Genomic DNA, 72,089 nt, shown 5'->3' on the forward strand with positions numbered 1-72,089 from the left:
ACATTTTGTAGGATACGTACATATATATATATATATACACGTAAATAGTGCGTTCTTACAGACCACTATGTTTGTTTTTAAATGAACAAAAACAGTTTTCTGTTAGCCACTACAAGAAAGGTTCAGCAACAGAAAGAAATGTTTGCATTTCTTCCCCTAGAGTAGGGACCATGACTCAGAATGATAGTCAGGGGTTGCAGGATCGGTCCATCTTTTCTGATGAACCTCAAACTCTGTGTTGAAAGCTATAAAGCAGACACGTATATCTTCTTCCTAGCTTTCTTATCGTGCTTGTAGGAGATAAGCTTATTGACCTCTTTTATAAATAATATAATGTCTGATACAGATTTTAAATTTTCAACTTTAAACTGACAAAGAAGTCAGTCAGTTAGATCTCAAACAAAGGAGATTTCCTATCAGGAAATGAAAATGCAACTGCACGTGTTCTGGTCTCTACAAACACGGAGGAATTTATTGGCAAAAAGAAGTTATAAGTTATTATTTATAGCCAGATTCTTTCCACCAGCAAGGAGTGTAAATCCATTTCTGCTCCAGTGTTAGAGAAGTGTTTAAGTGCATGTTTATTATTGTTTGTATAACGTCTACTTTAATCTAACGCAAATATCATAATCACTTCAATACTCTTTGCCAATGAACACGACCATATTGTTTTAAATGACAAAGCTTTTCTTTAGAGCACTAATTCTGAGAAACATTGCACCAGACAAAAAGAATGGTCATACATATAAGTCGATTTATTATAAAAATGTTTTATATTTTTCTTAAACACTTGTAGGTTACTAAAAGCTCAGGATAACATTTTTGTTTCTGTACTTTTTGATATTCGTATATATAAATATTGATTATTCAGTATATTCTATAAAATTTAGATATAAATTACTCAGCTATACAGTAAAACCTAATATTTATTATGCAATGTTCAAAGTGAATTTCTTTTGACATCCACATTCATCAGATGCTTGAGAACCAGTTAACAACTGTATTATTTCGTTTCTGGGATTTATTGATAACTTCAAAACATGTTAATCATTTATTATCTGGACCATTATATTAGAACTATTAAAATTTTATTTTATAGAAAGTTTTGTGTATTGTGTTCACATGTTGAATACCTTTCAATAGATTGGGTTAGAGACAACGTTTCGGGATCTATATATAATTACACTTCAAAATGTCGTCTCCAAACCAGGTAAAAGGTCTATTAAAATTGCTCAACCAACAACATTTCGATATATTTGAATAACTTTATTTTTTCATACACACAAATATGCATTTATAGAAACTTACATAAATACATATACGTCCATGCCATTTTACAAATACAAATCTCTGTATGTATATATAAACATTATAAGTAAGCGAACAAACACGAACGATTAAATTTTTTTCCTGTAATATTAAAGCGTGAAATAATGAACATTTGTATGAACTCTTTCTAGACATAGGTCACCTGCACTTGTACAACCAGCTATATAAAATGAACATGTCCATTGTTTGGGCTTATATTACTTATTTTTAATGTGATGTTGCAAACAACATATAACTGTCAGCTGCATTCAGTTGGCTCCTACGTTGCTTGTGATGCGTCTCTAAGGGGTCGTTAATAACAACTACGAAACTTTGTAATCTAAGTAGAAGCACGAACGTACATTTTCTATATAAATGACATAACTAGAATTGTTTAAAATATAAATTAATAGTTCTATAACGATACATTGTTGTCTAATAGTATAAACTCTAATCTTGGTTGTCTGTACACAATACTGAAAGTTAAAAAAACAACATTTAAAGAAAAATAATGATTTATAAAAACAGATTTTAGTTTTCAATTAAAATATTTTACTTTAAACGTTGATAAATAAATATATGCTTTATAATTCTTAGTTCCTCTCGAGAGAAAGAAAAATAATGTGAAGTGAAACTTGTAACTGTTTTACCTTCAAAGAAACCTTACACATTGTTATGAAGTTTTATAAATATTTTTTTTATTATAGGTGGATATATGAATAAATGGGTGGATACATAGAATTGTGTATAGACAGTACAATAGCCTTACACTATTAAATGAATAATGCCATGTACAATGTTAATAATAATTATTTATAGAGGTTTCTGGCGTCTTTCTTATTTGTTATTTTACAAGACACTGAAATACATGCAGAGAAACAACACCTGGTATAAAATTACTTGAAAAGGTTTTATGTTTTTATAAAGTGCTGTTATTAACATTGTCTGCTTAAATAGAATCAACGGTAATCTACTTCAGTGGAATACATCTACATCATCAAGTAACATCTGTAGATATGGTAAATGACTTGAGGAGAACGCTTTTTTACACTCAGTTAAATGGATTTCAAATATTAGCAAGTTCATTAATAATAATAATTAATTATTAAAATGTACTAACTATGAAAATAATTTTGGAAAAAAAGACGTACTTACAAAAACGATATTATTCTTTATTTCCAGTGAATAACTCCTTTGCATCAGCAGATTTTGAAAATTCGATTAGATATTTACTGGCAGTGTTTCTAGATTTCAATTACTTCTACAGAGTGGAGTTACGGGAACATATAACTTTCTTTACCAAGACGCGTGTCCTTGACATTGAAATAAAAAAAATCTTAGAGTTAAAAGAATAATTTAGTGAAAAAGATAACTGTAACAATGATGTGTAAAAGACTTCAGTACTTACTGTATTAGTTCTCACTTTCATCTGAGCACACAACTATTTCAAGTTTTCGTTCAGTAACACTAAAAGACGATTGCCCCTGAAGCATAGTTCTAGGTGAGTATTAGCACCAAATAGCATAAACAAGTTAAAAGTAAATAGCAGGTGATATCAATAATAAACAAACTAGTTATTAAGTCAGTTCCTTAAGACAAGGCTTTAGCGTTTTATGTTTATTCGTATTTCTTGTTTGATAGACTCTGATTAATGTCATTTATAACTGCTACGATTATCTTAGTACTGTGTCTTTCATTCAGAAGTTATGGTCGTTAATTGTGTGCGTTGTACGGTGGCTAACATATACCTGGCACTCAAATTCAGTTAATGTTTTATAGAACATATAAAAACAAACCCTCGAAATATCAAGCAAGAATGACGAGTGCCAATAGCATTTCTATAAAACATTAAGGGCTTGTTAATAAGAAAATAACTATCCAGTGGCATAGCGACATATCTACGGACTTATACTGCAGAAACCAAGTTTCAATACCCGTGGTGGGCAGAGCATAGATGGCATTTTGTGTAGCTTTTTGCATAATGAGAAAAACAAACTAAGAAAACACTCGTAATGTCTGACTTGTTGCTATTAGTGGTAACCTTGAATAACTGATTGTTAGAATTATTTTCCAGTGGCAGAAAAATGATATTAAATTATTCGGACATCTCAATTACTGCATTACAAAAATATGTTTGCATATTAAAATATTAAATGAGGGAAAGCGCATTTCGCTCGCTATTCATTTTATTTTAAAAAATAAGTTTCATCAAATAAAATTTTATTAAATAAATCGTTATTTAGACTGCAACTAAAAGATAAAAAGTATTTTTAAAAAATTGATTCAGCTATTATTGTGTATGCGAATAAAAAAATATCTGAAAAGTTCACTACTAAAATTTTGTCCATTATCACCTATACGTATACATAACGTACGAGACAGGAAAACAGGTCACCAACAGATTCAAATATTGTACATCTTCCACTTTGCAGATTAAACACTTATGGGGCCCCTTGCTCGAACGGTGTTATCTCGGGCGGTAGGGTCTGAGCGCTGCCACTCAGGAGGCGGCCTTGGAACTGTCCTACTTCCATAATTTTGGGAGAAAAGAAGTTACAAGAGCCTCATGTTATACATGATCTTGTTTTCTAGTCGGAGTTTAACACTTACAGGCCCTAAGGGCGGAGCAGCCCCGGCTTAAGTCTTCTGGTGAGTAATTCTAGTAGTTGACTTTATTCTTTATGGTGTGTGTGAGTGTGTATATTTATAAAATGTTAGAAGCTGTACATTTCTGGAAATCTTTGAGAGAGTAAGGTTACCGCTAGTACAGTACCCGACTTACAATTAACGTCCATTGATAATGACGTCATAGGCAAGTTTCTTTGTGTTTACTTATTTGGGAAGGTTAGAAATAATATAATAATATATTCAGTTTATAACTGAAATAAATAATTCTATACTAAAATTGAAAAGTTAGTATTAACTATAGTGACTTAGCAGTGGGTGTTAGTATTAACAGTAGAAGAATAATACGATCACAGAAGGACCAATCTCGATGAACTTCGCGGAAACCTGGGCGATCCAGTGTATTGGCTTGTGAATGAGCACCTTCCTACTGGTGCATTGCCACTGCAGCTGGCGCCTTGAATGGCAGGCGTGTTTGGCGGGAAACGTGGTTGGCCATGGCTCTCGAGGGTAGTTCAGCCTTATTGTTGGTATGTTTGTCTAACAATATCGATGACCTAGTTCTTACGATACCAACAGAAAAAGTACTAAATTTAAATATCTAGTAAGGTACGTTTAAGCGTGAATTTGTCTCTTCCATATACTGAAGATGATATTTTCTACTCTTAGTACGAGTTTAATACTTATCTTCTGGTTACAGTTTTTCCTGGCGCCAAATGAGTAAATAGGCGCCGTTAATATGTCCTAATTGCTATCTTTGATTTACATCAAATTTGTAGCTGCAGTCATCTAAAAAATATAACACAATTTTTAAGCACGCCTACATCAGCTTATTTATAAAGCTATTTTAAAAGTAACTTTTACAAAAATAAACAAATATAAGTTCATGCGTCGGTTGTAAGTATAGGAATGACCGCTAGACGTCGCCTTACGTCAGTGCTTAGGAAATTTTGGCAGAAAGCCAAGATTGCATCAATCAGTAGATATTAGTTGAGAGAGTTAGTGAGCTTTCCAATGTGGAAGGAAGAAGTACGGAACTCTGTATCTTAGTTTGGAGGAAAGAATTAACAGCTTTTGGCTGTATCCCAATTACATCGAAGGTACTCTAAAATTCAAATGGCGGTGTATAGCACGAAAGACGTTGAGAAGAAACAACATAAAGTTCTGGACCGCGTGCTATGTATTGATGGAGGAAGCACATGACCTTGGCGTTTTCAGTGCGTAGGCTTCACAGAAGTGTGAGTATACCGCCATTGCTTATGTCTCCTTTCCTCCTGCGCACTCAGTTGCTTCTCGTACGCGCGTTTTCCCCACCTTATCCACCCAAAATAATTTGGAACTTAATCATCTCAAGATGTTCTTATAGTTATTTTGACAGTAGCTTCACAAAACCGAAAAAAAAAAAAGATTGTTTTTCATTAAGAATTTTCGATGCAACTTATTAGAAATACTTATTGGTTCGTGATTCATCATTGTCTCTGAATAAACAAAAATCTAATAATTTATAACATTTGATAAAACACCGAATAATTATATATTTTTTGTAGTTATTTTTAAAGTTTTGCATTTTTCGTGACATAGTATTGTGTGAGTATCACCAGATATTCTAGAAATAGTTTTGTCATATATAAGACAATTCTATGAATAATAATAATAATAAAAGAATTGTGTGGAGCTAAACAACTCACTCATGGTTTGAAAAGTCGGGCAAAGAAAGGTTTCTGTTATTTGTAATAGCATTAGCTGAGTAACTCATTAAGCTAGTTAAATTAAATTTGAGCATTACACAGCAACCAAACTTAAACTCTATAAGGATTTTTTCAACTGGTATTGTTATTTTTATCATAACATTATGAAATACAACCGGCTTTACAATTAACAATGCGGCATATGTTTATGCTATGGTTAATAAGTCCATATTAAAATATTATGATTTTATAATTTATCGTTACAAACGACCAAAATTCTAATATCAAGACACACACAATATATATATATATAAAGTTATTTCACATTGTATTAAGTTACACAAGATGACGAAATATGTTTTTTTTTTTTTATATATTTATATGTCTATCATATCCCAGCCAACCTGGAGAGGCCTAGTATTAGGCGAAAAATCTTACTGGTACTAGATGTAGTGTGGCTGACATATCGTAACATGTTCTACTTTACTTTCACTCAGGGGCTCTTAGAATAACATATCTGGTCGATTATTCTCAACTATGTAGTGTTGTCGTTTCTTATTGCAAAGCCACATTAGGCTATCTGCTGTTTCCATCGACGGGAATCGAACAACTGATTTTAGCGTTGTAAATCCAAAGACTTACCGCTGCCCCATCGAGGGATCTCAACTATGCAACTTCAACAAATTTGCATTCTAAATTATATATGATAAGCGCTTCCACCTCATATAACTAATCATGAGTGCAGTGTTTGAAAAAAAGTTTCAACTTAATTACAAACTTATTGCACAAATTAAAGTGTTTTACTTTTCAGTTTTACCAGATGTAATCCTCGGCTGACACCATGAAAATCAGGCCGTTTAGAAGACCGTTACACTGAAAGGTTTTGAATGTGAATGATTATTAGAAATGTATTAAATACAGAATACATAACAAAACCACAATAAAAATGTGAGCTATATTTTTAATTGTTTTTCCTTTGCCACAATATTTGAAAGGGAAATCGCATTATTTTGAATGAAATATAAATTTCATAGCAGAATGTTTTAAATGCATATTTTACAAAACAAAATGAAACACATTAATTGATTAATATAATGGCTTAAAAATGGACAATACTTTGACGAAATTCTGAATCAAGGAAGATAAATCTTCACAAATGTATTTTATCTTAATAGATCACAAAATATTGAAATATTTTGAAAATAATAAATTTATTTGTCTCTAAATTCCCATTAATTGTAATTTCGGTTTTAATACAAATATTCTACTCTTTAATTATGTTAATTTCAAGTGATTTGTTTGTTCTTAAGCTACACAGTGGACTGTGCTGTGCTCATCACGAGTATCGAACCTTGTTTTTAGTATTATAATCCTTCAGACTTACCGCTGATGGGGGAAACTATATGTGAAGATAATTAGATGTTAATTATAAATTCGGGAATTTTGAATTAAGTTTAATATTTAAGCTTCTCACTTGGCTGATATAAATATTTTGTGCGTCTGCCAATATAATCTTATTTTAGTTTTTTTTGGCCGCTATTAATTGTTTTTGAGGCTTAAATTTTAAATGCACCAATATACATGGTATATTATAATAGGTTAAGTTATCATTTTAAATAAAAAGATTGGAACCAGGCGCTTAATATGCAACATAATTACTAACCACAGCTATGATTTCAGTTTTAGACCGAATTTAATTTCTTAACACTATGCAGACGACATTCCGAGTTTTTGTAACGCATTTTGAGTGTAGGTGTAACGAAAAACAGCTCGATATCGAGGACAAGTAAAATATAATGCAACATATATGTAAACGTTTCCTAATCGTTATTAGACTTTATTTCTGGGTTGTAGCATAATATACAAAAGTTTATACGATGTTATTAAGAATATATTGTAAACTAATGACTAGTCTTTAAATTGTTAAAAGTCCTGAACAGAATGTTCAAAGTATTTTATAATGAGAAGATTATTTCTTAGCTCTTGTAGAGACGTACTTGGTGCCACGCATCATAAGGGCGTACTTTGATAAGGTTTTTTTTACACTGAACCCCAGGATATATGGGTTGTAGGGCCTTTCTCCAATAAAATGTACAACAGAACAATAACTTAATTATTTGATATTTTATCAAAACTTCCAATTTTCCTTTGTTCCTGGGAACGTGAGTCGGGCGTGGCTCAATGATTGGCATACCGTTCTGTGGATTCTAGTGTACCTAGTTAGTACTCTTTACTTTGAGGCTGTAGGTTCGTAATAAAAGTGACTAACAAATCCTACTATTCGATTAGTTAACTGAGAGTGCATTATTTCAACACTACAAATGCAATTAGTATTGTTTACTAACTGTCTTCTTTCCTGTGTATCTGTTCAAAATTAGGGATGTGTAATGCAGGCAGTCATGTGTATCTTTGCTCGAATATTCAAAATAATAATAAATTCTGGAAATACAAAATAACTTTCCGAAGTGGTTAAAGTAAACTATGCTTCATTACCTCAAATTGTAACTCCACATATTCTAAAACAGTCAATTGTACTTCACAGCACAAACATGGTTAAAAATAAAACAAAATATCGTGCTGTATAAACGTTTTGTATATGATATAAAACTTATGAAAATAATAGTGTCTTGCGTTAATATTGCAAGTGGCACACGAGAGACAATACTTCGTGTTATATCGGTGACACATCTGCTTCCCTGTCGCATGTCTTTACTAAGACTGAATGCTATGATAGTTTGCACTGTGAGGTAGTGTGTCTTTTTAAAAACTTCCATGTCGAAAACACAACGATATTTTAGTTTGAAAAATATTTTTAGTTTTTATTTCGTTTTGCTTATTAATAACAGTTTTAGTTTTGGTGTTACGCCTTAATTTTAATTTCGTTTTGCTTGTTTAATAATAGTTTTCTTTCTCGTTTTAAGTATTTGACGTTGATTTAAGTTTCCATTTCGTTTAGAGTTTTAAATCAAAATTACTTGTTTATAGAGTAATTATTTTAAATTTATAATTACTAGTAATTACTCAGTTTAAATCTTGGGATGTCGGGAGTATATCAATTAAATGAAAATTAATAAAAATCTACTTTTAGTCATTGAACCCATTATTTTAAAGTAGCAGACAAACAGAAGAGATGAATATTTAAACCTACAATATAACTTACTTATAGTAATTAGTCTCCATTATGATTGTATGTGACTTAAAAACTTACTGTGTGCTGGCAATAAACACAGTAACATTCACAAACTAATCCTTGTTGTTTTTACCATTATCAAAAGATAATTTAAAACTTTTGCCTTTGAGACAAAATTTGTTGAAAGTTGAAGTCTATTCAAGTGAACATTTTCTTCCCACTGTTTGATATTTTGAATTTTCGCTTGTGATCGTTTCGAAGAAACAACTGATATTACTTTTATTTTGTTTGAGTAATACCTTTTCGTTTTCTAAAAATTTTTATTTCGGTTTTTGCGAACGAAATTTCAGTATCTTTCGTTTTTATTTCGTTTTCGTTAATAATAATATCGCTGCTAGAAGGGATTTATTTTTCTTTCAAAATATTATTTTTATTGTAACGTTTTGTTATAAATGTCTACAAAATGCTGTGTCAATTGACCAGGAAATGTCTTAAGAAAATACCAGGCTCTGGTAGTTTTTATTATAATAGAGGTGTCTTATGGTACTTAAAATATCAAACAAAAAGTACGGTGTTGATGTGTGTTTGTATGATTGAATAAAGTATTGTAGATTATTGTTATTTAATCATTTCTCATTATCGTTTTATAGGTATTACCTATACAAACTTAATATTAAGTATAAGCATAAATATCAAACGTTTTTAATTCATTTCTGTGTATTCTTGTTCTCTCTTTATTTTTTATTCAGGACCTTTACATATTTGAATAGGTTAAGTTTCTATGTTGAAACGTACTTTCCTTTTGTCGTTAGAAAAATATTTAAAAAATATTGATTGGATCTCACGTTTCGTATAACGTGTATATTATATGGTTAGAGCAATCAATGCCTAATAAAGGAATGTATTTGGAGTGAGGAACCCAACAAAACTATATGTTTATGCTGACGACATTTGTTTCCACTAAATCACTGTTTGGCAGTAAACATATTCATAGTAGAACTGCTCAATGAGCCTCATTGTGGAAACTGCTTTAACTGTCCAGTTGAAGAATCTGCTTAAAGCATTCCTTTTATGGAAATCAGCAAAAGTACCTTAAAGTGGAAACTGCTTAGAACTGAGTATTGAATAATTTGATTTTGTAACAGATCTTAAGGAATAGCATAGCCACACTGTGTATGTCATATCAAGACGCGTGTTTTGAAATGCTTTTTATAAATTTTCATAGGGTTTATTAATTTAAAAAAAATAAATAAAACTTACCTTTGAAATATATGGTTTATATTTTTGCTAATTCTACAAAACGCTGTTGCTTAAAAGTGAAAAGCGCAAAGTTTTATAATTTTTCAAAGTGGCTCTGAAAATGAAAGAATTTAAAATCTGTTTAAATTCGTGTTGATCTTACTAACAAACATATGCTCAGATTCCTGAGAAAGGGTGTGAGATTCATTCTAAGAATATAACTGCCGAACAATGACACACTTGGAAGTTACGCTGTACAAATTGCGACATGAAATTCTTTCTACATGTGATCAGATCACAAGATGTGTTGTAACGCCTCAGATGTTTGTACCAACTGGCATAGTGATTATCACTTAGTCGTTTTCGACTTGTTTTTATAGTGATTTGCCTTGGTTGTAAGATGAAGTAATCGACGTTTACAACAAGATTTAACTCACACACTTCCTTTTTTAAATGTTTTATACGACTTCAATTATAGAAATAATGAAATATATGTATATATTGTCCTATAATAAGTATAAACTTATATCATGCGTCCTTCTCCACCCATTTTGTTATTCGAAGAGAAATACTTTCATGAAGCATAATTTAGGCAGATGATTCATAAAACACGTGTAACTTGTGGCAATCTTTAGTACTTTCAGGAACCACACAAGAGACAGTTTAACAATGCAATACGCATATAAATATACTGCTTCTCGTTTAATGTTTGCCCATAGTAAACGGTTAATCGTAGGGGCTGACATAAAATTGTGGGATTGCTTAGAACAAGAAATTTATTCTTAAAATGGAACTAAACTTCAGTTCTTAATTATATATACATTCACGTACATTCGTTACAAAAGAAAAACAAATTGTCTTACCACCTGATTTGGGTAAAAGTGAAGTTGTATACCTTGCCCACTAAGGGGTCGGGTTAGACTGTTAGAATATATTTCTCTATCGTTTTTCGTGACGCAAGTGAATTATGGGGTCATCCTCATCGTTGGAGGTTTTTTGTTTTTTTACCTTCTCATTTACGGTTCTCGATGGTGTCAGATACGAAAACTTTTTTTTACTGAAACGGGCCCGACATGGCCAATTGGTTAAGGCACTCGACTCGTAATTCGCAAGTTCGAATCCCCCTCGCACTAAACATGCTCGTCCTTTCAGCCGTGCGACGTTATAATGTGACTGTAAATCCCACTATTCGTTGCTAAAAGAGTAGCCCAAGAGTTGGCGGTGGGTGGTGATGACTAGCTACCTTCCCTTTAGTCTTACACTGCTAAATGAGGGACGGCTATGGCAGATATCCCTTGAGTAGCTTTGCGCGAAATTCAAACCAAGCTTACTGAAACTCCGATATTTTCTGTTACTTATTGTACGTTCAACGAAGTTTGTACTTATAAAATTGTACCATCAAAAACCCATCTTATAAGAGAAGGCTCACTAGTGTTTGTTCCTTGGTGATTTTTGGTGTGTTAAACTTCCCGTTGATCCATCTACTGACGCAGTCTTCCTTCTGGCGAAAACACTATATAGAAATATCCAGTTTCTAGCCTTACCAAGAACTAGTGTTTTCTTGATGTTGGGTTTTAATAACTTTAAATAAAAAGTACCCATTTTATTTAAATATTTGTATTGTTATTTAAATTTTTGATGAATTACTACTTTAACAGTTTTAACACATTAGGTTATAAAGTTTTCAAGATTTGTCGTTTGGTGACATATATTTAAAATTTTGGCTTTACATTATCAAAATTTAAAATTACTTTATACTAATAATGAAATAAGATAGGTGTATAAACACTATTTAAATACATATATTGTAACAGCAGGTACTTTTCAAAGATTACGTTTCCATGGTTGCTTCAGGTTTGGAATGAATTTCTGTTATTGGTGTTAAACGTTTGCGCCGGATTTTGTTTGCTTAAACAGTTTGAACTGTTATTCTTTTAGTCGAATATTAATAATTTTCATAAGTTTGACAGGAGATCAGATGGAGGGTAAAAGGTTAGAGTAATAAAATATCGAAATGGTTTAAAAACAACAATAATAGTTTTGTTATGGTTATCTAAGTAAGAAAAAATATCTTACAAGTTCTGATTTTCTACAGATGAAATAAACAGATACATATCAATAAGCGGAAGAAACAGCCATGTTCTCAGGTGAAATCAACAAAAGATGTTACTATGTGCGGAAAAAAAAAACAAAAAAAACGGTCGTACGTCACCCTGAGAAATAAACAGTAATACTTTTTTGATGAAGAAAAAAGTATTCTTTGTTACTAGGTTACATAAACACTCATATATATATATATATATATATATACAAATCTGTGTTAAATAAACAGCTAAATATTTAGGTGAAATTGATAAACTCAAGCTTTTAGGTAAAATAAAGATCCATATCATTAACTAGATGAAGTAATAAATCACATACTGATATTTTATATTAATTATCACAGCAATGTGAATCTCGTGAGATAATGTTTTTTACTATGCACAAAAAAGTATTTATCAGTGAGAGCGTTTCAATGATGGCTTAGTGCATTTTAATTGTTAGAGATTTGAATTTGTTAGTGAGTTTGGTATATAGAAATGCGACTTTCCTTAATTTACAAGTTATTATATTAGTTGTGATCGACATAGTTTTAGTTATTTTCCATCAGAAATTATTATTAACATGTCAGTAATTGAAATAAGCAGCAAAATGCTTCTAGGTGAAAATAAAAACAGCCTTGTCTGTATAAAATAAACAATTACGAGTCCAGCGCTGGGTGAAGTAAACAGATAAATGTCGTTAGGTAGTGTAGGTAAATTTATCTAGGTGAAATGAACAATAATGAAGTGTCATGATGAAATTACCAATCATGTTTCACAAGGTTAAATAAACAGCTACGTAATTGTGGATGAAATAATTAGCCACATGTCATAGTAAGATAATTTAAACAGCTAATGTTTTAAAATGAAATAATAAAACAATATTTAAACGTCCAAAAACTGGCAAATTACACAGCTGAAGTAAAGAGACATGAGTTACTTGATGTAATAAACACCCACAAAGTTTCAAGCACAATAAACAGAAACATATGTAAAACAAGTAACCACGTGTTTTTGGATGAGATAAACAGTAATATATCTCAAAGGGAAATACAATGCCACATGTCACTAGGTAAAAAGAACAGCCAAATGCCGCTTGTGAAATTAACTGTCATATGGCTTTAGGCGAAAAAATAAATAGCCGCATGATACGAAATGAGATAAAAGTTAAATAATAACACATTACTCATACGTAAAACAAACTGCTTTAAGTGAAAGAAACAGTAAAATGTTGTTAGGTGACATAAATAGCCACATACTGTTAGATGAAATAAATAGTTTTATGTAACTTGAAAATACAAAATATCTCTTGTTCCTTCCTATAAACAACTATATGTTTCAAAGTAAAATAAATAATGAGTTATCTTAGTTACTATAAATACAGATATGTTGCTAATTGAATTAAAAATCCTTGTTTCTAGACACAAAACATCTACGTATTTCCAATTTCTATAAGTGCCTGGCAAACGTTAAGGTACTCGACACGTAATCTGAGAGTCGCGGGTTCGAATCTCCGTTACTCCAAATATGCTCACCCTTTTAGCCATGAGGCGTTATAATGTGACAGTCGATCCTAGTATTCGTTGGTAAAAGAGTACCCGAAAAATTGGCGGTGGGTGATGATGATTAGCTGCCTTCCCTCTTGTCTTGCGCTGCTAAATTAGGGACGGCTAGCGCAAATAGCGCTAGTGTAACTTTGCGCGAAATTCCAAACAACCCAAACCAGTTTCCATAAACACTCAAAAGTATGGATGATGTAAACAACTAAACATCACATGTGAAATGAATAGGTGATTGTGGTGAGGAGAAATAAGCAGAAAGGTAAAATGACCAGTTGCATTCGTCTAGATGAATGGAATAGCTAAAGATCTCTATATACGTGAAATAAACAACAACATGTCGTTAGATAAATTAAAAATATTATTCTCTAACGCTTAAATAAACGTCATAAGCATCCTGGTCTTACTAGGTAAAAACGACGAAAACGTAAATCACTGATAAAAGGAAACAAATACATATGCACATAGGTGAAATAAGCGGCCATATGTTGCTGGTGGCATAAACAGCCAACAACTGTTAACGATATGAACAAACAGTCAATTGCTGGTAGGAGAAACAAATAGCCATATATTATTAAACAGATGAGATTAAGCGCAAAACTACACAGTGGGCTATCTGTGTTCTACGCACCACGGGTTTCGAAACCCGGTTTCTAGCGGTCTGAGTCCGCAGACACCGCTGTGTTACTGGGGAGAGGACATTATTAAGTAGTTAAAGACCATGTGTCTTTTGGTTTTTAGTATAGTAAGTTGTCAGTAAATAAAAAAAGCACCAACAAAGACGCAGCAAAATATCTTCGGATGTGAAATAAGAGTTAAAAATATAAATATCATTAAACCGTCACATTACTTAGAGACAAATGCCACTGGATGAACTGAATGGCAAAAATTCAGCAAAAACAGTTAAAAAATCCACATGCGCATATAAGAAATTATCAGCCACATATCACTGACTTAAATAATTAGCTCATGTCATTCGATTGAATAAACATTTAGATAAAGTAGTTAAAACATACAACCCCGTTATTTTATCTGAAGTAAACAGACGCGTGTTGTTCGGTGATATAAATCATTAGATGTCATAAACAGACATAGAGCTAGATGAGTAAAACAAATAAACAGTTAAGTAACAGTATAAATATAATAAACAGGTAAATGTCGGTAGTTTTGATAAACTACCACATGTTCATAGGTAAGTTAAATATTATCACGTCGTTTGATTGGATAAATTCATATAATGTTAAACAAATAAACAACATAATACTGTTGTGTAAATCAAGCAATGATACGTTCTATCTAAAGTAAACAGCCATATGGAACTATAGTTAAAGTAAATAGATAACAGCAATTAGTTCCAACAGTCACATGTCACTAGACAAAATAAACAGTTGCATGTTCTTAGTTAAAGTAAACAACCACATGTTATTGCAGATGTCATTAAACGTAAAGATTCCGTAAAATAAAGTATGTTTATATATATATAAAGATTTTCATCACTTGTTTTTAAATATCCGAATGTACTGAGTTGTATGTACATACGTAGGGTTTGATATATATTTTTGATGGAAGTATTTAAAACTGTACTGCATTTTTAAATATCTTTTAGTCCTAATAAAGGTATTTTGAACAGCATTAGCAAGAAAAAAAAAGGAATTCCAAGTATTTACGAATGAATAAAACTTTTAAACAAACAAACAAACAAAAAACCACAAAGCACGAAAGTCAAATGGCTGCTGTTCCTACAAGAACCACTTGGATGGCATTCCTTTACTTGTGCAATCTACTGAAGTGGGTGGGGCAGATACGTTGAAGAAAAAAGGCTTAGAGTTTCGTGCCGGGCAAGGTCAACTTTACGGATGTAACCACAGCAAAAAATTTATTGTAATTGGCTGTTCATGGACCATGCTTAAAATGCTTTAACTGATCTGTTCTAGTAAAACACGTAGGTGGTGGTTATTGGACAAAAGGATAAGCAGATGAAATGAATATACTCAGACACATGTATGGATGGTATTAATCTTAAACAATACGAAGTAACAGCAATTGAATTATTTAAGTAATGTTAATTTACTTATAACTCTATGCACTTATTCTAGCTGTATTTACAAGTTATTTCTGAACACTTTCTATTTGCTCTCGTTGGGTCTAGAACTGTAAACTTAAAATTCAGGAACGCAATCGTAACTTCTATAGTTTTTGCATTTTATTTTCTACAAACTTAAATAACCGTGTTTATTGCATTCAATTGTGCGTTTACTTTAAATTAAATATACGAAATTGAAGTAAATCATTTTTATATTTTCTAATATATAATTGAAAATTTAAAAACATGCTGTTAATGTACTGTTATTAAGAGTTGAAATATGCAAGAGAAATATGTGTACCAGTAATAAACAAAATTGGTCCTCTGGCGGAATAGCGGTAAGTTTACGGACTTCCAACTCTAAAATCCGGGATTCGATTCTCCGCGGGAGCGCAGCAGATAGCTCAATGTGGCTTTGCTAAAAAAAACCCAAAAAAACAAAACAAATGTTTGACTGTATAAACGACGGTACAAAATGAATTTGAATATATCCTTTCTTCTGGTATTAACAGGATGATACCAGACATTTCAAAAACATAGTTAGATAGTCAAATATATGACTATAACCGTCAGTTAGAACATTTTATAAAAATCATGCATTCTGTGACAGTCGGACCATCATACACATTTGAAATAATGTAGTTTGTTTGTTTTCAATATCGCGTAAAGCTACACGAGGGCTATCTGCACTGCTCGTCGCTAATTTTGCAGTACAAGACGAGAGGGAAGTCATCACCAACTCTTGGGCTACTCTTTTACAAACGAATAGTGGGATTGACCGTAACACTATAACGCCCCCACAGTTGAAAGGTCGAGCATATTTGGTGTGACAGGAAATAATATTGAAAGTAAATTGTATTGTTTTCTATGTTAATCGAAATAAGGTAAGCGTGGAGGTAATTTGGTACGTACCGCATGATAGAACATTTATACAAACACTATCAACATTTTAAGGAGACAAAAATATGTACAAAGTGTACAGTTTGACTGAAATAAGGAATTCATTCATATTTTAAAATAATAATTTCACACTAAACGTGTTCGAGATAGCAGTATTCAATAAAAATACTTAAGCCAGTAGTTTTGATTCTGGGTGATAATAATTGATTAAAATGTTTGAACCTACAGTAGCGTTATTTAAATAAACTAATTAAGCCATAAGTTCGGGTTTTAGGTAGTAGTGGTATTTTATTAGATTATTTACATCTGCAGTTTGCATTCTAGGTTTCAGTATTCGAGTAAAATATTCAAACCAGTAGTTTAAATATAGGTGGAAGTGTTTGATTAATACATTTAAACAAGCAGATGAGATATTAAGTAGTAATATTCATTTAAACTTTTAATGCCAATAATTTAGGTTCTGAGTTGCACATTGATTAATAAGTTGATACCAATAGTTTAGGTTGTGATTGATAGTATTTGATTAAACTATTCAAACTATTTCAGCTAATTTACCTCATTTTCTTATAAGTGTTTTTATTTGTTTGATGTTCTAGTCGCTGTACTAGTCATATTTAAGCATATTCGTTTTCTACGTCTATTGTCATTAGAAGCTATTCAAAGCTAGGATCTATTATAATTTAGATAATTAAGTTGTTGTTAAATTTTGAAAATAATCTAGCATTGATTTTGTTAGGGTGTTAGGTTAACTTCTAATGTCACATGATACATTGAAAAATATTTAGAAATTTCTATGAGTCTACTGAATAATCTAACTTAAATTGACGTTTCACAAAAGAAAATCTAGGAACACAACGCACTAGGAACAGGAATTTAATGTTTATTAGTGGCGCCACCAAACTGGAGAGTTCGTGAAAATATTTTCGATATGCAATGAACGGTATGCAGACACTCTAAAACACCGTGTTTTTTAATACAACAGCATCACAATAAAAAATATTTCATCAAAACATTTTGAGGAGTGAAATAAACGTGTAATAGTTATTCTTAATGTATTCCGTTGGTTACTATAAGTGTAGCTTTTAAAAACATTATATCTTTTGCTGCAATGAAGCAGTTTTATATTAATCTTTTCAAGAAATATTTTGATACAAGTTCATAAATTATGGACAATAATTTACTGAAGCTTGGCATATTGCTGCTTTGAATTTTTGTTTCCCTTATGACGCCCTTCTCAGTCGTCATAACAACATTTTAAAATCCCTTGCTCAGTTGTAACTTCCAGTACTTTATGCTGAAGTTTAGTCCTTATAATAAATTATAGAAACTAGGTAAACATTTTTAATTTATGGTAGCAATTTACATAATTTGGTATTGGAAACTAAAGAAGAACAAAACATTGAGAAAACGTTAACAAAAAGAAATAAAGAACATAACTTTGAAGTATGAATTTAATATAAAAATTAATTGCAGGTTTTTGTAATCCCGTACTTAAAATACTAAATGTTAGTATTTCTAAAACCCAGTTTGTACGTAACTTTGAAATAGTTCAAAGCAAGAGTAATTTTATAATACAGTTTCGAAAGCATTATCTTCATTCGTTGGACTCGTAGGTTATGGTTGTACAGTAAAATGTACAAAAACAACTTATGATGTTTTATTCTTTTTGTTATTAAGCACAAATTATGCAATGAGCTGTCTGTCCTGTGCCTACCATTGATATCGGAATCCGTTTTAGTGTTATAAACCTTCAGATTTACCAGTGAGCCAATGGAAGCGACTTAGGACGTTGTGTAATTTTTTAAAGTTTGATCTCCTTGCCACATTGTAACATTAGTATTTCTAAGCTATATACAGTCTATTTTATTGTATGTTAATAGGATATACGTAATTTAACTGGTACGAATGTAAGTTAAAGAAGCCAACATTCACAGGTGAGTACAACATGTTTTTTCACTCAATTCTAACGTGGCCAATTTTGACATCAGAAAAATCGATAACTATCTATATCACTGTTTGGGACCTGCAAGAAAGTATGTTTATATCAAATCTCATGCAAGTTGGTTGACATACACGGATAGTTCACGAAAACCTTAAATTGCGCTTTCTTCGCTGATGATTTGAGCAAGGGACGAAAATTCTCTTTTTCTTTATTTGAGATAATAAAAAATATCATTATACTAAATGTGATATAAAGTGGTCGAAATATGTCGGAGTAATAGTAAAAATCACCTCAAAATTATGCTTTTTGTGGCATGTTGATTTCTGTGTAATTGCTGAGAATGAACAATTCTTCCATTTTTTGTTTGTCAATGTGTGTTATCTGTAGAAAAGTGTGATTAAATGACCAAAACTTCTAAAATTATGGGCTTATTTAACATTTTGACCATTCCCCCCCCCAAAAAAAAAAGACCAAAAATAAACACATCTTACATTTTTGTAAACATATGCATGAGGCATGTAAAAAGTATGTTTGTAACAAATCCTATGTAAATTGGCCAAAATATGGCGGGGTTATTGCCAAAAAAACCCTAAAGTTATACATTTTAGCTTCTTTACTTAACCACCCCAATTTTTTTATTCTGAACTTTGACCCGTTTTAAAAGATTTAAAATGGGCAAATTCAACTTTATGTGTGTGTGTATGTTAACATGTTGGGTTCATAAAAATTTATATTTATACCAATTTTCATCTTGTTGTAAATATGATCGCACAGGTGCCCAAAATATACATTCTTGAGTTGTTTTACTTTTGACACCATAAAAATTTTAAAAAGGCCTAAGTAAAAAAAAATGAAGACATCTGGATGTATTGGGTCAGAGTACAACTCTACCAAGTTTTAAGTCAATTTATCTAGAAATGAAGGATTGGTAGTCGATTGAAAAGTGTCTGGAAGAGAAGAAATAATTGAACAGCAATATCTTTCTCTACAAATGTATAATAATGGTGTTTTAAGTTGTTAGTTTTAACACAAACATTAGTTGTGTTTGTATGCATGTATATATGGCATTATTACCTTCAACTAAACAATTGTATACAGTATATGTTTGTTTATATAGTTATGTAATCAGTGGCGTTGTTTGGTTGTGGTTAAGCACAAAACTATAGAATGTGTTATCTGTGCTCTACACATCACGGGTATCGAAACCCGATATTTAGTGACGTATAGCTTCATATTTACCGCTGAACCACTTGAGGGTAAGCAGTGGCTATTGTATGCCCTTGTAGCTCAGTAGAAATTATTCTAAGCCAATGAGCGACCTACAAAGGAGAAAAAGAAAAACGAATGTGGTTAAAGTAGCTCTATGTTTATGTACTTATAATTTAGCAATCCACATTTTATGTATTATAATTTGGAGATTCCACGAGTGCTTTGGGATATTTTTCGTTCATTGTGGGAGAATTAATCACACTAGTTCAATATTTGTTTTCTCTTTAGCGTTTGATTAAATGTAAAATGCTTACCCTACTGCAGAAAAGTCAAGCTGATGAAGCGTAATAATAAAAGGAACAAAAATCTTTGTAACAAATTTTTTACAGTGTATGGACATGATTGTCGAATTCAAATTTGTAGGCATACAGTGAGCTATATTTCAAACACAAATGAGAAGTAACTTTACCATGTCATTTAGGACAAAATATGGAATTAATGCCACCATATTAATTACTTGTACTCGACGTAACAAGCGTTATTTAAAGTTTTGATGTACAACTTGTTTTGTTTCATTGCTGATTGCCAATTTAGGTTACTGTTTGTCAGTTTGTTCATGATGAAGAACGATCCACCTTCAGATAGTGCTTACGTTATAGGGTTTTATAATTATGTCTTTAGGCCACTGAAATGCTCATCTAGTTACTTATCCAAAATTGTCTAAAAATCGTAGTTGACGTTTTGAGTTCAAGTAAAACACTAACAGCTACAATTATCTTCAAATTACATACAGAACGCGTAACTTTGATTAAAACGATAACATACAAAATCATCTTGAAATTTCTCATGGTGTGCTGTAAGGAAACTAAAAACATATTCACTAGTTTAATTCTTACCATCGAGACGGAGCGCATAATATGGAAATAATTATAGGTTTTAAATTGTTTTGGCATGAATAGCTTCACATGTAAGTAATTTTTGTAATTGTTGTATGGGATAAAAAATATTATTGTTTTACTTTATATTTCAAAATAAGATGTGTTCATCTATATATTACATATAAATCTGATTAGATGAGTATACATATATAGATGCAGTAAGTTAGACAGACTGGGGAACAGATAAAAAAAGAGAGATAGAAGGATTTATGTAGAGATGGACAGATAGGTTATTATTAATAATGGTGAATAATTAATATTTTCATTTATGCTCTTCATCAACACGTTTCATGTTAAAATCGTTAACTTTTAAGTCAAATGTTTTTTTTAACTACATTAAATATATATATATACATACGCCAATGTAACATAAGCAATCAATTTAACTGCTTGAAAGTAAAATGGGCACAAAATCTGAAAGATGTATATATAACTTACGTTATAAACTCATCACAACACGCTTACAACAGACACGCAAATGAAATACCGTAACAGCGACGTCTGAACAGAAGTACTAGAACATATCAGACCGCAGCTGCACGAGAAATATGTCCACCAACTTGAGAAGTTGAACAGCGGATGTAACAGAAGAACCGTGAGCAGGATTCAAACTTTAAAATATCAGTAAACCAACACTGTATTTAACCATAGCTACATTTTTCTGTAATGATTGCTGTAACTAAATTTCAGAGGGAAAAAAGATTTTTTTTTGTAAATCTTTAAATCCGACTAATAAATTTGTTGTTGTTGCTGTTTGTAGGAATCTTAGGCCTATAAATTTTCCTAATAATATTATGAATTAAATAATGTTTACTCTTCGGATTTCTAAACTATAATCCATAATGATAACATAGAAATTAGTATCCTGTTTTTATTTGGAGTAATTAGAACTGTAGAGATGTGTTGATAAATAATATAAAAATGACTGTCAAAGTTTTCTTACTGTGCGATATTAAGCCTCTTAACACATTAATTTTATATGTAAAATATATATTGAAATTTTAAAACGACTGCAGAAAGCTAGCTTTCCATTTTAGAAATATATGGTCCTTGCAAATTATACACAGATAATAAAATTGTTTGTGTTTAAGCTCATTTTAAGGTGAAACAGTTTGGGAATGATTACATTTAAATATAGGTTTAAAAATATAGCATCATTAATATGTGAACCTTTATCTCGTGCATTAGCACACGATATATCAGAAACATTTTTTAAAACTTTTGTGTGTTATAAAATACTTGAAATTTAATTGAGATTATGTGTAAGTAGCAACAAACACATTAAAATAATTCTTTAACTTTAATGTTTTGTAGTTAATGTATCAATAACTGAAAACGTTGAGAATAGTTAAAAAGCAATGGAGTTATTAGTTATTACTCAGTAGAGTGCATACCTCTGCTAGCAGTGTTGATCATATTTGACCATCAAAGAATACGAAAATGTATTTGTATGTCCATTGTTATCAACAGGCATGCATCATTTTTGCAGAACAATGAGGAATAGTATCATATATATGTATACCAATACCAAGTTTCATCAAAATACATCTTTATTAGTTATAGAGCAAAAATGATGTGAAAAGTGGACTTCATGTGAACAAAAGGAATTTTTTGTGACCTTTTCTGTGACATTGACTTCCCAAAACTAAAAACTTCTGAGTTGTGTCATAGTTTAAATGTATACCAACTTTCATCCATTTTAGAGAAATCTTGGTAACAAACACACTTACTGAAAAGAAGACAAACACACACACACACAGTGAAAACATAACCTCTGTCCATCTCAGGTGGAATGTGTTCATAACAAAGGAGTTAAGAAACTCCTATGCTGTACATAATGAGTACCTTGAAGCTCGCTGTATTTGTTTTTACATAGATTATAAATACTATTTGTTCTATTGCTTCTAATGTAAGCTTTATATGCCTGACATTTCTTCTGCAGTTTTCATACTTAAAATTTAAGTGACTGAACTTTGCTTTATTGTTTTTATACATAAAAATATAAACATCTCTAGCTTACTTAATCTATGCATGTATCATTTAAATATTTAAAACTTTTACTGTTGGTTTCAAATATTAAAATGACCAAAGCTTGTTCTATTTACAGATTTAAATATTTGATGGGTTTTTTTTCCAATTTTATGGTTGACACATCAAACTTGTTTTATTTTATGTATAATTTGTACTTACCAGGAATTTCTCTGGTACTTTTACCTATCAAGTTATAAATAGCTGAAATTTGTCCTGCTACTTGTGTGTACAATGTACATTGGATATCTGTTAATTACTTTTAATACTGTATGTTAATATCTCAAACTGTCTCTGTAATTTACATCTATAAGTTTTGAATACCTGCAGATTTTTGTGTCAACTTTGCATGTAATACTCATGCACTATAGTATTCTATTATAAGTTTCATAAACATTGTATAAAGAAAAACATAAAGCATGTATATAGGTTGAAAAAAACAACTGAACCCTTGAAGCTAATTCTGTATTTTTACATGTATAAACATTATTTGTTTTAATATGTATAACTTTCAAGGTCTGAAAAGTAGCATTTGCAGTACTGGTTGACCATGTTAAAGATCAACTGGATACAAACATTTGTTACACTCTTAATCCACAAAATTTCATGTTTTTTCAATGTATTACATTAGTATAGACTTCATATCTATCAAAATAATGGTTCTTATTTTTACTTAAAATATATTACTTGCATTAAACTGTTCATTTACAACAGTTTTTAACCTATGTATAAAGTATCTGTTTGTTTGTTTTTTGAATTTCATGCAAAGCTACACAAAGGCTATTTATGCAAGCCATTTATAATTTAGTAATGTAAGACTAGAGGGAAGACAGCTAGTCTTCACCAACCAACACCAACATGTGGGCTACTCTTTTATCAATGAATAGTGGGAATGACCATAATATTGTAACACCCACTTGACTGAAAGGATGGGCACATTTGGTGTGACTGGGATTCAAACCCATGAACCTCAGATTATGAGTTGAGTGCTAGAAGCACCTGGGCATCTATCTGTATGAAAGCATTTCTAATGTTTGAATTTTTTTTTCAGGAACTGATGATATATGATTTTTACACTAAACAATTGTTATCCAATTCATTACTATTTTTTTAATATTTTATATTCATGTATGTGTGCTGTGTCCTAATACTTTTATTGTGTATTGTGTGCAAAATATTTGATTTTCTATTATTTCAGATAAATTTATTAGGCTTGTAGTTTCTTAAACTTTTGTACTGGATATCTTATGCATTTTAATTAACAGTTTGTTTATAGAATAGATAAGAGCAGTTATTTTGTTTGTTTTTGAATTTTGCACAAAGCAACTTGAGGGCTATCTGTGCTAGCCGTCCCTAATTTAGCAGTGTAAGACTAGAGGGAAGGCAGCTAGTCATCACCACCCACCACCATCTCTTGGGCTACTCTTTTACCAACGAATAGTGGAATTGACCGTCACATTATAACGCCCCCACGGCTGGGAGGGCGAGTATGTTTGGCGCGACTCTGGCGCGAACCCGCGACCCTCAGATTACGAAGCGCACGCCTTAACACGCTAGGCCATGCCAGGCCCTGAGCAGTTATTTATTTACTGAAGTGATTATGTTTATTTTTATTTATATTGTGTAGTCGCAGTTTAAGTTAAAGAATTTAACTAGTGCCAGTGTTGTATTTTGCAAATATGAAATACCTATATATTAATATAATGTAAGTTGTAAATAGAATTTTCTAAATTTAAAATTTATTTTTTTAATGGAAGATGTCAGTAGATTTTGAAATGTGTACACATGAAGGTAGAAACATTTATAATATTATGTCAATTTGTACATGTTTTTCTGTGTCTTATTGCCCTTTTGTGTAACAAAAGTTGTTACATTTGTAAAATAAGTTAGACATGAAAGTAGAAAGTAACAGAATTATTCTAAGTATTGGTTTCTGATATCAAGATAAGTTAATGAAGTCACATGGTATGGTTACTTTGTTTTATATCATCTTTATCTTAATAAATTTAGAATGATTATTATTTCTTTGGACAATGGTTGGATGTATTTGGGTATATGCTGTTTGAATACTTATTAGCATTATGGTTTGGTGTGCTTCAATTTGAACTGAGGGATATAGATATTTAGATTATTATTTAGATATTTCCATTGTTGAAATCATTGTTTAGGCTATGGCTAGATAAGCCTGCAGGTACATTGTTGAAATTCTTATTCAGGTTATGACTAGAAGAGCATGGTTATACATTATTGAAACTCATAATTAGGTTATGGTTGGTTGGGTTTGGATGCACATTGTTGAATTCTTTATTTACATTGTGGTTGGCCTAATTTGGAAACACATTATTGAAATACTTATTCTGATCATAGCTTCAGTAAAGATATCAACAACATACATCCAATACCAATCAACTATAGCCTCAATAACGATTTCGTCAAGATACATCCAATCTCATCCAACTATAGTCTGAATAAGGTATCAACAACGTTTAATTACCCAAGCACTTTTGATCCTTAAATTGGCACTTCAAATATCAACTAGCTTGAGCAGAAAACTGTGAAATATAGAAATTTATTTTTGGATAAACACAATATTTAGAGTACTTTATTTAATTTGCAATGTATTTTTGCACCATATATGTAAAAGCAGGAGTAAGCTAACCAACAGAAGTAAAAACTGAGGTTGGGAGGATTAAAACTCTTAATTGTATTAGTAAATAAAGTATTTGACATAAGAAAATAAAGAATATCATTGAGTTAGGAACATTTTTAAATTTTATTCATGGTTTAAATAGTTGCACATCTTACAAGTTTGTTACAGATTGCATAGGTACAGAAATATATATGTTGAAAAATAATTTCCATTAAGTTTAGAGGGGTAGTTTTAAATGACATTTGTTATAGAACCCACTTATGAAGCATATAGATCATGAAATTAACTTTTTATATTTTGAGGTATAAAGTTATATTTATGTAGTTATAGATAACACTAAGGATTACTAAGTGAAAGAAGATATTTGTGTTATATTGTTGATAATTTTGCTAAATAAAAAACAAATATAACGTTTTAGTTAGTTGCAATGAGAAGTCCATTGATTCTGTATTTTACTAGACACCATCATACTTTGTTAAGATTTTGTCTAAATCCAAGATTAAATCTTTGTGATCCATCTAACTTCTTTGGATTTATGGTTGGAATCATCATTAACATAACCGTACGTAACTGGGGAATCAGTTTTATGAACAGCAGTTTCAACTCCTATTACTGCTTTGTTTTGTAAATCATATGAAAATACTTTATCTTGATTTTGACTCTAATAATTAATTAGTCTTTCAGACATTGCTACATTATAGTAGGTAACGAACTCTTGATTTTATATAGAGTGTGAATGTAGCACAACCAAATTATCTTTCTTAGAGTGTATTTCTTTATTTTATTAGGACCGTTTGTTGTTGCTTTTTAATTACAATTTCCCGAATCATAAAGACTACCGTTATTGCTATACGCTTTAAGCCAAAAATCGAAGAGACTAACATTGTCATTACTCACCTTTAAGGAGTCTCTTGCCTGCTTCAAGTATCTTTAAAGACAGGATTTTTTTATATACTGAGAGCTAATAAGTATTGCGAGTGATTAGATTTTAAAGGTTCATACGACGACAGTACTTGTACTGTGCGTGCTGCATCTCTGTCAATATCACTTAGCATTGAACGTTGGTTTATGGATGTTGCTTACGTGTGACCAGTTTTACATTTTCTGACTGATTATTTCTTTCTAGTGAGAACTGTTGTAGCCATTTGAGAGAACAAAGGTTGGGGGAAATATCTATGTGACAGAGCCTGTGTGATATGATATGGATTGGTTTAGAAAATTCCCAGCAGTTTATTTACGTTAAATTACCTAAGTCATAATTTCATACAATTTAAATATATATATATATATATATATGTGTGTGTGTGTATACATATACTGGGATACGAAACCTAACCAATTGGTATTCCATGTAAACTGCCTTTTGATTACTCAACTCTTTTTATATAAATAACCATCTTAACCCAGTTAGTTGATAAGTGGTTTTAGAAATATTAGCATGTTGTATTATACAACATAGTTTAATAATATCCTAAAAAATGTATAAGGCAATTAGCCAACATGCTGTTTTTGTGGGTTTTTTCGACCTCAGAGATATTAAAACTCACATGTCATTTCTTTTATTGTTTAATTTTCAGAAAGAATAGGATATTGTGTTTGTCCCAAACAACAAGAACGTTTATAAACACTGGAAATAAGTTTTAGTTAGAACCAGCACGACCATAAGCTTGTGAAGTATTGACTTGCCCATGCCCCCAGGAAGTCTACTTTAACTTGAAAGCTGAGACGATCTCTTGGGTGGTGAGGGGCCCACATTTCTTGGAATCTGGGACTCGTCTATTGAGACCTTCAAGGGAGGAAAGATTTTTTGATTACACAAATACGAGAAGGTGAAGAAATTTAGATTTCTCACGACATTGATTGTTTGGAAATGTTTTCATTTATCGAGACGAGACGCTAGAAAAGAAACGAAGGTTCTGTTAAACACGTAACTACGATATTTCACAGGATCGAGAGTAAAACATGATTATTAATGAATGTGTTGAGTGATGAGGTAGAACGGGTAAGCCTATTGGATGAGAACAGAGTAACTTTTCTCGCCGTTTCTCCATATCGTGTTGCTCAGTTTAATTATTAACATATTTAGTTAAATCTGTTTTGGCTATAATGTTTGCTAAAAGTAAAAATAGATAGATACATGAAAATCTATAAAATGAAATTGTGATGGTAAGCACCAAGGAGAAATTTCATACCCAAACTGCTCTTAAAGATCAGGCGCAGATAGCCTAGTTGCATTGCGCCATAAAACATCAAACCAACCAACTTAAAGATCAGATCTAACATGAAATAGGAGCTAATTCAATCCAATACAATATTTGTATAATTTATTATTATATCACACAATTATGCCAGTGAACTGAAAAACAGGAAAAGATATGAAGCTTGCAAGAAAATCTACATGATTAATTTATGGTTAATTATTTGTGTGTTGGTGGCATTTTATGTGTGTTACCTCATTCAGTTTTATGTGGTTGACAACCTTCTAACACATAGAATATTGTAATAGTTAATTCACAATAACTGCTTTGTTCTCATAACATGCTGAGACCTGGCGTGTCTTATAGTTTGCATGGACTTTGAATCTAATTACTACAAAAAACTCTCCGCACTCTTGGGTCTTGCTCAGTAAGTGTAATGGCCAACTTTCACTGTTTCTTCAGACAAATTAGCCCTGGAATTGGTGATGGGTGTTGTTGACTAACTGCCTTCCCTCTTGTTTATTAGCTTAAAAATAGGGCGATGATGCACAAGTCGTCCTTTCGTAGTTTTGCGCGGAAATTCTAAACAAACAAACTTATACCTTGTACCAATTTACATTTCTGTTTTAATACACTATGTATTAAATGTATATGGTATGATAAGAGAGGTTCTAAAGTTGTGTCCACAGGAGAGTAATGTTTAACTTTGGGATTGTATTGTATAACAAGTCATTTTCAGAACGTTTTTGGCAAAATGGAACAAATTCGCATAAAATCTTATAAGTGTACATTTTAGTATAATATACATTAGCAATCGCATGAGTTATTCAGTTTGTTTAATTTTTATGCTTTTTGGTATGTTCACTTGAAAAAGAAACCCAATGTAAATTAGTTTGGAAATACTGATAGATAGTTCGCTCAGTTTTTAAGATAGATAACTTTGAACTGATGAAACTGTTTTCTTAAGTTAGATACAATTTACATACAGTTCTACGTCTATATATATATATATATGAAGACTTGAAACAAAAAATAAAACTTTTAACTCTATGATTTAATTTCTGAAATTGTATTAGTTATACTAGTTAGATATCGAATGTAAGTATTTTTCATTTTTCAGTTGTTGTTTATTATTATAGATGAAAATATTGTTTTGTATTGTTAACTTATAATTTGATTTAAAATTAACTTAAACCTTCTAAGTTGGCTAAACTTTGAGATATTGGGTTTACGTCCGACTCAACTAATGAAGCAGTAAATTATAATCTTTATATGAATAAACGTGAGAAAAGTATACTTAATTAGCTTTACTGATGGTCAGGTTGATATTTAGTTCTACTTTAAGTACATGACTTACTCTGATCTGAATCTCTTGTTATTTGTAAAATTTAGTACTAATCTTGCTATCACTGACTTCAACTTATATTTTTTTTTTTGGGGGGGGCGAAATATCTCGATTGCAGCTATTACAGATTTGTTCATTTATTTACTAATTCGTAGAGACATCTTTGCTTCTCTATTTTATTTTCAAAAAACAAAAGCGAAGAAAAAATGGCCAAAACGGTTGGGGATGTTTTTATAACCAAAAACAGACACAGCGGTATGTCTGCGGACTTACAATGCTGGAAAACGGGTTTCGATACCTGTGGTGGCCAAAGCGCAAATAACCCATTGTATAGCTTTGTGCTTAACTTCAAACGTACAAACAAAGAAAAACATTACTTATTGCACTTAGAAACAGGTACATCTACTGTGTATGATACTCTTAGATAACGGTTATGAGTACAAGGGGAATTATCATTTTTGGTTTCATATATACCTGTACAATATGTATTGGGTTAAGTTTATTCCTTTCATTTACCTCTGTTTGCTTTGGACACAGATAGAATGAAATTGGTTAATAACAAACTATAGGTACATAGTAAATAAACCCCCGGCTAGTACAGCGGTAAGTCTACGGATTTACAATGCTAAAATCAGGGGTTCGATTACCCTCGGTGGGCTCAGCAGATAGCCCGATGTGGCTTTGCTGTAAGAACATACACACACACATAATAAATAAAATGAAAAGTTGTAAGTTAAGCATATGTTTTTGCTGGATACATCGTATGTAAGTGTGCATGGAGATATAAATAGTTTACTAAGTCTTATTATTTTCCCTCGAATATTTTTCTACCAAATGAAAAATTATCATAATTGGATGAAAGAATGTTAATCCTATAGACCTCCTCTTCGCGCATAATTTAAAAGGCCGATCGATACTATAACTAAACAAAGGTTTTGTGCCACTAGGTGGCAGCACCTCTACATTTTGAACAGTATTGCTGTTTATTTTACTATATCTATGTTTCTTTTGTACGCTAGAACGTTTTTGTCTTAATATAATTTACATTTATGTTGCTGAGAAAACTATTTTTATTAAAGACTTTTTGTTTTTTTACAGTAATTGCAATCAACTTGAATTTCAGGCAATTTTTAGTCACTCGTTTGACAATGTTTTCATTCATTTCGTTACAACGTAATTATACATATCAGAAAAAGAAGCCATTTTAGTGACACTTATAGAAACCAAAATGTTCGCTACTCCTTAGTTTGAGAAAGGTTTCTGGTTGCATATGTCACCTGTGTAGGCATTTCTCTCTACATCTTGCAACGCTGTGTAGCTCAAGATTCTTTCCGCATAGCTAGCAAGCTAGCTCTACACGTCATCGGGATCCACAAGGCATGACGCGAAGAAGGTGGCTGCAGGGGGTTCTCGTGCTTTGTGGTAATATCGATCAAGAACACGGTCCATGCCCCTTTTCTGCCGTTTCTCAGCCCTAGCTGTTGTTACTTAACATCGACCCTCCCAACTGAGTTAATTAATTGTGGATAAAGTAAGTACTTGTTAAGTAACTTTCCAGCTGTAGCGGATGTTTCAGTGGAAACACTACTTTTGAACACATTTTTTTTTACCCCAGATTCTTGGGATTATATTGTTTACCTCAGCATGAGTGTAAACCACGAGTTACAGCTTTGAAAATTGAAAATTTCGTATGTAAAATTAAATTGTTAGTCAAGTCTCAAAAATATTCTAAGCGATAGGTTATCAGAATTATTTTTGTATTACATATGTAAAGAGGTAAATTGCTTCTTTTGATCGACTCAGTAGAAAAATCATTAATGTATTCAATATAACTTTTCTGTTACTATTTTTTACTAAGTCTTCTCGTTCTTATGAGCAGCTGTAGTGGGAGAAGAGAACCTGATGGACGTAAAGGATAACATTATGAAGAAGTGCTAACTGCAGCTAAACACAACATCGTAGAGTCGAGTGTGTCAATTCATTTATCGTTGTTAACCATTAATCAATGCAATGGGCTTTTCGTGCTCTTTTCGCCGCGGGTATGGAAACCGAATTTTTAACGTAACAAGCCCTAGGCTTACCACCGAGACACAGGAAAACCCAAATGGCATATTGGCTATCGAAGTTATGTCCACGCCAGGAATCGAACCTCGTATTTTAGCGTTGTAAGTCCGTTAAGTTAGCACCATCACACCGAGTATATAAACCAAATCCTATGTTTGTCTTTATGCTCTGAAAGTCATGCTGTGGTTTATGCATGTGAGAGAATAAAGTAAATATCGACCAAATGCGAGTGCAAATGACAGAATTTGTTGATCATCGACTGAGTATCCAACACTTCACACGCAAAACTAAGTTAGCAACATGATCATCATGAACACGTCATGAAATTCCTTTCTGTGAGTAAAATTGTCCAACCAAATTCTGTTATTTGCTGTAGTTTAAAATTACACATCACCACCTGATATAAACAGAAGGCAGAATGAATGAAAATTTCGCCTTTTCTTTTTTCATTGGCGTTTTCATCCAGCCGAGGGGAGTTGTTATATTTATTTTAGTATCGGTACGCTTAGAGTTTTATGTTAAATAGCCTGTATCCACATGTTTTTACCTAATAGTAGCCACATTTAAATTCAGAGGCATAGATGATATTCAGTTTTAAGGCACATTTCTACCAGTTCGTAAGCTATGTATATTTTCTGTTCTACAATTGAGTTTTTCGCTGTCAGTTTGGATAACGCGAGTTAACACCGAAACCTTCATAGTATAACATAACTACGTCATCAACTTAATAGATCTATGACTATGTGGTCAGAAAACGTTTCCACTGTGAATATACGAGTGATGTTATCAGTGAAATGATAATAATATAACATTTTCAGTACATTTGTTACCAACGCTGTGAAGATACGAATGATGTTATCAGTGAAATGATAGTAATATAACATATTTAGTACATTTATTACCAACGTTGTGAAGAAAGATACGAGTCACGTTAGCAATGGAATGATGGTAATGTAACATTTTCGGTACATTTGTTACCATCACTGTGAAGATAAGAGTCATGTTATCAATGAAATACTGATATAATTTTTTTTCAGTACATTTGCACCAATGTTGTTAAGATATTTGTCATGTTATCAGTGAAATGATGGTGATGTAACATTTTCAGTACATTTGTTACCAATACTGTGTGGATGTAATATAACGTTGTTAAATGCATCGAAAATGATTGATAAAAGTTGAGTTGCTCATATAGCTTTAAAAATGTTCATTTATTTCAAAGAAACGTTTGTAAGAAGAGTGGACACTAATTTTGTCCAGTGTTCGTTCTTCAGATTTAGACGCTGTTGTTCAGCTCAACGACAAAAGAAGAGTTAATCGTTCTTCGTTTTATTTCTGTTATTTAATTAAATTATAGATTAGATTATCGGAAACCACAAACGTTGTACTGGTTGTGTGTTCTTCCTGTTTCTGTTGTTTTTCTAAAAGAACAGTCAAACAAGATAACTTTCCGGTTTTTCTGTTTATCTTACTGTGTTTTGTTTGCTATACTCAAGATAAAATCTGATTATATACACTGAAAACATAGCTTTTGCTAATTCTGTGGTAAGGATCTTTCGTGTGTGTGCTGTTTTTTAAAGCCCGCTAAATCTTATGAATGTATTACATTTGTTTTGCATTTATTTAGGAATACTTTCATTTGCGATACAAATGTATAGCTTATTTAAAAATTAGTAATATTGCTTAGGCGAGGAACTAGCAAAAATAAATTTTGTTGTTAGAAAATTGTTCGTAACAACATTAATGCTGGAACAGATTTTGCAGCGGGGGTGCTGAAAACCATTAAACAAAGTCGAAACCTCTGTACATGATGGGAATCACACATGTGCATCAACCCCATACGTCATGCCAGATCCTCTGCTAAACCTTAATTTACCAAAGGGCTCTGTTAAACGTAAAGTCTTTTGTTATCATAAACTATTAAATTAGGTCTTAAGCAGCAATAGTAGAGAATATATACAGTTTATTTTACAGCACAATATTTTCTGATTAAAGACACAAAAAGATTTTTTAACTCCTAAAAATTTCAAACTAGTAGTTAGTTTATACTTTGAAATCCATGACGGTCTGAAAACTATATAAACTTACTAGACCTTTATAACTAGCGAAAAGTCTTTAAGTTGTTTCAGAACTTTGTTTAAGAAAGTGGAATGTGTAACTTATAACTTAAAAGATGATAGTTTTAAATCAATAGTCAGACTGAAAGTTTAAAACTAACGTAGAACTAGTTTAAACGTAAGAGAAAATTTTAAGATGTTCACGATAAAGGTTTGTTTGTTTTTTAATTTCGTGCAAAGCTGCTCGAATAGTGGGATTGACCGTCACATTATAATGTCCCCGCAGCTGAAAGGGCGAACATGTTTGGTGTGATAGGAATTCGAACCCGTGACTCACAGATTATGAGCCGAGTGCCTTAACCACCTGGCCCTGTCGGGCCCCACTCCACAAGAGGAAGGTGTGTTTGAATGGTTTTACAGCATTATAACAGTTATCTCGTTGAGCTGTGATGACTCCATAAAATTCCCACTCATACAAATTTATTTGTAATTAAACTTCAATAAGTTTGTACAACTTCATATAAAATGTAACACCGAAAACTGTAAAGTTTGGACTTTTTAAGCATGGTGTTGTATTGAATCATGTGGAAAGAATGCCCTACTTTTTTACTTTAAACAAGTTATGGCTGTTTTGTAACAAGATATGTCATGACTTATGTCTCAAGGAAAAATATTATGAAATACTAAATGATCAATTACTATTCTACTTGTAAAAGGAATTAAATGTAAAAGAGCAACTTGCTACTAGCACCATCAAGGAGTGAAATAATGATGACATTTCTGTTACATTGGGCCTGGCATGGCCAAGCGCGTAAGGCGTGCGACTCGTAATCCAAGGGTCGCGTGTTCGCGCCCGCGTCGCGCTAAACATGCTCGCCCTCTCAGCCGTGGGGGTGTATAAGTGACGGCCAATCCCACTATTCGTTGGTAAAAGAGTAGCCCAAGAGTTGGCGGTGGGTGGTGATGACTAGCTGCTTTCCCTCTAGTCTTACACTGCTAAATTAGGGACGGCTAGCACAGATAGCCCTCGAGTAGCTTTGTGCGAAATTCCAAAACAAACAAACAAACTGTTACATTGGTTGTTGTTTTCTACTTTAATGAAGGACTGTAATTACTAGTAGAAAGCGCCTGCAGCATTATAACCAGATACTCGAATATTCTTTGTCTTGCCTTGTTATCATGTTTTCCGTTAGTTTCATAAACATAATGCCTCAAAGTGCCCCACGCGACTTATTGTGTGGTGGAAATTCTAAGAGAGAGGTGGTCATTTGTGGCTTCCAAATCTGGAATTGTCTAGAAAGTGGTTTCGTACATTAAGACAGGACCAATGGAAACCAAAGAAAGGAGTTGTTCTTTGTCATGATCACTTCGTGCTTGACATTTAAGTAACTGAAACGAGCTATAACAAGCCTATGTTTAATAAAGGTTTCAATAATTCTTCTTTTCCTTTAGAAATCTATCTAGAATTATTCCTAACTTATAATATTTTTATGTTGAGTTAAGATTTGAAGTTTTATTTTGTAAATACGCTCACTCCATCACGTCCCATTTAGCTAAACTAAGTCTACAAAGTTATTCTTAATGCATGATACCTGATAGAGACCTAATATTTCAACAATACTTACTTATATGTTAAATTTTATAGAAGGCTTGGAAAGTGATTGTCAGCAAACATTATAAGAGTAAAAAGAAATATACATATGTTTTTTGTTTGGACTTTCAATCCAAAGAAGACAAGTAAAGCCATCTACTGTTTTAAGTGTGTTCAAGTGGTCCAAGACGATCACACCACAGTCCACGAGCGCTTAAAAGGATAAAACGCTTCAACCAACCAGTTGTGGAAACTATCTTAGACCTAAGCCTATAACATGTTAATAACAGTACCAAATACACGTATTTGAATGTGAACAAAAGTTAATCATTATTTTCATTCGACAGTTGCAATTATGTCGTTTCATTTAACAACTTAGAAAAAGATTCTTGTTAGTATATTGAAGCTATGTTTGTTTTCATGTAACAGAACAATATTCTGACACTGTATTATCGCTCACATTGTCTTCTGTACCTCTCGATCAAATAAGCTTTTCCGCCAGTAGTTTTAGCTCCACCTCAGTCATACTAAAATTTGAATCTTTATATTTTTTACTAAGTTTAGTGGAACTGGTAAAATAAATATATATGAGGAAAAAAAGTGAAATTCATGTACGACTCAAACAGGCTTACTAACTGACCAAGTGTTGAATTGCACATGCTGGCCCAGTATTGAAACCTCATCCATACTGACGCCAATGTGTGATAGAAGTTTCGTGCACGATGCCTCATTGTTAGTTTTTGAATTTTCCGCGAAGGTACTCTAGGGCTATTTGCTCTAGCCATTCCCAATTCAGCAGTGATAGGCTAAAAGGGAAAGTAAATAGTTAACACCACCCCGTAGGCAGTACGTGAATCTTTAGTTGGGGTAGGTATTCTATTACTTATGCTGTGTAATGTTTTTGGATTTGTGAGGGACATTATGATAATTTACTAGGTTGTTTATTTGTCTACGACAGGGATTCAGGGAAGAGGATTGTGTCTTGGATGGTTACAGATAAACTGTATTTCTTCTATCAGGTGGGGGAGCTAAGCCTTTTCAAGTGTTTTCATGCGTCTCCGCTGCGCCACCCTCTGCCAACTTCTGGGCTACTCTTCACGAATGAAAAAATCCAACAACAACAACAACAAAAGAAAACAGAACTGATAATCATATTATGAGATCCCCACATATGGCAAACATTTTTGGTGACGGGATTGAAACTCGCATATTGTGAGTCAAGCACATTTACGACCAAGCTATGCCAGGCTTTTTCGTCTTCAATAACATATTTGCTAAAATAGGCGTTTATCTTAAAGCCTAACCTAGTAAAACCAATGACCCCTAGTTTTCAGTGCATTTGTTCCCAATTTTTCACATAATAAAATAAATAATGAATGAAAGGTCATAAATGAAAATATCTCCACTTATACCATCAAGCAAATGAATACTGACCATATTAACCATAAAGATAGGTTGTGTACTTTAAAACTACTTAGACTGATTAAATGCTAAGAAAAGATGAATAATATAAGCAATTTAACTATAACGTTTGTCAAAGAGTAGCCATAGAGTTGGTAGTGGGTGGGGATGACTAGCTGCCTTCCCTCTAGTTTTACACTGCTAAATTAGGGACGGCTAGCGCAGATAGCCCTAGTATAGCTTTGCACGAAATTCATAACAAACTATAACTATGATAACCAAGTGATCAGATAAACGATCGTGGTCCAAAGCGTCATCTATAAGAAGTTGCATTTGGTTTGATGAGTAATGTATTTTTCCCGTGTTTATGTTTTTCACATTAAGAAGGATATTACTAAATGAAATGCACAAAGAAACTAAGATCTTTTCTAAATTAACAGTGATTTTGGCTTATTTATAAAGCATCAATATTTCTGTTATAATCCGGATTATTTAGTTTGTATAATTAACAGCATTTATTGAGTGTTATATAAAGTTCCAATGCATATAAATAATCATTAATATGTTAAAGACTACACGTGAATGTAAGTTACTATAATAAACAGAATTCGTCGTACGTTAGAAGAATAATTTGCTGATATAGTTTGTGGGTTGACGCAGACAAGGTTGATGGCGCCATGTTTATCTTCTATACCATTGTCATGATCACTTCTCTATGCGATTACCTTCGTCTAATTACTGGTTAGTTAATAATTATTGTAATTATATCATCAGTACCCAATTAGTTTGGCTTATGTTTTAACTAATAATGTGATGCTGTCTTCAAAAAAGTTCTGTATGTGATGGCCGAAGATGGGGGGGGTTTGATCATAGATCTTCCCGCTATCTTTTTGTGAGGAGTATCCATTACTTGGTTATAAGCTTTTTTTCTTTCGTTTAGTATTATTCGATTTTGTTATTTGATCTTTGACATGACAGGCTAATGTAGATAGTTCGATAAAACAGATTATTGTACGTCTGTCGAGGATCGGGTCTTTCATTTTTGTTGGGCTTTTTCTTTTCTCTAGTTTACTGAGAGCCTGGACGAATGGATATTATACCTACCTTTCTAACATGAAGGTCCAAGATTGACTCCTGCCACCGTACATATCTTTTCTCAAGACTCTCTCGAGAACACCATCAGATTAGAAGCCAAAAAGCACAGTATCAAATAAACGGCAATTAATACCTTATAGCAGTACAATTAATAATAATTATAAAATATTAACTGTTAATAATCAGTCAGAGGTGATGATCTTATCTACCGTTAACGACATAGCGATCGACACAACGTTACGGTAAGTACTAAGCGATTTTTATATTTCCATTACAGTGAATTCACGATTCCTCAGTAACGCACTGCTGTAACTTGCAGGTTTATGATTGGATGTATGTCACGGGAAAAGTAATGATAATAGTGAGAGTGTTAAACGAAGTAGAATCAGAGGTGGTAGATTTTTACTAATGGAGCCTTCTGTGTTCTCCATGAAATGAAAAATCTCGCACATCAGAGCACTTATTACAACAATCTACAAAAACACACTCTAAACCACTCAGAATAGATTCCTTATTCGCTCTCATAATTTCGAAAAATATCGTTAGCTTAAAATCAGTGCATGACCTCGAAATTAATATCTGTTTTCAAGAGAAAGATGACCGAAGAAACTGGATTCGCTGCAGTCCCGTAGACTTTTCCAGTTGTGTTCTATAGACATATGGTATTGTAAATCAGTGTCTGTGTAAAAGGTATGGCTGTGTAATGTTGTAAAGATGTGTATTCGAAGATTGTCTTCGACATCCTTTGAAAGAATGTTTACAATGGTAACAGCGGAGTAGGGCAGTAATAATATGTATGGGCCCTGGCATGGCCAGGTGGGTCAAGGCGTTCGACTCGTAATCTGAGGGTCGTGGGTTCGGATCCCCATCGCACCAAAAGTGCTCGCCCTTTCAGCCGTGGTGCGTTATAATGTTATGGTCAATCCCACTCTTCGTTGGTAAAAGAGTAGCCCAAGAGTTGGCGGTGGGTAGTGATGACTAGCTGCCTTCCCTCTAGTCTTACACTGCTAATTAGGGACGCTTAGCACATATAGCCCTGGAGTAGCTTTGCGGAAAATTCAAAAACAAAAACAAACAGTAATACGTATGTAATTATGGTTTGGTACGATCAACTGTGGAGGAATTAGTTCTAAATGCAACAAGGAATTTCTGATATTGTTCTTATAAAATACGATTAACCTTTAGTATAATTCAAATAGCACATTGTTAAACTACGTCATACAAGTTGAATATGTGAATACCATAATATATTAATAAAACGTCAAACATTAACGTTTAACATAGATAATGTTTCAAATTTATCTTGTTGTCTGTACTATTCTCCCCGTCAGTAGACAAAAAGAAAAATAGTTAAAGAGTTTCCTTTAGTCTTTTCAATGCCACCCAGAAGCTCAGCGGTAAATCTGAAGACTTATAATACTAAAAACAATGTTTTGATACCCGTGGTGGGCACAACAAAGAGAACCCACTGTTCAGCTTTATGCTTAAATACAAGTAAATAAAATCGTTCTTAAATAATTATTTTAGAAGCGCTACTAAACGCTTATCTGTGTATATATGTATATATATAAATATATATGACAATGGCCCGAAATGACCAAATCTCAACAACAGATTCAAGTAAGAGATATTAAACGAAAACTAGGTTAATAAATAATGTATATTTCTCTGAATGATTATGAAATTTTGTTTAATTTAAAACGTAGTTAACATTAAACTGATAAGAGTGATAAACTTTAATTCATTAAAATATTTTAGTTTGATCCATTAAAAATGTATTGAAATCACATAAAATTTACTGCCACACCAACGTAAAGACATTGAATGACCACAACCATAATAAAGTGACAAATTTTGTATTTTTGCATATTGCTCTTTAAGTTTAAAGTTTATTTTTCTCTATTCGAAACAACCTATGATATTTTGTTCACTTTGCAAAACAGTAGACAATTCTATATTTCTACCTGAAGATTTTATGGTAAAATATGGCCATTTGAAGTACTTTTTAAGGCTTTGACGTTGTCTCTTTACGCTAGATTATCACTGATGCACTTATTTAAGTACTAGTCGTACTAGAAGTAAAATAATAGCTATGTTCATTAATAACTACAATCTAAATATATTTTTGAGTATCGTTTATATTTGTAGAGTATAACAACTGGTTATCCTAAGCTAAAGGGGGAAAGACTCATATGTAAATATAATGTTCGAATTCGCGTTTATAAATGCTAATAAAATTTTCAGAACTTTAAAACATGTTACTTCGAATATCATACATGCTACTAATGGAGAATATAATTATATCACTTCATTCATGGTGTATAGAAGAAAGTTTGGAAGAATGTACTTTTTTATGTGTATATTTTATCCTATTGTCGGTTGCTTCCCCAAAGCTGCCTTTGTTTGTTTTCGGGTGGAAAATGTTGGTCACCTGAACAATAAAAACAGAAGTTATTTTCTTAGGTTATTTCAGACAATATTGAAATAAATGGGCGGAGGTTTATTTCGGAGAGGATTTAAATTGAAAAGGTGTCGTTTCACTGCTACTAAAATAATGCATCTACAAACAGTTTATTTATACATATATCATAGGTAAATGTGAAACATTCGCTATTGGACCGTTACCTAGAAGTTTTACAACTGTAAATAATGGTATTTTGACATAATTTTTCTTAGTCTAAGTGTCTGGGCACTACTACATGATGGCATGCTATTTACATTTATCTGCAACATGTATTTGAAACATTTAGCATTTTTACAAACTGAAATAATAATAAACTTCTGCTTTTGACTACTCCATGAATTACTGAAGGGAAAAATCATACGTATTTTAATACATTTATATATTTTTTTACCAAAGTTGAATACATAAAAGAATAATTTCTAAGAGTTTTATTTTGTGTAAAAGGGAATAGTACTCTTTATCGAGAGGGTTTAGTTTTATTTGTGAGGAACATGAGGCTTTAAATTTGACTTTATAACATAAAAGATGACATTTATTTTAATTTTTAGGAAGACAAATAACAGTTCAATACATTACTAAATGTACTTTAATTACTTTGAGAAGAAACGTCCTGAAATAATTCCTTTGTTGTGTTAAAGCAGTCACACAAATATTTTAGAAATAAGGATTACTCAGAACGTACCTTTAAGTTTAGTATTGTTTGATACTCAGTAGCTGAGACATAGCGGCTCATAGAACGATTCTGTATTTGTGTGCGTCTTTTTATCAAGTACAAAATTTTAAAACATAGACCTATCGTATCTTGACCAATCTGAGGTATAATTACAGTTTTAGACTGAGGAGGTCAAACCCGTTTTTGGATTGATGTATTTGACAACGCTCAAAGTTTCGAAGGTTAATTTATTCTTATCCTTCTTAAAATATTTTCAGTTTAAGGGTATGATGGTAGAGATCCTGTTTAGTAATAAATCTGAACCGAGTATATGAGCGCCTCACACTTGGTATTACTAGCGTACAAAGATATTGCTAATAAAAGGAAAAAAACAACAACTATACATTAATTTAGTATAATCCTGCCTCAAACAATTTCAAGTGCCGCGGCTTTTGACGATTCCATTGCGTATTTACATAATTTACTATACTTAATACTCGTGGTGGTTTCCAATGTCTACTTGTAGTCAGCAGTTCAAAATGAGATATCTCTGTGCTTGAAGTTTGCAATCTTTGACTTGGCTGTTTTACTAACGTGTTTGTTTGTTTTGGAATTTCGCGCAAAGCTAAACGAGGGCTACCTCTGCTCGCCGTCCCTAATTTAGCAGTATAAGACTAGAGGAAAGGTAGCTAGTTATCACCACCCATCGCCAGATTTTTGGTTACTCTTTTACCAATAATTGACCGTAGCATTATAACGCTCCCATGGCTAGAAGAGCAAGCATATTTTGTGGGACGGGGGTTCGAACCCGGGACCCTCAGATTACAAGTCGAGTGCCTTAACCACCTGGCCATGCCGGGCTTTTACTGACCTCTAGCAAATCCATAAGCTGCTGTTTCAGTTGAAAAATGTCAATCATATTATCGATGTGTACTAATAATTGAATAAACCTGTTTGTTTTTATTACGATAACTACAAATAAAACAAAGTAGTGTTGCTGATTTCTTTATAATGTAATTAATTAATTAATTTTATTTCTATATATGTTGTTTTATTTAATTATTCTCATTTCTATATGTTTGTTTTATAAGTTATTTAATTAATCTCATTTCTATATGTTTGTTGTATAATTTATTTAATTATTCTCATTTCTATGTTCGTTTTATAATTTCGCGTAAAACCACACAAGGGCTTGCTACCTGCTCATAGCCGTCAGTAATTTCGTACTTGTTTGTTTCTTTGCCATTAATCACAAAGATGCTCAGTGGGTTATTTGTGCACTGTCGACCATGGATATCGAAACCTGATTTGTAGTTTTATGAGTCCTCGAAACTACCGCAGAGTGTATACTCAATAATATAATAAAGTACAATAAGAGACAGTTTATTATCAATGAAGATATATTTCATTTAGATATTTAAATATAATTCATTAGTGGCTATTGGCTCTTGTTTTTTATTATCATAATTAATTTTCTAATATACCATTGATTGAATATACCATTTTTAAAAGAAACGAAGAAGTGGAAATGTATTAGTGCCTTTTTATACCAGAGTATATATTCCGTTCTGTTTTATATTTTCACTGTTCCAGTAACTTTCCAATCCGTGTGTGTACCACATTAAGTTAACTATCGTGAATATAAAGTTGTGATTTTTTAACAACTGTTTTTATATATGGTTGTGACACACATGTTTCATTCCGTTCTTCATTCTCATGATTCACACTTTCTTCTTTCCTTGAAGCCACTGACAAGTTTTTGTAAACTTGTTTATCTTCAGTTTGTGTAGGTTTTGTACCCAAGTCGTTTGATACAGTTTTGTGTGTTTGTATTTCCATCTATATTGTGTAGAGAATCAAATCCGATTTTCAACTACTGATAACTTCTTTTGAAGAAGATCCTTGGACGACGCTAACTAAATATAAACGCAACTTTCTTGCTTGCTCCATTATGTATAATAGACGTAACCTTCATAGATTTGTAGTTTCGGATACTGTTGGCTCTGTTGTGTTCGTAGGTCTATGCATTCTTCTGAATCGTTGATGCAATGATGGTTAAGCTATAGCATTACTCGTTCGTACCTCCCCCCCATTCATTCGCTCTGAGTAATAGATATAATGTGGATATTCCTTGGGGATGGAGGTCTATCGTAACAGGAGCACTAGTATCTTCAATTTTCTTCTTAACCTCATGTTTTCTAAATTATTTCCTTACATAAGTTTGGGAATAATGCACTCATTTCTTTAAATAAGAATTCCATATAGATATATCTTGGGGAGAGAATATTTAAAAACATGAACCTCAATAATTTTCTTTTGTTCCACAACGCTTTGATTTAATGATGTTTTGTTCTATTCAATTCAACGTGTAACAAGAAGAATAAATTTGTTGTTTGTCTCTGTAAAATAAATTATGTTCGGATCTTACCACTTGTCGAGATGGTTTATCATCCTGCCATAGTGTTTGGATAACAACTAATATTATACGAAGCTACAGTAATTGCAGTGCACTCCCAATTACATGAAAGACCAAATTAACGTGAAGTAAGCTGTTGAGACCAAAGGAATAACAAAACAAAAACTCGAGGGACAGACAGGTAAAAGAATGGAGAGAAATGGTTACTGGCTACTGAAGTGAAACTGATAACTGCTTTTAGTATTTTGACAGGATACTTCATGTACAGTTTTGAATTAAGTATCTTATATTTCTGAACCTTGAATAAATGTAGTTCTATAAGGTACAAAATAAAAGATTAAAGTATAACATAGGTTGGATCAAAGATTTGAGAAGTAATTCTGAAGGCCAGTGGATTAGGAAAATAAAAGGTTAATAAATAAATATATATAAATACAATTTCAAAATTTGAATTAACTTTTATATAATGTTATCAAAGGTTACGACTATTATCTAGGTGGTGATATTTACAGATTAAGCTCAATGATTTATCAATCAGAAACTGAATATTAAAATTACTAGACTGTAAATGGTCAACCTTGTATTTCGCTTTCATCACTGGAAAAATTCTTTGTGGATTTCAAAAACTTCAGATAATTGTAATATGAACAAATCAGAAGAATGTTAAAAATTAAATGGTGTCTAATAATTTTCCATTCAATATGTTACAACAGTCAAACTTCAATGTAACATGTCTGACATAGTGAAAAGTGTTAATAAAGTATTTGAAATTTGGTTGAAAACAATATTGCCTACAATACCTACTTCAAATTTATTTTTAATGCTAGATTAAACATTTTTGTAAATATTTTTCAAGATTTAATTGATGCTTGAAGGAAAAGTCACATTTGGCTATTTGTTGTGTCCATCACGAGGAATAAAACCCCGCATTTTAGAGTTGTAAGTACGTAAACTTATTGCTGTCCCACCGGAGAATGGCTTAAATGACAGTGTTAGCTTATTATTCTTTAAAATGCATTTAAATCACTTAATCATACATGATTAAAAGATATTCTAAGCAAGGTAACCTTATAGAGCTACATTTATTTTCAGTATTTATCGTTACAAAGTTTATTATATATTTTTCAATTGTGACTTATCCAAATATATTGCATTTACCTAAAGATGTTTTTTCTCATAGACCTTGCGACTAAGGGCACGAGAGCAGCTCATTAACTGTCAATAACTTGTCTTCTGACGTCACATGTACGTCACGAAGTTCATCACCGAGAAATAAATGTGTAGATGAAGAAATAAAGTGATGTTAAAGTTATTTAGATTGCAATCGTCGGGTGCGAGAGAGAGAAAAAAGAGAGAAATAAATGTTCATGTTAGTTCGCACGAAGAGGCATGATTTGAGTAGGAGTCACGTGATGTTTTGAGCAAATCTTGTACAAAAAAGGGGAAGTTTGACATTTGTGTAACGTCACTGTTGGTAGTTTTCCACCTTCTGGCAAAATGGAGTAGAAAGAGAGAATTTCATAGCGGAAAAACGGAATCACAAGAAGAGTTAAATTCGTGATTTTAAGAAACTCATCGCATGTCTAACATGTGGATATCACAAGTGAAAAATAAAGTTTGTACTTACTTGAATACTATCTAAAGGACTTGTATTCAATGGTAACATACAACAACTTCACAAAACATCACGTATTTTCGCAGATCAGGCACTTATACACTGATACATTTATTTAAACCTCTTAGAATAAATACACGGATTTCTATTATAGTTATTTAAGTATTAAAAGCCTATGGTTTTGGTGTAACATCAGTAAATTCTTGTGAGCGTGGATGTTACATGTCCCAGAATTAATCTTAATTTCTTATTATTTATTTATCAGCTATGAATAAAGAAGTTGAATTACTTGAAGCCTAGCGATTGTGTTTGGGATTATTAGTTCTTGAAAACATATAGAATATTTTTCAAATGCTTATTCGTCACTGAGGAAAAGTAAGTAATTGAAGGTATCAAATCTGGACATCTGATTCAAATTTAAAGTGATACACAGTATTATGATACTGACCAGTGTCTAATTCAGACCTTTCCACTGGTTAGGTGGGGAGAATGAATTCAAATTCGCCAAAATGGAAACTACTGTACTCATGAGGGGAAAATTTTTTTGCATGAATAAATTCTCCTGGTAAATCCCCTGAGTTCAACACTAGTGGGGACATAAATGTTTGTGTCTGGAAATTAAATGAGGTTGTATTGGAGGTACATGATTATACTTATAGAATTTATAACTTTTGTGTGGCGTCATTCAATTCGAATAATTGTAAACATTATTAAATTTGAACACGATAGCTTAGCATATTATCATTTATTTTTTGTAAACATAAATATTATAAACATTGGGAAGGTGAATGTTGTGTTTTTCACTATCGTGAACATTAGATTAAAATATTCAAGTCTGAAGTTGTGTTTTTTGTTTCAGACATTCGACTACACAAGGACTGTCTGTGCTGACCCTTCCTAATTTTGAAGTAATAGGTGATAGACAAGGCTGATAGTCAACAGCACCCATAGTTAAAAACTCAAAAACCGCATCTTGAACTTAAGACCTTGCGATTCGCAGCCGTGCACATTAATCACTATGCTATGCCTGGCTTTTTGTGTTGTAGAATCCTTCATGCGCGCGTGATTACTGTGACATGCGACCGACCACATATCTAGTATTTACTTGCTGTAAAGATGCTAATTGAATTTAATTTCTCCTTCAATCAATTTTTTATAGTGTTCGCGATCTTAAGAAACTTAGGAAATTATTGGGTTTTTTCCTCACAATCTTCATAAACGTAAAAACAGATACTCTCATTGGTTAGTTATGAGGAAAAAGAAATACATTTATCCAAATTCTTTTAAAGTTTTCGTTTGAAAGCAACTATAGTTTTGTATAGAAAAGAATCGGTTTTTACATTTAAATTATTTGGTTACTGCTAAAACAAACACCGTGTTCAGAAATGTTTCTTGTTGGAGGTCTAGAAATAGACTAAATTAGCTGAAAGGTATAAAATATTTTGTGTTTAATTCTTTAACGTTCCATTGGAATTCTTTTAAAAAAAAAAGAAAAACACTGCACTTAGAATGAATGTGAAAAACAACTTATTACAGCGAATTCTATTAGGGGTATACATTTATTAAGGCCACGATATCTTATCTACGCTGCGTATAAATTTGCTGGAAATAGTAAGCGGAGACACATTCATCTTCTGTGCAAAATCTCACAAACAGGTTTTGAGGATAGAATTATGGAATAGTGAATGTGTTTTGAACGTAGTCAGCTGAAATGAAATTAGTAATCGTAGCTAAAATTTGGTGGCAGATATATATGAAAGACTGTTGTGTACTGCCTTTCAAACAAACAAAAATAGTCTGACAACATTTAATGACATTAAATTAGGTTATTTTTATTAATACAAAGTTTAAAACTTGAAGAAACCTGGCCAACGATAATATTCTAAGTAATACGCTTGGATTTAGTGAATTTACAGTAAAACACATAATTACTCAACTTTTTCGCTTCATTATCTACTGGTTTTTAAGTTTATTATGTAATGTATTACCGTGTCATAAATATATTACAGTATGCGTAAATATACAATAAGCAGCTCCATTTTTTTCTTCAGTCTGTAAAAACAATCTTATTTATAACTCGTTGGAGTACCCGGACGTTATATAAGTTCATGATTAATGAAAGGTTATATCAGAACAAAACAAAACGAAAATAAAACGCTCATAAAAACTGCAAAACTTGAAAATTCAACTTTGCATGTATCTCCGCATAAACCCAGCGGATCTTTTTGCTACATTTGGTGAAGGTTCATCATCAGAGGGCGAAATAGTGGTAAATAACGCAAAAAACGCTCATAGCAAAACTGCAAAATGCAAAACTGACAAATGGACCAAATGAACTTCCATGTCAATATTCGCGAATATCTATCCACACCCTGCGAAGTCGTTGCATGGAGATACAACAGACAGTTTTGTTATATTTATATAGATTTACCACCTTTCGTACCAGGCTTGCGACTCGGCACATTTCCAATACCAGGTTTTCAACTGTGTTTCCAAGCTTTTACTTTGTAGCAAAGTACTAGCAAAAAGGAGTTTTTGTTTCTCTTTGCATATGTTAGATTTAATATTATTATAATTTATGAACACGTTTTTCCAGTTTTTCTTAATACTTTTAGTATATTATTTTTTTAAGATTGCACTATTTTTCTTCAGTATGCTTTAGTTTACTATGTATTTTATATATTAATAAATAAAAAATGTTACAACGAGACATGTAAGCATGCACCCACATGCGCACATAATACGTTGTTTCTAAGTTTCTTATTACGACTGTGGTAACAAGTGGTACATTTTGTGCAATAAGTACTGAAATAATACACCCCATCTATTAGTTTAGCAGTGAGTCTGTAGACTTATAGCGTTAAAACCGAGTTTCGATACTCTTGGTGGGAACAGCACAGACAACTCATTATGTAGCTTTTCGCTTAATAACAAAGAAATTTGAAATAAAATAAGTGATAATTAACTGTAGAACAGAAACTAGTTTTGTCGGTAGACTGAACATTAAACATTATGTTTTTTGTTACATGCATAAGAAGTTTTATTTGAATGTTAATACTTACCCACGTTAGCAATTAATTACTGGTATCCAAACATAAGTTATGGTTATTTAATTTTTCAGAAATTTTTTTATAAATTAGTCGTGTATTGCACAGCAGATATAAGTGTTGTATTTGTAGTTTCATTTGCTTGTATTTTGAATTTCGTGCAATCTACACGAGGGTTATCTGCGCTAGCCATCCCTAATTCAGCAGTGTAAGACTAGAGGGAAAACAGTTAGTCATCACCACCCACCGTCAACTCTTGAGCTACTCTCTTACCAGCAAATAGTGTGATTTACCGCACATTATAACGTCCCCACGGCTGAAAGGGCGAGCATATGTGACGTGAGGGTGATTCGAACCCTCGACCCTCAGGTTGCGAGTCAAGCGCCTTAACTACCTGGCCTTGTCGGGCCTTTGTAGTTTCATGTTTTAATTTACTTTACTATTGATTATACAGTATCTTAAAAAGTATGTGCTTATCTTATAGGCGATAGAATGTGTCCCGGCATGGTCAGGTGGTTAAGGCACTGGAGTCGTAATCCGAGGATCGCGGGTTCGAATCCCCCATGTGCTTGCCCTTTAAGCAGTGGGGGCATTGTAATGTGACGGTCAGTCCCATTATGCGTTGGTAAAAAGTAGCCTAAGATTTGGTGGTGGGTGGTGATGACTAGTTGTCTTCTTCCTAGTCTTACACTGCTAAATTAGTGACGGCTAGCATAGATATTTCTTGTGTAGCTTTGCGCGAAGTTCAAACCACATCCGCTAGGATACAGTTTTATTAACTTTTAATCGAAGTACAAGCAGACTGGTTGTAAATAAATAAAATAACAAAATATTAACTGAATAATATATATCGTCTTAGTGAGAACATATTGGTCAGATACTGATCGTCATTGACGTTGTGTCGTATGTGATATGTTTTATGCAATTAAAAGCCATTCATAATATATCTGCAGAGAACCGGTAATATTGCCCTTTGAACAAAATAACTCAAGCATACTTAGTTTCTTGCATAATTAAACGATTTCTTTAAAATCATTATACAGCTATATGTATGCACATAATGAAAGAAAAACGGTCTCTTAAACTAATGAATGCTCAATGACGTCAACAATATTACACTGCCACGCCCTCTATGGTACCAATTTACAACATAGGAGAAAATATTATGAAAATTCTACCGCAGAATATATGAATAATTAATATTGCTCCAATCATTTCGTGCTTTGTGAAGTAATCTGAATGAAATTAGTGTGGGACTTAAGAAGTAGGAAGATTTGTTTAGCACGCAGTCAGTTGATTTACTGTAAGTCGAACGTTAATGTCAGCAAAGAGTCGAGCGACATATTTAAACTAGTTCTTACACAGTAAGTATTGTGACAATTTTTTAAACCTCTGATTCTTTATTATAACATATCCTCACAGTGGCTCAGCGGTAAGTCAGCAGGCTTACACCGCTAAAGAACGATATTTGATACTCGTGGAGGGCACAACACAGATAGGCCAGTGTGTAAGTTTTTGCTTTACAACAAACAGCTAGTGTTTCAAATTTTATAGCATCCCTATGACTGAATAATTTAAAGAGAAGTTTAAAATTCAACGATATCTCAACTGAAAGAACTAAGTAGTTTTATTTCATTTTATTAATGTAGCCACCATAAGTTAACAGCTGAAACTAACTTTTTTATGTTTCCATGAACAGGAAACTGAAAGGCTAGTTCTATGACAGTGTTTAGTCCTTCAAACTTCAGTCTTCTATTTTTACTAACTTTAAATGTATAGTGTTAAAAAAACGTTTTCGGTGGACTCAGCAGATAGCCCAATGTCGCTTTGCTGTGAGAAAACAAACAAAGAAAAAACGTCCATAGAAATTAATGGAGTTGTACAATCTCCGACATAAAGTTTTCTGTTCAAGTGTCAGATATCAAAGTGGATAGATTAATATGCATTATTTATTTATTTTTGCTTGTAGTTTTTTTTTTTTTTTTTTGTATTTATACTTAGCTAATTCGTCCCACTGTTCTGGAGTTAGCAGATATTGTCTTGGAAACTGATTTAGGGTGGTTCGCGGGGCTTCATTATCTATATTACATAGCCCCACATCCCTGAATGATTACTAGGGCATTATGGGGTTCTATAAAGGTTTTTAGAGTTGCTGAGACCAAATGTAACATCAGATTTTTGTTTATTGCCACCCTCAGGTTCTCAAGGGCGCTATGTTTGAAACTATATTCATAAACCCACTCACAAGCTAGCACTAACAAACATGGCACATATGCTCAAGTGTCGCGAACGAGTGCTTTAAGTATTTTTTTATTTTTTATGAAGTACGAACCCCCTTAAGGTAGTTATAAAAAACATGGAGATAATTGAGAAACTTGATCGCCACACTGGGACCTTTGTAAATCGTGAATGCAACTTACAATCCAATAGCTGAGCGCCGGCATTTTATGTTAATTAATATAATTTAGTCCAAAATCGGTAAAAAATACCGTGAGAAGTGATTATATAGGCTGATAAGAAAGTTATATTAAAAATATTTTAAGTGTACAAATAAGCAAGCCAGAATACAGTCGCAGCCAATAAAAAGGGACAACCCCTGTATCTAATGTTATAAGAAAACAAAGGAATATGGATCAACTTGGTAAACCAACACCATCCAGAAAGAGATTTGCAACAAGTCGTACACTATCTATGGTAAAAATAAAGTGTGGCTTCTTGTAAATGATGAAAATGCATGAAAACAAAGGTCAGTGGCAAAAGCCATCCAAATTTCTTTTTGTAGTCGAAATTACGCTATTATCAAAATGAAGGGTCGTCGGATAGAATATGTATGCAGCAACATGGACTGTAACGGCGTGGTGAAGCTCCAAAATCATTTCAATTAATATTACGTCTTAGCATTTCCACAACTATTCTTCCTTTAGACGTTTCTAAGACCGTGCTAGGAATCATACTTGAAAATTCTGTGCTTTTTATATATTTTTGTTAATAACCAAAACTTTCTATAAAAACAAAATTTTGGTTAATATATGAAAAACCAGTATTTCTTGACCAATAAGTTTTCATGAAAAACTTCCTTTACCATCGAAATGATGTTGTTTGTGTCTATCGAGTTAAACGAAGAAACAACTATTAACCTCCTTTTCCATGAAGATCCCTCCAGTTTGTGTGAAAACACTTAGTCCTTTAGTACTTATAACTTATTATGACGAATTATTGTTCTCAAGCAGCTCCGACTTGTCTGAATTATTAGAAATCTGTTTTGCCTAGATGTGACGCATTCGTTTTTCCCCTTTTTCGGTATTACCAATCTTTTGACATTGATTACACATCCCAAGTTCCAGTAAACGTTTGAACTTGAGTAATTCGATTATAATCATTTTCAATTGGGATCATTCATACTGCTTAGGCTACTTGTTTTATCTCTCAGCTATACTCAATATCACGTGTCAAAATATATTCACACAGACAGGTGAAAACAAACTTGACTTTGAAATGATCACTGTAAAAGTTACTAGCGGCTAATAAAAATCATTTGTTTACAATCGTTATATCTAAATTTTAAAGAAAGAAACCCACGAAAAATGAGGATGAACTATGAAGTGCACCATTTATGCTTGTTTAAAAAAATTAACATGTCATGTTTTAAGGATAGTATCATGTTAATTATCAAAGATCAGTAGCATCCCATTGACTAGCTTTACATTTAAGAATGATAAACAGAAGGCATGAACAATTGAAGAGGAAAAAAATTGTGCTTGTTCTTTCAAGTTTTAAATTGAAATTATATTTTTTTTAACGTCGGTGATATACTACTGTTTTATGTAGAATAAAATACATTTATCCCCACAATCAGTTAGTTTAAAAGTCGTTAATCAAAGTAGAGATTAGGATATGATACCCACGTCATCGAAAATTGAAGCAGTTTAAGGTCAAGTAATATTCAACATACGAAGATGAAAATAAGTTGAATGAAATACTGTTTCAGTTGTTATATGTGAGTAATTATCGTCAGTTACACAACATTAGAGCGACTCTTTTCAGATTACACTGATCTAGAACTGACAGCGTATGGAGTATTTCATACAATAAAGCTAATCTAGTGTAGCTCATACTCTTATAGTGTACTTTTAGAGTGGCATTAATAAAGATGGGTATAGCAAGTGTATTTCATCTTCATTATATGGTTACAGATATTTCAATACCTCTTCAACAGTGGTTTACAGCACATAACGTATAGCTGAAATGCAATTGTACCAACTTAAAAACATAGTTATTAAGCTCTTTCAACACACTAAGGCTAAAGATATTTTTATGTTCTTTGTCGTGTTTTATCGGCCCTTTTACCTTTGTTTTAGAAATGCCACGAAGATGTGTAGTGTGAGATTTAATAAAAAGGGTGTGCATATTTTCAGCAACCAATACAGCAACCTTTCCCTGTATGAAGTTTTATTCAATTCGAATAATATTCGTAGTTTTTGTGATTGTATAATCAAATAATGTGGGAAGATAAATGAACTTTTTTTATTTGGTTCTATGTTTTATGGTATAAAAGCTAAAAAATTTTCCAATCATTTGTTATATTTCTTATAACGTGTTTAATATATATTTTATAAATCTATTTTACTGCTAGTTACTGTGTTTACTACAAAATCACTGGTTGCCATAAGAAGCTAAAAACTCTTGTACAAATCACAGTAGGTCTGTGATTCAGTACTTACTTCATTTTGTATTAGATAAATACAGTATCTGAAATCATACAATTATTTTGGTTTAGATTAAAAGTAATTTATGGTAAGATATTCCACAATTAAATTGCATATTAAAAATTAAGTTCCATCAGTAACTCACCAGTAAGCCTGACGCTTATAATGATAGATTTTAGGGTTTGATCCTTGAGGTGTACAAAACACAGATATCCCATTTTGCAGCTTTGTACATAATAATAAACAGATATATAAGTATTTGCAAGCTATCAGTTTCGTCATTTAAACAACTGTTTATTTATCTATTTTTCCTTCAGTTACTTGCTTACAGATGTTTTGATTTATAATTATCTTATTGCTGTTGTTAGAAAACACAAAGCTACACAAATGGCTATCTGTGCTCTGCTCACCATGACTATTGAACCCCGGTTTATAGTGGTATAAGTTCGCAGACATATCACTGTGCCATTGGAGGGCACATGTAATTATCTTAATGGAGAACACACTCCTATATACCAATACTTGTAAAGTAACTCTGACACCTTTAGTTATACGTGAATACATTGAAACTTTAACTAACATAAGTCACGACAATCAAAACATTAACTTTTCCATTTCATTTTTGGATTAAAGGTTTGTGTGTATAATTTAACCAAGGCTTCAAGTACTTCTGTTGTTATCTATACGAGAAAAAAAAAAAAAATTATACCATCATACATTTTTTCATTAAATTATATCGAACTCTGCTTCGAAACTTCTGGCATTGGATATGTTTATGACAGCAGTCAAAAGTAAAGAAACGCCATATTTTTTACTAGTAATTTCTGTTTCATTCGGAAAATAGTTCGAGAAAAACAGTATGTTGAGAACGTTCCTCATATTGACAAAAAAATGTTCGAAAGTGGTAAAACACACGTCTTTAACAACGACAGTATTATCATTTACAACGTTTCAGAAGCCCTTTGTCAGGCAGTTTAAACCGTGTTACCTAAATCAGCCCATTGAGAAACGTTGCAAACAATAATAAAGTCGTTGTTAAAGACGTGTATTTTGCTAATTCTGAACACTTTTTTTCATTATTTTCCCATTGCGGTCTTTCCTAATTTGTGTTTTTTCCATAATATTGCACGTATGTTTCCCTGGGAATCTGTTTAGAACCATTTCTAATAAGGAGAGAGAAGGACTACAGTTAATTTAATTATATTTCGCATTATTACCAGTTTAGAAAAAGATAGTAGGTAGTACAGTTGTAAAGTACCGTGAATACAAAAAACAACTCATATTTTAATACACATAAAGATCTATCTTTATTCAGTTAATTTATTCGAGTTATTGGTCAGGTCTGGTAAGCAGCGTCGGTGTTCTGATTGTCTGGAAACGTTAAATAGAACATCTGTTACAACTTAGGTGTGCATGCCGCAAAGTTACAAAGGAATCCATGAAAGAAATAACATAAAATCTATAGTTTTTATTAAGCCAAAAATATCCACAGTTTGGTTTCAAAATATTTGAAATATTGTATAATAAATCTTAACATATAAAGTACAAAGTACTCAGAATAATGAATAACATAGAACAGAAAATACGGAAATATTACAAATATCGATATAGTAAAGTGTATTTCTCACACAGTGGCAATTATATTTATTAATGGATTGAAATGCATAAATCTATCTCAACTTGAGTGTATAATACCTAGAATCTCATTCACATCTCACGACCGTTTGACAACAATATATATTTAGTAATAATATTAAATTAACGAACTTGACATTGATTCATCTGGTGGAAAACAAAGTTTTATATTAGATATTAAATATTGTAATGCCAAAAAATAGCAAAACATCTTTAATATGGACCTTTCAGAATTCCGTCATCAGCGTTAATATCTCGAAAAAGTTAGTTTATGATAACTTAACTACAAAAAAACATTAGCATTGAGCAAGTTTTCGTATTCAACTGGAAATTTAGAAATAGTTTAAATTCTAACAATATAATAGAATGTATGACAAAATATGCGGCACAAACATGCTTAACAAATAACTTTGTTAAGAGAAACTATTATTGGGAAAGACTTAAATATAACTATAAAAACTGTAGCTTTAAAATAATAATAACTATCAAATAAAAATTCTGAGAATCAGTAATTTATTAAATTAATTAAATCAGGGAGTTGTTATATTAAGTGATGTCGAGAAAAATATATATGTAAAACGGCTCGTTTGGGTTGAGAAAATATTTTATGTAGAGGAACGAACAACGTTTCGATCTTCTTCGGTCATCGTCAGGTTCACAAAGAAAGAAAGAGGTAACTGACCGGAAGCTGACCACATGTTTGAAAGGGGTTATATTATTCAGGGCTGGATTATTATTGAAAATGACGAGGTTTTCTTTAACAGAGGTTGTAATCTGTGGTTACGGAATCGGAAATTTAAAAAAATTTCCTAGAAGTCTGAAATAATTTTTATTCTCACGGTGCAAGACTCGAGTGGATTAGTTAGCTTGTATTTACTTCTTTCTGAAATTCCCGTATGCTTATATGTACGTATTTTTAGGTGGCGTGGTTTTACCGATGTAGGTAGCTTTATAGCTACCACACGTGGTATACGACCTACGAGCATATAGGAATGGGTATTGTCTTTGGTTTGAAACATATTCCTAATTCTGAATGCTGACTTAAACGCTAAACATATCTTAATTTGAGGATGATGTGTTTTTATTATTTTTTTTTAATTTAATATATGACTTGAAAACTTTGTTTCCTAGTGAAATAAGTGATAAGAAAGAGCTAATGGATATTTTAAGACAGTGTGTAACTTTATGATGGGTTCTGTTTTATTTTTTAAAGATTTTCCTGTTAAAGTTTAAGAAATTAAGGGTATAATCACTACTCTGCAATATATTACGAATTTTTGAAATTTCTGAGTAGTCCAAATAGACATTATAGGCCCTGTTTAGAATATTTAGAACAAGGTCATGTTTGAAGGAATCTGCTGTGAAACTGTTGAAACGAGTGTATAAACTATTAAATGTTTTCTTACGGCAAAAAGACTGTTTATTTGAATGTCTTAAAAATTTATTTATTGTTTTCTTCCATGCCACGTGTAAAGCTTATGCTGTGCGTTTAAAAATAATAGAAAAATAATAACAACGTGCCTTCTATATGATACTGGTTTGTAATAAAGGGGCAATTATCTAGCCGTTGACGTACGTAATAACATAGAAAATTCTCTGGAAGGGTCTCAGCTAGAGGTCATCCAATCACCGCTACGTTTGTCTGATTATAAATATATTCATTAGAAACGAAGAATTTAAGAAGCTGTCAAAATGTTGTTTGGTGAGGTTAGAGTGGAGGAATAGCTGCTTATTAATTATTTTAATTGTTTCATAGCTGAGTTTTTAGTAAATAAAAACTGAATATCAAAGCTGGTGGTAGTTAATTGGTTTGCTTTAGGAAATTTAGATATCTCTTGAGCAAAGGAAAACGAATACCTAAATCTAAATTAATTCTTGGTTAGTGGGCTTAATGCGAGTACAAAATATTTAACAAGCTTATAGATATAGGAATGAAAAGTAGATAGACTAGGTGAACCATTTTTGTGCATTTTCGGTAAGCCATACATAAGACCAGGGTTAAAACTTATAGGATAAAGTTTTGTAAAAGTGGTGTCGTCAATAACTTTTTCTGAAATATTAACACTGATTTTTTTATATAGAAGGAATTTATTTGTTTAAAGCTATATATTTATTCGTGTATTGTTTTAAGGTATAGATAATCTATTGGTATCAATGCCATTCGTCGGGTATGAGTTTTTTCAACACATTATATTTGCAGGCTAAAGGAAAAAACAAAACAAAAAACATTCTCTTGCGTTATCGTAATCTCTCACAAGTCTACTGTTTGAAAGCAGGGTGGTTAGTTTAGCTTATGTTACTCTCTGTTATCGCACAGATGCATATCAGGTGCTATACAATTTTAAAATAACGAACTTATATACGCATTCCAATAAAAACTAAAAACCTTACTTACTTCTTGTCCTTGTTTAAGATAAAAATGCAAACAGAAGAGTAAAATGCTGTTTCCATTTCATCATCTATTTGTTCTACAGAACCCGGAACAAAATTACTCAATTTTTCACGTGCTAGTTTTCTGCTGTAAGCAGATTAATCGAACTTAAAAAATGAACGACTAAACTGTTTGAAGCGTGAAACTTTTCTTTTGACGTCTATCAATTCGCTGTCTGTGACTTTCTGAACTAACAAGTTAGTTAATAATGAGTAATATAGAATAGGCTAAGAAATCCATTCCAAGTAAATAAGAACAATAAGCAATTGGACACAAACAGACACAATGTTTGTTTGTGATATATAAATGTAATTACATTTCTTGCTAATAACGCAGAGATAAACACCAACTTTCATATATTCATGCTTTATTTAATTCTTAAGTTATCATTTTAATAGCAATGCTACTATTCAGCTACTTGATTTTGTCGTTTCAAATTTTGTGATAGAGTACAAATTCTCATTTTGTTAGATTTACAGAGAGAAACATTACCAGTTCACTTTTAACCATACTATAGTTATACATATGCATATTTCACACGGTTTATCAGTTACACGATGATAATAAATTTATAAGTATGGTTATAAAAGATCTGATGATTACAGATGAATTATTAATAATTTATAAATCATTTAAATTAGTTTTATAAACCTGGAGTAGTCCTTGTGTGAGCTTTATCGTTTTTCAACAATGAACCACTTTGGTGGCTCGTGAGTGCGTGCTAGCTCGGTTTCGCATGCTACCAAATCAATGTTTATAGATTTCCAAGGCGTCTGCTATCAATGTACGTCCAAAGTCGCGTCGATAGGCTGGGCGCAAAGCTCAAGGTTGAAGCCTCGACCAATGAAACGTAAGCTCTGCATCTGGGGAGAACGGTTGCTCACTAAAGTGAATGATCCTGCCTTTCGCAAGTTGGAAGGTTTCCAAGAACAGTTGGACTGGGTTAAATTGTGACGTGTCGCGTCAGTTCCCGCCTCTTGGAAATTACAAGATTTAACAGCTCCCCCATACACTTATTTTCATTTTTGTGAAAGACGTAATATTATAAGGAGTTTCTTATCGCATTTGAGTTTTTATAAGCATAAAATGAAGTACTGATATATTGACTTCATGTATGTAGTCATGTAATTTCTTGGGCTTTTTTTGCTATATTGGAAACATATGCCTAATATAAAACATTCATTTTTTTTGTCAGGTTAAACAAGTATACTATTTTTTATACAGTTTAAAATTTATTTTGAGTTTGCTATTCTTTTTCTTCTTTCTTTTGGTAGATGTACATTTAAGAATTTATTTAGGAACAAGATTTTTTCTACAACAGTAAACTTCACTTTATTTTAATGCAGGATGAAGAGGATTGATATCCATGATATGTGCAAGTGGCTCAATTCCAAAGTCATGCATACACAACCTTATCCACTGTCTTTGTAGAATGTGGGTATATGAAACAGCGCTTTTGCAAATCTTTGTTTAGAAGGAAAATTAGCTGATTTCTAACATGCATTAAGTCAATTTTATAAAATTAATGCTTTGAACTACAGTATTTCGAATATTTCAATTTTGTACAAATACTACCAATGATGTCAGAAATTATCACACACGAAACAACTATTTTTTCTAATAAAAGGGCAACTTTATTCCCCGATTGAAAACTAGATACAAACTTTGTGCTTACATTTTTGCAGCTATCTATAAATTTGCTGTTTTATTTTTGAGTTATTATTGTAACTTTTGTGACAGTTGAAGTATTAAATAGGGCGTTCACTTTCGCTTACGCACGTGCTGCGTTGTTCCCGACAATCAATGATGCTAGCTAACAAAGAGACATTACCTAATTTTTAACATGTTCTAAAAATAAAGTTGAGTTAATAGGTTAAAGTTGAAGATCACAGACTTAATTTAGAACTAATAGGTGTGGGTAGATAGATATAAATTATTATTATTTTTACTATTAATTGCGTTATAGTAACTACTATGCCAAGCTGCGGTTTGAAGATCAAAGGTTCAGCAGCAATACTGCCTAGCATGTTCCTCACTTTAACTTAAGGCCATTATAAACTCCGCCCGTCGAATTAGCAGGACACAGCCATTATTACTACTAGCTGTTTTCACTCGTTTGAGTCAGTAGCTCACAATATATACCACTCTGTCTTCTAACAGTCTTCGGCTTGGCTGTTTAGTTCACGCATGCGTAAGGTACTTTTCATGTTGGAAATATCAAACTTAAAAATTGTGTTAGTTTTATATATACTATTATTATATAACTTGGTGAAGTACCTGACCGTTGAACGGGTGACATAAATATTATATTGTAATAAAGGATAGGAAATTGTGCTCGTATTTTTCTTAGCATAATAAACATTAAAGATTCAATAAAAATATATAAAGATGTCAATTTAGAAAAAGAAAGACATACTGTTTTCAATAATTCTAACAATAGTGGTTACATTACTAATTTTTCGAAATTAGACATGTAATTAGATGGGGGGGGATCCAAACTCCATGGCCTTCCTCATATCATCCGCCATTACTGTATTAAGTTTGGTGCTGATTGATCAAGAAATATGAAAATGTATAAGGAACAGACACACATACTTACTGAAGTTTATTTACATAAATTATGTGTATAAGATTTTAACTATACGCCTAAAGAACCTATTAGTATTTATTGCTCAGATTTAAAGGTGGGTTGAGTGTTCAATCTCCTTTTATCTTTGTGTATATTATGTGAGATTGGCCATCTGTTAGTTTTTGTAAAATTCTCTATAGAGAATCTTGGGTTTTTCTGAATAGCAAAATACATTTAATGCATACAGCTGTAACTAGCTCACGGTCGGATCTCTAGGCACGTTTTACTAAGCTGTTATTAAGATATTATTCCTTTCTGAGCTGCCCATCCCCGTTAGTATAGCGGTATGTCTACGTATTTACAATGCTAAAATCAGGGGTTCGATGCCCCTAGGTGGGCTCAGCAGATAGCCCAATGTGGCTTTGCTATAAGAAAACACACAAACACATCTTTCCGAGCTGGAAGATCTATAGCTACACGTGTTATAACATAAATGGTTGTGGATGAGCACAATCTACAAAATAATAACTAATTCTAGGGTGGGCCAAAACTTTTTCCAGAAAAAATATCAGACGTAACTACACAAGTTACGAGTTGATTAAATAAAATTGTGTTTGTTTTTCAATTATGGATAATCTATATAATGTGTATTTGCCTGTTTTCTCTTGCAAGTACATGTGTGTTGTATTTTTGAGTGACAATTGCTTGTAAAACTACGGAAATTTAGCTTGTTCAAGATGATTGCAGTATTGTGATTAAAATGTGGGGATAGAAGTTACTGGTTGAACAAAAACAGCAATTACTAAAGAGAATTATGTTATTGGGGACATAGCATGTCTTCTAGAGATATCTTGTGAAATGAAATTAGAGATAATTAAAGAAGACATGTTGCATAAACTTAAATTAGGAAAGCTCAACTAGAATTAAAATGGAATTAGATTAAGAAGCTTTACTTGAACACACACTAAACAAGAGGTGAAATTGGTATATCTCACCAGTGTATGTGTGGTTATGTTACGTTAAACCGTAAGATAAATGGAGGTAGAAAAATGGATGAATTTCTACTCACATTTTGAAGCAGTGATTGAGAAGACTACTTCCATTTCTTTCAGTAAAAGCTCCATTCAATCTAAGCTTTATGCTATTATTACAGCTAACATTATAACAGCTTATCAACTTACTCATGAGACATATAGAATGACGTTCTGCAGGTTATATAAACAAGTTTATAATCTTACACTCAATATATGGTCGGACTTAGGAATTTCCTATAAGAAATGGATTGACGCAGTTAATGTACGCAATGATCTCGAAAATATCTGCTGTAATTCTAGATAAAAAAATCTCAATTATCAGGTCATCCCATATGTAATGTCCAAAAATTTAATACAGAAAATGCATCATCATTTCTGTCTTTGTAGAAAGCTTTAATGACTAAAACATGTAGTGGGACGTGTATAAAAACGTTCAGACAAATAAAAGAAACTAACCCAACGCCATTTTTACAGATTATTAATCAAATAAGTCCTTGTGAAGATGGATGTGTCTGAGGAGCACATCGGGCATATACTGCTTTATGAGTTTAAAAAAGGCAAAAGTGCAGCAGAAACTACACGAAACATTCAAGGTGTTTATGGTGCGGAGTCTCTCAATGAAAGTAAATGTCGAAGATGGTTTTAGAAGTTCAGATCAGGTGACTACAACTTAAGTGATACGCTACGTTCAGGTCGTCCTGTTGAGTTTAATGATGACTTGCTGCTGGTTGCACTTAATGAAGATTGTGCTGTAACAGTTTAGGAACTAGCACAGAAGCTTAATTCAACCCATTCAACAGTTCACTGTCATCTGCAACAGCTTGGAAAGGTGTCAAAACTTGGGAAATGGGTCCCCCATGATTTGACAGAAGCTAACCTAAGGGCAAGAGTGGACATTTGCACTTCTCTGCACTCTAATAACATAACACTTTTTTGGACAAGTTAGTAACTGGAGATGACAAATGGATATATTATAAAAATGTTAAGCGCCGCAGACAATGGCTCAGTGCAAGTAAACTGGCTAAAAAGCACAGCCCAAAATGAACCTCCACCCTAGGAAAGTCTTGTTAAGCGTTTGGTGGGATATTGTTGGTGTGATCTATTTTGAGTTGTCGCCACTCAATGTAACGATTACATCAGACTTCTATTGTCAACAGTTAGAGCGCTTGAATGTTTCACTGAAAGAAAAGAGGCCTGCTTTGATCAATTGTAAAGGTGTGTTACACCAGGATAATGCACGGCCCCATGCAACAAGGATCACATCTGCAAAGACTGAAGAACTAGACTGGGAAAAACTTTCATGTCCTCCTTATTCTCCAGACCTTATTCCATCTGATTGTCATCTATTCTGAAGTTTGCAGAACCATCTTGATGGAAAAGAGCTTGGAACACATGAAGATGTCAAAACTACTCTTTCTACATTCTGTTTCTCCAAACCCCAAGAATTTTATAGAAGTGGCATTCAGAAGCTTGTGAATCGTTGGCAGAAAGTACTTAATAATAATGGAGCATGTATTATTGATTAAGTAATATTACAAGCGTTTGAAATATTTTCTCTTTTTCTGAACGTAAAATCGGACATTGCTTAAAAAATGACCTGATACATTAGTTACCTGCATACTAGTCCGTCAGCTCAAGTCTGAGTTGTATGTATAAATGTTAATGTTGGCGCGACGGTCTCAACCAATTAATAATAGTTGGAATAAAGTTGTATTTAAACGGAAGAATTGTCAAACATTTAGTTATGGAAATCTACTTTACCTCAGGGTGAATTAAGTACCGAAGTAACATATCAAGAACAATGCATCTTCTGCAGTGCAAACAAGAAAATTTTTGTTTTCGGTATATAAAAGAAAGATCATAAACAATCTGGGCCAGGCATGACTTTGGTTAGGGTACTTGGTCTGTTGATGCAGGAATGCACTCTGTATTGTAATATTAGATTGCTCACCAACGAAAAACAATGTTATTCAGTAAATACTAGATCCTAGTTAGGAATAAATATCCAAAAAAATAACCATAGAGCACACCAGACGTGTTGTATGAGGGGCTTATTATTGACACTGTGACTTGTTTTATTGAAATGATGTGCGTCTGAAATAAACCATCTATAAATTATATCCGAGAGGCTCTGCTGCCATATAATTTTAGTAGTAGATGATCAATTATCAGCTAGTCATTTGGGTGCTAAAAATCAAAACAGAGAATTCTTCGAAATTTTTGCTAATCAGTTTGTTCTTAGAAGTAGTCAAAGAATATGTGTGCTTGTCCCATATGTCTAGAATGTTGGAGAGAAAGGCAATCATATTAGAATTCCCTTTGTCTCATTATCTACGGTTGGAGAACCTTTTGCTAGCGTGGAAGTCGGTGTCGTGAGCTCTACACCTATTACAGAGTTACAAAATTTGTGATGTGTGATTGTTCTGATTGTTATCAGAAGTGGTGGCGTTGTTCTCTGCAGAAATAGAACAAGCAACTGAAGAGCATTAAACTACTTTGTTATTGCTGAATAGATTTCTTTGGAGAAATATTGTATGACTTACGAAGTAACTTCCATTTCAAGCTGCTTCATGATGTATGGAGGATGACAAATGGAAATAAAAGGTGCTTTGCCATATCTTCCACAAACCAATGGGTTGGTAGACGATTTTAATGGAACATTAAAGTTAATTCTGAGAGTTGTGAGCCATGTACAAAACCGAAACAGTAGGCTAGCATTTGTTTTGTGTACTTTTTCAAATAGGTATTTTCACCTTTTGAGTTATTATAAGGACAACAAGTGTGGAAACATCTTAAACCTTTGAGACTCAAATAGGCTGGAACCGCTAATGAACCCAATAGTTCCGTTGTTTACATCACAGAATTGACTCGAAGTTCGACCAGTTCGTCTCAGCTGGTAGTGAAAAGGTTAGAAAAAGCAGAATTGCAACAAAAATACATAGTAAGGCAATAAAGCCAGAAAATCAGATCTCAACCTTCGTCGATTAGTTTTAATTGCAAGTCCTAAGAATTTTCTGTCAAAAGCGAGATCTCAGTCTTGATCAGTTTACTTTAGTTGCAAATACAAATCTTACTGATGTATTTAAATTTTACAAATTTTCAGGAAAAGTGGACAGTGAGATATAATAAATAATGATGTACAGAGAACATGACTTTGTGACAGTGATTTTTAAAACCGTGTAATGTTGGAACCTCCTCAGTATGCGTAGTAACATTACAGATAGCAACTGTGAGAGAATAGCTGATGAATTAAGCCACTGAGAATTTTAAAAATCTTACGAAGTTAACATTTAAAAAGTTTTGAGTCTAGAGATACGTTAGGTTTTATTCATGAAGTAATCATGGCGAAGATTATCACAAATAAAAATAAATAAATTAGGCTCACGGCTGCTGAACCGGATATTCCAAAGAGTTAAGTTTATAAAGTCCTTCATGTACAGGAATTTCACCGGTAAAAACTTCATTACCTTTCAGAAGACGAACCAGACAGAAATATGTGGTTTTTAGACAAATTTGACAAAAATAACGATTTCCTGTAGAGAATGATGTTTTCTGACGAAGCTAGCTTTCACGAGAGTGATGTAAACGTGTGTCATTATATTTTAAATTAGTCAAGTATAACATCTATGGTAAAATACGTGTAACATTAGATATGTGTTTTTGACACTCATCGTGTCAGTCGTTTCGTCCTAGGAAGTAAGAAGGATGGGTGACTTCTGGTGTATGGATTTACTATCATATATCTGTTTTAGTATCGATGGTTGTTTAAGTTAAATTTATATTTAGAAATGTGCAGAACTTATACTCTTAAAATTTATATTGCAAAACTCCCGCCTACTTAGTAAAATTCTAGAAAAATTTCAAGTGTAAGAATCAACAATATATATATGTGTATACGTAAACACTAGTATATCGTCTATATTGTTGCCTAAATTAAAGTTTCGATAAATTTTCCTCACGCCTATAAATATAATCAACGTTACGCGCCAGAAGGCAGTATATATTATTGGTTTTCCATAGTTAGTATACTATAAACCTCGGAAGGTATAAATATGATTAACGTTGGTTAATTGGGATCTTCGGATATTTGACCAGGAACGTTTATAAATTTCGAACATTCAAACCATTTAACTTCAGCAGATTCACGTCGAACATTAGTATTTTTTACAAAAACATTATATAGCTTCAACTGTTAAAAACTTACATGTGATCAGCGAATAGCGAAGAACACAGAGCTAGCTAGCTCCCTGTTAAGGCCCGGCATGGCCTAGCGCGTAAGGCGTGCGACTCGTAATCCGAGGTTCGCGGGTTCGCGCCCGCGTCGCGCTAAACATGCTCGCCCTCCCAGCCGTGGGGGTGTATAATGTGACGGTCAATCCCACTATTCGTTGGTAAAAGAGTAGCCCAAGAGTTGGCGGTGGGTGGTGATGACTAGCTGCCTTCCCTCTAGTCTTACACTGCTAAATTAGGGACGGCTAGCACAGATAGCCCTCGAGTAGCTTTGTGCGAAATTCCAAAACAAACAAATAAAACAAAGCTCCCTGTTAACTGAATTGTACCTACATCAACTCAAGATTAATTTACTCATCATGAACCCTCGATAAAATACCAAGGAAATTCCAAGCTAGATAGAGGATTCAATATTGCTTGTAAGTTTGTAAAACTTTGGTTCACAGATTATTATTTCTAATAACTGTTTTTGTGAACTGTTTGTATATTAAAACATATTTATATCAAAAATAAAATTGCGTATATCGATCTTGTTGGCAAGTATCATTAATCGGATACATATCAACATTTATTTAACTTCTAAATTACACTTGGTTGAGTTTAATTCTATTTGAAATTATAATACGTAACATAATAAATTAGGGGCTCATGTTCAAGATCTAATCCAGAGACAAAATTTCTTCTAAATTGAACTCATAATTCAATTTATATTTATCAGTGCCAACAAGATTTGTCCATATCTGATTATCAAGGTTTGTTGATCACCATCGAACGACTAGAAAGATATAACAAAAGTGAATTGCTCGAAATTTCCAAAGTTTTAGAACTAGAGGTTAAGAAATCAATAAGAAAAAAAAAAGTGTGAGTATCAGTGTTGTTGGTAAGTATAATAAATCGGATATATATCAGCATTTATTTAACTTCAAAATCTAAATTACACTTTAACTCAGTTTCAGGCTATTAGAAATTGTAATACATAACAATCGACCGAAGAAAGTTTAAAGCAGTAACTCTCTTACGTCTCCCAACCTTTGCCTAAGATACGGCAGTATTGGTCATGTTAAGCATATCACTAACTTGATTTAGTTAAAGAATATTGGCAAGTTGAGTTCACTGATGAGGCTTGAGAGCTTTCAACATTCTCTGACCAATTTGGCCTATTTCAGTTTGATGTCATACCATTTGGGGTAGAAACTAATTCAAATGGTTATTAAACCAAGTTACGAAAGGCTTAGAATACTTTGCAGTTGATTACATAGATCATAGTGTAGTGTTTAGTTGTATGTGGATAGAATATCCACCTCTGTAAAGTTTTCACTAAGTTTATAGAAGTAAATCTTGCTGTAAAGCTTGGAAAATACTATTTAGGTATTGTGGGAATAGATTATTCTGGCTACGTTTATAGAAAAAGAATAATCAAACCTCACAGTCTTGAAGCTAAGGCAATTCAAGAAGCACTTTTTCTTCCCCATCTAAGTGGAAAAACAAAAAAAAACAAAAAACTAGACCCCAATAATAAGAACACTGGATTAAACAAACAAAAACTTTTAAAGATCTTTAGGACATGTTGTGTAGTAACCCTGTGTTTCTCTCTTGGTCCTAAAGCTATAGTACAGTTTAATGTATTGGAGAGAGCTTTAAGAACTGTGCTTAGCGTTAGTTAAGTAAGCATCAGGAATGAAGAAAACATAGTCAGAAAGTGTATTCTCAAGACGGCTGATATGGGTATCAGCACTTTAATTGAAATAAAGTACAGAACAACGTTAAACCTGAAGATGACCAAAGAAGGTCGAAACATTGTTCCGTAATTATTTTTTTTAATTAAAGTGCTAATACCCATATCAGCCGTCTTGAGAATACATTTTTACTTCAAATGGGTTTCTCGTCATCACGGATAATTGGAAAATGGGACACATTGTGACAGCAACAGAAAAATGATACTTACCATTTTTTAGGTAATAGAAAAACTCAAACTTTGTCTTTTGCTCCAAAGATTCATCATTATGGTTTATTATTACTAATTAGTATGGGTGAATCAGGTAAAAGGAACAAATACAAAAACTTTTACAAAGGAGTTTGCTATTCCAAGAGTTTCACTTCATAGTGTTATACTGGGAGAGCCACAAAATACATAAGCTATCCTTTATTTTTGTATGATCAAACATACCTGTGATTACTGTTCCAAGAGTTTCACTTCATGGTGTAATACTGGGAGAGCCACAAAATACCTAAGCTATCCTTCTTTTTGTATGATCAAACATACCTGTGATTACTATTCCAAGAGTTTCTCTTCATGGTGTAATACTGGGAGAGCCACAAAATACCTAAGCTATCCTTCTTTTTGTATGATCAAACATACCTGTGATTACTGTTCCAAGGTGACTTGAATATCTCTACTTCTTTATCAACGTTTTGAGAAGAAAATATTACTAACATACTTTGATTTTTCCTGCATACAGGTACAGACTATGGAAATAATTAAATATTCAGTGAAAAAAGAAAAAAACAAGTACGAAAGACAACGATATGAAAATTCCACCCTTTTATCGTCGGAAATGGACTGCACCAGAGTAGAATGATATGTTCATAGTTTACATTATGATTGGTTGTCATTCAACCAATCAGAAAATACCATGCTAGATTAAAGCCTATAAAAGTACAAGCAGTCGGCACATCCAGCGTTATGATACCATATAACAGCTGCATAGAAGTTTTAACTAATGAAGGAAACATAGAAAGTAAACATTTTGAAAGACTTCTTGTTTTCATGGGATTTTATACAAAACTCTGAAGGGGGTACGTGAAACTGGCAGTGTTTTTCATAACAAAAAATATCTATAGTTCTATAAAAGTGATATTAATATGTCGGAGTGTGTTTTTGTGAGATAAACAAAGGCTGAGTACCTATCTTGGCAATCTTGCTGTAAATGTAGGAGGGAACGTTGTCTTAGGCCTCAGCACAACTAGGTGGTTTAGGCGCTCGACTTTAATTCAAGGGACGAAGGTTCGAATCCCCGCCACACCAAACATGCTCGCCCTTTCAGCCGAAGATACGTTATAATGTGACGGTGAATCCCAGTATTCGTTGGTAACAGAGTAGCCCAATAGTTGGCGGTGGGTGTTTTTGATATTAGCACTTTAATTAAAATAAAGTACAAAACAACGTTTCGACCTTCTTAGGTCATCTTCAGGTTTTATTTTAATTAAAAATACCTTCCGTTTAAGTGTTACCTTAAGAAGGCAATGTGCTTTAGTATGAAACGTTCTAAGTGGACATATAGCTTTTTGAAAATTGCTGTGGAGATATTTAACAGTGACAAATTAGAAAGAAGATAACTAGTCAACATTTCCAACCACCAACTCTTGGGCTACTCTTTTACCAACGAATAGCGAGACTGACCGCCACATTATAACGCCCCCACGGCTGATAAGGCGAGCATATTTGGTATGACGGGGATTCCAACCCATGACCCACAGCTTGCGAGTTGAGCACCCTAACCACAAGACCACACCAGGTCAGGGTGAAGTAATCACATTGGAAACTCAAAGGGACATTGGATCACAAACAGCGTAATGAACAAAACTAGATACGCGAAATTCAGTTCTGAATTGTTAAGCAATAATCAACACCGTCGAAGTTGACGTAAAACATGTGCAGTGAAACATGGTGGGTAATCAGTACGGTTTTAGGATTGTATCTCAGCCAATAGTATCAATGGTTTAACGTAAACTGACAGCATTTTTACTGCTAGCATACAGGCAAAAACTAATCATCACTTCGTACCCCCTGGAATATGAGTTATCTGGCATGGATTCATCTTCCAGAAGGGTAATAACTCGAAGAATATAACACAGCAGGCGATGGAACACTCAAACCCAAAGCTTAATCTACACAAAGTACTAATACGAATATTCTCGAAGTTGTATGAGCTTGTGTAAAAAATTAGTTCAAAAAGCAACCAAACAAACTGGCTGAATTACAAGACACCTTCATAAATATTCATGATCATACATTGATAAACGGAATGGAAGCATAAACATAAGACGATATCTGCTATTTTCATTAAAGATTGTGAACGCTTTTAAGACCTTGAGATGTAATGTATAACTGGAAATGTGAACCGACAATTGGTTAATAGTGTACTAGCTAGCTTTCTTCAGTTAATATTTCTGTGTACGCGTGCACAGCTGAATCAACCAAGGAGACCTCCAATTTCTTCAGAAGCATACAAGATGGGAAGTATGTAACGGACTGCGTTAACTTGTTATTATATGGTATTATCATCTAACTATGCGTATAATGTTTTAACATTCTGTGCGAAGCATGACCTAGTGGTTACCTTGCCGGAATATGGATATGTGAGTCCAGCGTTCGAGGCCCTTACTACAGATACATATATATACAAATGACACTCAGTGTTTTGGGGCTAAGTTTTATAAGGGTTATGGTCAAATCCCATTAGTTAGTGGGACAAGGGTAACCAAAAAGTTAGCGGTGGACTGTTAAATAGATACCATCCTTCGTGATGATGAGAAATCCACTTGAAGTAAAAATGTATTCTCAAGACGGCTGGTATGGATATTAGCTCTTTAATTAAAATAAAGTACAGAAGAACATTTCGACCTTCTTAGGTCATCTTCGGGTTTTATTTTAATTAAAGATACCTTCCTTTTTTTCAAAATTGGGGATGGGTGTTGCAGATAGCCCTTGAATAGCTTTATGTGAATATTTGTAAACAAAAAAAAATCGAAATAGTTCAAACAGAAACACTTGTTAGCACTTGGAACATAAATTCAAAAGTAGGTTTTAGTTTCTAAACCCCATTTATCTGTTTCAGCCAGTCTTATATAACAGGACTTTTCTACACAAGTGTCAGCAAACGTGGCTCTATAAACTGTGTCCACAGAAAGAATTTAATGAGCCTCTTTCTCACAACCAGAACTTCATGAATATTGTTCTTGTTCTCTGATGCTTCAGCAGTAAGTATTAAAACTTACAATACTAATACCCATGGTCCTATTTGCCGTGGAGAAATCGCAGATAGCCCATTGTGTAGTTTTGAGCTAAAACACAAGAGAGACACTATTCTTCCAGTGTTTAATTGCACACTGCTAAGTCTAACTCACAATGGTCTTTCTGATCCCTTTTCGTAATGTACTCGTTACCCGAAAACTAAGATAGGCGGTTGGCTTAACTCGTTAGCATGACTACTGTAATATCTGTGTAGATTATTGTAGAAAGTGCCTATAAAGCAAGAAAAGGACATAAGAGGTGGATGGAGTAACCAGAAATATGTGTCCCTCTATTTTCAAGACGTATTGCAAACAAACTTTCCTTCAACTTCTGTTTAAACGGACTTATGTCTTCCAGAACAGTAAAACATGTTCTACACATACAGCTGTAACCAGATCACGATCGAATTTCTAGGCAAACCTACCAAGCGGTCCTTTAGAAGAAATGAATGCTATTTCTGCATAAGAGGGAACAACCAATATAAAAACGAATGTAAATGTGTGTGTGAGTGTATCAAAAATTCAACGCAATTTCAATGAAGTATTTCAAAGTAAAGTAATATAAATTATATACAATGAATCATGGACTTTCTTGTTTTCATTTTACTGTGTATTCTTAAAAATGTATACTCTAACGTATCTTTTTCAATACTTCACTCCCCCCCACCCATAAAACTACTTCCGTTGGATTATCGCGTGCAGAGCACGTGGAGTTCGGGCGTGCGAGACGAGCACAAGTTATTCAGACGCCAGCCACGTGCCATCTATGACAGTCGTAGGTGTTTTTAACTAAAAGTTTTTACGGTAACAGATGCAGGGGCTTTACCATGTGCCCCTGCAACCTATATTTAGTTACTACATGAGGACGAGTAGCACGTGCAATTCGTCTAACAAAACGCAAACTCTATACTCTGTTGTTTTGTTTTTTTCATGTCTTTTGTCGTTCCATTGGTATAAACACACGAATACTCTTTTTAGAGAACCATCAGAGGGTTTGGGAAACTATAAAGTCAATTAGACAGTTTGTTGCAGATTTAGGAAATTTGGTTATCAAGTAAGAAAATCGAATGCGTTACTTTAATACATTTCGTCCCTTTTAGGGCACATTCGTTCACAGGTATGTAAACAAGAACAATGATGTACCGTTTGTTACTGTATATAGACATATAACGAAACTACAATCTTTGAATTCTTCTGCCGGTTTCATGACTTGAAAACTCACTTTTTAAAATGAAATTTTACAAATAATCTATAATGCAATTTTTCAAAATGTATAAATATAAAATACAATCATTATACAAGTTAAATGTATTAAAATAAACTCAAAAATAAATTAGTTGAAGCTTATCAGATATTCTTTGTTTTCTATTCCTTTATTATTTTCCTAATGATTAAAACTGTCTCCTGTTATTATAATCTGTAACAAAATTAACCTGTTTCTTGATTTATTTCCTTATTGAACTTTTTAAAATTAGTTTTTACCACTGCACAGTTTCAACTAACCTTACTCAACTGTTACTTTTGCTTTCGTAGTGTTTATTGTGGCGCTAAACTATTTATGAAATAGTTTTCGAAAGTTAACGTTTTTTACTGGAGTTGAGTAAAATTGGTTGGAATTAAGCGACCATAAAAACTATTACTAGGAACAGGACAATAAAGTAAGTTAGAAGTGTATTTTGTATTAAACTGTTAAAAGTTATGGAAATAAACCACTTTTGTTTTTTCTAATAACAGGAGACAGTATAGCTAAAATAAGTTTAATATCAAAATAAAAATGGGTATATAATTCAGGCTACTTACGTAAAATTGCATCCAGAACAATGATTTTGATAATCACGAAACTCGTAGAAAATAATAAAGAAGGGTTCAAGGTTTGTAGTACAGGGTGTTCGGAAAGTCACTGTGCAGTTTTGTCTGTTAATAAATATATAAGTGCACAGTGACTTTCCGAACACTCCGTACTTTGTTGTTTTTATTCTCTTATGGAAACTTGTATGTGTTTTGATTTTTATATATATATAGATATATATTGATTATATAACAAATTGTTAATATAACTTTTCTGTTCCCCATTGTCAACTGAAAGGCTTAGCAATATGTGTAATTTTCTACTTTCATTTATATATTGTCTCAGTAGCCTCTAGGGATCTAACTGGTTTTAAGATCATCAACTATAAAACTACTGTACTTTAATTATGTTTTTTAAAACTTTTTAATTTCAAGAATTCTAAAGTCAAGTAAATACTTTTCAATGTATTATTTTTGTGTTGTACGGAATAGTGTCATTTTAGTAGAAGAGGTAATTACTAGCTTTATGCGTTAAAAATTACATTTGTGCAGTTGAAGGAAATACACTGCTATCTGTAACATCTAAATTTTGATTACGTATATGGCGTTACAGGGACTTGCTTATATATATATTTTAGCTTTGAAAAGAAACTACTGTTTATTGTGATTTAGTTGCAAACAGCTATTTGGTTTACTTTATTTACTCTTATTAGTTACATATGTCTGTTACATACCTTGTCTTCACTAGTGGGAGTATTTAGTGTTACTCCTTTCTTCATAAAATTTCCTCCGTAGATTTTACAAGCCTTATTAGGGAATCATTTCTTCGTCTTGGCAATTACAATAGCAATATTTGTTACCGAAGCGCTCTAATTTGGGAAAACGTACTGCTAACTCTTTGACACCAAAATGGGAATTGTGTTCGTTGAATTCGTAAGATTTTTAAATAGGATTATCCTGGGCTCACCACATGCTGGTTTTGGCTGCTATCAAACCGTTTGGAATATAGCCATGGGTGTTTTACACACTAAACAGTTTAACATGTGACCTTTTGTACCCAATCAAAACTCCTCATTTAAGTATGTATAAGAGGTGACTACCAAATAATCAATGCTTGAATATTGCATCCTTTATTTCCATTTGAAAGTTGGTTTTACATATAATGCAGTACTCTGGATGTTAAAGACGTTGTTAGTGTAACAGAGATACCAAGATAATATCGAATATATATATATTTATATCTAACTGATTTTGGTAAGACGTTACTTATTTTATTTTTTTCAACAGCCACTAGAGTTTAGATTATAAGTTTTTGTAATCCAAAGCTAATCCTTGGTGTGAAGTTTGTTTGTTTTTTG

General features: G+C 32.6%; 1 long non-coding RNA gene across 2 annotated transcripts; it reads left to right on the plus strand.

The window, feature by feature from the left end:
* The first annotated feature begins 3,791 nt into the window (after positions 1–3,791).
* LOC143232218 (uncharacterized) lies at positions 3,792–44,300 on the plus strand. 2 transcript variants are annotated; one of them, XR_013017438.1, is made up of 3 exons: positions 3,792–3,957; positions 37,104–37,373; positions 43,844–44,300. It is a non-coding gene; the product is annotated as an uncharacterized LOC143232218 (long non-coding RNA). The 2 variants fall into 2 exon arrangements; XR_013017437.1 differs by lacking the exon at positions 3,792–3,957 and adding an exon at positions 4,831–5,171.
* Positions 44,301–72,089: the final 27,789 nt, after the last annotated feature.

This window comes from Tachypleus tridentatus, chromosome 11 (assembly GCF_004210375.1).
Source record: "Tachypleus tridentatus isolate NWPU-2018 chromosome 11, ASM421037v1, whole genome shotgun sequence".
In the NCBI taxonomy this organism is placed as follows: Eukaryota; Metazoa; Arthropoda; class Merostomata; order Xiphosura; family Limulidae; genus Tachypleus; species Tachypleus tridentatus.